This window comes from Zingiber officinale, chromosome 9A (genome assembly GCF_018446385.1).
Source record: "Zingiber officinale cultivar Zhangliang chromosome 9A, Zo_v1.1, whole genome shotgun sequence".
NCBI classification, from domain to species: domain Eukaryota; kingdom Viridiplantae; phylum Streptophyta; class Magnoliopsida; order Zingiberales; family Zingiberaceae; genus Zingiber; species Zingiber officinale.
In genome coordinates, this window is record NC_056002.1 from 17530074 (window position 1) to 17602162 (window position 72089).

The 72089-nt window shown below is 39.5% G+C and overlaps 2 long non-coding RNA genes across 2 annotated transcripts; both read right to left on the reverse strand.

Moving 5' to 3' along the window:
• Positions 1 to 42119: 42119 nt before the first annotated feature.
• On the reverse strand, positions 42120 to 43216 carry LOC122018638. Its single transcript, XR_006121846.1, has 3 exons — positions 43130 to 43216; positions 42891 to 42979; positions 42120 to 42139 (listed from the first exon to the last, which is right to left on the reverse strand). It is a non-coding gene; the product is annotated as an uncharacterized LOC122018638 (long non-coding RNA).
• A 212-nt stretch (positions 43217 to 43428) lies between these two features.
• LOC122021172 lies at positions 43429 to 44000 on the reverse strand. Its single transcript, XR_006122469.1, has 2 exons — positions 43971 to 44000; positions 43429 to 43595 (listed from the first exon to the last, which is right to left on the reverse strand). It is a non-coding gene; the product is annotated as an uncharacterized LOC122021172 (long non-coding RNA).
• Between the last annotated feature and the right edge of the window lie 28089 nt (positions 44001 to 72089).

A 72089-nucleotide genomic window follows, 5' to 3' on the forward strand; every position in this document is an offset into this window, starting at 1 on the left:
AGGCAATGCCGCCCGAGGTGACATTGGCATGATAGTGCCTGGCCCAACCGACGACAACTCCTATCGGTCCTGAAAATCACACGCGTGGCGATTGGAGATCCATGTAGTCGGGTGTAGCAAAGAGAAGGTGCACGGACCAGAAATTAGCTTAAGTTCTAGAGATTTAGAGGGGATGGAAGTCACCTATGATGATACCTTAATTATTAAGGTAGTGATTGCTAATTATAATATTCATTAGACCTTTGTTGACACAGGTAACTTGGTCAAGGTCATATTCAAGAAGGCATTTGATTAATTTCAAATAGAAAAAAAGAGTGAACTCCAACCTATGACGACTCCACTATATGGGTTTACTAGCAACAAAGTGTTGTCGATTGGCCAAGTGTGGCTAGCTATATCTCTTAGAGAGGATCCACTCATGAGGACGCGCTGGATAAATTTCATGGTGGTGGATGCTCCATTGGCTTATAACATGATACTTGGCCAACCGGCACTGAACGAGTTCCGGGTTGTTGTCTCCATATTCTGTCAGAAGATTAAGTTCCCAGTAGACGACTCGATAGGCAAGGTTATGGGCGATCAGCTTGTATCTTGCAAATGCTATGTGGAAATTGTGAAGACTGAATCTCGAGCCGCACAGAAAGCTCAATGGATGAAAGTTAATTCAATTCGGGAGGCTCCCCCAACTCTGGTTTATGAAGAAAAAGAGGAAGTATAAATTCATCCTAGCCAACCGGAAACCACTACATTCATTGTCGCTAACCTGAGCCGAGAAAAGAAGGCCAAGCTGGTTGCCTATTTAAAGCATAACCACGACTTGTTTGCATGGGCAACCATAAACTTTCGGGTATTTCTCTAGCAGTAATGCAACATAAGTTGCACTTCTGACCGGACACTCAGCCGATCAAACAAAAGAAAAGGGATTTTGGGGTAGAGCAGAATTAGATCATTTGAGCGGAGGTTAAAAAGTTGCTCGAAGCTAGGCACATTAGGGAAGTGCAATTCCCGAGTTGACTTGCTAATGTGGTATTAATATCCAAACCAGGGAACAAGTGACGGATTGCGTTGACTTCAGAGATTTAAATAAGGCATGCTTGAATGATTACTACCCCCTACCACGCATAGATCAAATGGTGGATTCTATGGTAGGTTGTGAATTGATATGCATGCTCCGCTTGCTAAGAAAGATTAAGAGAAAGGCAGCTTCATCACGGTCAATGGAACTTACTGTTATAATGTCATGCTGTTCAGACTGAAGAACACATGAGCAACCTACCAGAGGCTTATGAATAAAGTGTTTTGGAGGCAGATCGATAGAAATATGGAGGTATATGTTGATGATACTGATAAAATTCCTCTGAGCTATTGATCTATGTGCAAATATTGAATAGGTGTGTTGAACCTTGAGGAAGTATGAAGTCAAACTTAATCCCAACAAATGCTTGTTTAGGGCAAGAAGCGGATACTTCCTTGGCTACATAGTGACTGAGAGGGGGATTGAAGCTAACCCCGACAAGGTGAAAGCACTCCAAGACATGCCCTCACCATATTACTTGAGAGAAGCTCAACATCTGACCAAACGAATTATAGCTCTGTCAAGATTCATCTCAAAATTATCCGATCGAAGCTTACTGCTTTTCAAGATTCTATGCCGAGCCACCAAGTTTCATTAGGATGCCAAGTGCGACAAGGCACTGGAGGAACTCAAAAGCTATTTATATTCTTTACCTGTTCTTGCAAATCCCATCGCAGGGGAACCACTCTGGATCTACTTGTCTTCCACTGAACAAGATATCAGATCGGTGTTGGTGCGACTGGATGACAATGAACAATAGTTGGTATAGTTTTTGAGTCATTTATTGAAAAATATTGAATGTCGCTACACTAGTCTTGAGAACCTAGCGTATGGGTTGGCTTTAGTCGTTCAAAGGTTACGCCCCTCTCCCATCCTATAATTATGTTAACTAATAACACATTAGGCAGAGTTCTCCTCAACCCTGAGACGTCTAGACGGCTAATTAAGTGGACAACTGAATTAAGCGAATTTGATATATAGTACCAACCTAGATCGACCATCAAAGTGCAAGCCTTAGCCAATTTTATGATGAAAATATAGAATCTTGAGCTAGAGGAAATTTGGAAAGTCTATGTGGATGGATCGTCTACTCGGTAGGACAGTGGAGTGGAGATACTCTTGATATCACCACACGAAGACAGGATACAATTGTTTGTCTGGTTGGACTATCGGGCCACTAACAATAAGGTAGAATATGAAGTTTTGATTACTGGTCTACAGGTAGCTAAGCATGTGGGAGCTACTCGGGTCTTTATTTATTCGGATTCACAACTAGCGGCCCAAAAACTCTTAAGCAACTTTGAAATAAATAATGCTAGGATGAAATTATATGTCGAGGCTTTTGAAAAATTTAAGGCTGAATTCCAAGAAGTAAAGTGCAAAAAAATCCCCTAAACGAACAATAAATATACGGATGAGCTGACCAAGTTAACTAGTTCCTTAAGTTCGTTGGTCCTGGAAAGGCCGATCGAGCAAGTATTATTTGTAGCTCATATCAAGAGACTGGTCGAGGTAGAAATACAAAGGGATTAGTGAATGCCCTTGATAGAGTTCCTCCGATCAGGAAACTTGCCAACAGACCGGGAACAAGCGCATTTGTTTAAAAAGAGAGTCAATTAGTTTACACTGATATGGGATCATCTATGCAAGAGAGTCTTTTCCCGGTCATTGCTTAAGTGCGTCGAAACGGAGGACATCCAATACATTTTACAAGAAGTGCACCAAGGTTCCTGTGGAAGTCACCCAAGCGCCCGATCACTAGCCCAGAAAATCTTACTAGTTGGATATTTTTAGCCTACTTTGTAGGCAGACACAGCTCAGATTGTTGCTACTTCGCTATCATGCCAAAGACACCAAAATATACCACACCGACCTACTGAAGCATTGAAGATATTGATTGTTTCATGTCCGTTCGACCAATGGGGTATAAACATCATAGGATCATTCCCAATAGCGACCGATTAGAGAAAATTTTTTACTAGTGGTGGTAGACTACTCTAAGTGGATGGAAGCCGAGCCATTTGCCAAAATAATAGAGCACATGGTTATTAAGTTTTTATGACAGAATATTGTGTGTCGGTTCAGCATCCCTTATAAACTTGTTTCGAATAATGGGAGGCATTTCAAGGTTGAAAGATTAAAGAGTGGTGCGCAAGATATGATATTCTATAGGCCTTCACTTCTATGACTTATCCTCAAAACAACGGTCAGGTGGAGGCGACCAATAGAGAAATTATCAAACGGCTAAGAACTCGGCTAGACCATCTCGGAGGAAATTGGGTTGATGAACTTACGAGCGTGTTGTGGGCTTACTGCACCATGCCTAGAGAGGCCACGGGTATAACTCTGTTCCACTTGGTGTATGGAGAGGAGGTTGTATCCCATGATAATTTTGATGTGATCAACCAAGTCAAGTTATGCTCTGCGTATTTGATACTTTGCATCTGAGTACCAGGAACTTAGGAACGCAAAAAGTCAAGCAGAAGACACGACAGATGAGAAGGATGGCATGAGAATCAAGTCGACGGGCTTGGTACATTCGAGGGACAAGAAACTACGAAAGAGTACGCCGGTGGAGTGAGAAGGACACGCACGAGCTTCTGAGAGACGAGAAGCTGGAGCAGGAGACTGCTTAAGGAGAAGGATGGAGTTGGGTTTGCGTGAGTTCAACTCTGGAAGGCTAGAAAATCTCCCAAGTGACCGGGGAAGAAGCAAGCGACTAGAGAAGGCGCCGGATGGTCAACATGAAACTGACTAATCCGAGCGCCTGGACTACCAAGGCACCTAACAAGCACCTCGTCGCAGTGCTGTTGTTGTGGATCACCTTGGTGTCTACATCAGCAACGATCCAAGAGCCCGGATATGGTCCAGGCACTCGGACATGAAAAATTCCATCGTTGCGAAGCCGTTGCGTGGAGATGAAGATTGACACGCTGGGGGCGCCTGGAGAGGGTCCAGGCTCCCGAAGATGCCATGTTAGCAAACGACTAGTTTTGACTATTAGGCTATAAATAGAACCGTGGTCTTCTTCATTTAAGAATAACACTTACTGTACTTTCATTTCTGTTTTTCAATGCTTGTATGAGGCTTCTCTGCCTCCGAGGATTCGCTCATAGATGGAGATAGTAGTGAGCTTTCTTTGTCTTGGAGTAGCAATCTTCTAATTGCAAACCAAGTAAACCCGATTGTCTCAAACTCTTTTTTTATTTCATTCTAATTTGTTTAAGTTTTTGTCTAATTTTAATCAAAAGTTCTGAGAAGGGTGCTTTTATAATTTTTAGCAATTCACCCCTCTTGCTGGCTACATCGTGACCAACAATTGGTATTAGTGCAAGGGAGCTTCAGAAGAACTAACCGCCGACCGAAGCAAAGGAAATAATAGTCGGACCAAGTATCTACCCTCTAAAGTTTTAGGAGGAGTTCGCACACTGAAAGCGTCGAATGGAGATATTTCTAAAAACTGATTTCGAAATACTTTTAATAATTAAGTACAGTTTTATAGTTCCCAATGATCAACAAGGAAAAGAGAAAGAAGAATACCTTTGGATGAAGGAGCAAAGCAACTTTATAGCCAATAGCAGAGTGGAATACCACCTGCTAAATGTATTAGCACCTCAAGAAGTTAACCGCATCGGAAGCTACACCTCAGCCAAAGAACTTTGGGTGAAATTCCTGGAGATCCATGAAGGCACATTAGAAGCGAAGCTTGCACAATGGAACATTCTTTGGAGTCAGCTGACAAACCTCCACCTATAAAAAGGTGAGACGGTGGCTCAACTACACACAAAAATCAAAGAGTTGATCACTGGACTGATCAATCTCAATGAAACAGTAACAAACCAGGACTCAGTCCGATACACTCTCAATGTCTTTCCTAGAACTCTAGAGTGGACCTCGATCATAAACGTCTACTATATTTCTAAGGACTTGGAGGTAAGTACCTTAGAAAAACTTTTTCAACTTTAGGATGAACCGAAGCCAATAAGAAGGACTGAGAGCCAATAAGTCAAGTCAGGTACAAGAAAATAGTCAAGTCAGAACTTAGCACTGAGAGCCAATAAGAAGGATAATTGGAGTCAGACTCAGAGCATGATGCAGACCAAGAAGCGTATATGGTAAGAAAGTTTTTAAAAAATTTAAATCTAACAAGTTTAAAGAGATGTAAACTTGGAAAAATCCAAGAAGCAAAAGAAAGGTTCAATGCTACAATTGTCAAAAAGAAGAACACATAAAGGATGACTGCCCAGAGCTCAAGAAGGAGAAAGACAAAGGGGCAATGCGAATCAAGCACAAGAGTCTCAAGACCACTTGGGATGAAAGTTCTTCATCCGAATCCGAGATAAAAGTCTATGCTAGGCTAGCATTGATGGCTAGTCACGAAGAACCAAGCAGCTCGGAAGCTAGCATAAATGAAGGGGGAGCCATATTAGAAGAGTGCAACAATGCAGGGGGATAATCCAGTTTTAGATCCGATTTGGTAAGTGATGTTCGTCTCTTACCCCTGATCAGTTATACTTAGGAATAAAATCTATGTCTAAATCGATGTTTGTAAACTGAAAACAAAAAATGACAAATTGAAAAAGAAAAACTTATATATGAAAATAATCTTAGCAAAATCCTATTTACTAGAAGATTTTGACAAATTAAAAATTAAAAATACTAAGTTAAAAGAAAATTTGAAACAATTAGAAAAGGGTAATGCATGCTCACACGCTCAAAATTCTAGGAATTATCATGGATTAAATTGGTATTTTAATATCCCAAGGACCAAATTAGAAAACTAATAATAAAATTATTTTTAGAAAATATCTTGTTAATCCAGTAGGTAGAAACCTGTATTGGATTCTAAAATCATGTCTAATTTAATTTTTTTAATTTAATTAATTTGCTAGACTAGGAATTTCTTTAGTTAGAAAAATATTTTTTGTATACAAACTTTTTTTTAGAATTTATTTCTCAAATTTTGAACGGTGACAATACAATAAATCCTCTATTATAATAAAATATTTTGAAATTTACTAACCATTGATGAATTTTCTACAAATTCTTTACAAAAATATTAATTTTTAATATTAAAAATTCTCTAATTTTCAAATTTTAAAAATTAATTTTTTTTTACAAATATACTTTCTATTTTATATATACGGAATAATTTACAATATTTTTTGAACTCAAATCTATTTTTAAATATATTTTTTGAAAATATATATCTTTATATAAAACATTTTATTATTTCTTATATTTATTATGATTATTCGTGAAAAATTATTGTGTTTAACAGTCACACATATGTTTAAAATTTTTAAACAAATAAAAACAATTTTAAAATTATTTTTTTCAAAAAATAGTTTTAAATTATAAAAATTCATATTTTTGAAAAATAATTCCCACAATTTTTTGAAGTATTAGTCACTATTTATTTAACCCTTAGATTTTTTTTTTTCAAAATATAGTTTCAATATTTTACTCCTATTTTTAATATAATCAAAGGGGGAGAAATAAAGATTAAGTTTAGGGGGAAGTATAATTTTTTTTATATCAATTGTTTATTTTACAAATTATATGTACTAAATTGTATATTCATTTATTTTAATATTTTGGTTTAACCATAACTTAACTTGGATTGATCCACATCAAAATAGAGAAGATTGTAACTATCTCGTGGTGGTTTTAAAGTGATCAACCAAGTCAAGTTAGACTCTGTGTATTTTATTCTTTGCGTCTGAGTGTGAAAGGACTTAGGAAAACAAGAAGTCGAGCGGAAGATGTGATAGATGAGAAGGATGTCACAAGAATCGAGTCGACGGGCTCGTTACATCCGAGGGACGAGAAGCTGCGGAAGAGTACGCCAGTGGAGCAAGAAGAACACACGTGACACTTCTGAGGGGCGAGAAGCCAGAGCAGAAGACTGCTCGAGGAGAAGGCCGGAGTTGGATTTGGATGAGCTCAACTCTGAAAGGCCGAAGGATCACCCAAGCGACTAGGGAAGAAGCAACCGACTGGAGAAGGCCCCGGACCACCAAGGCGCCTAACAGGTGCTTCGTCGCAGTGCTATTGTTGTGGATCACCTTGATGTCCACATCAGCAAAGGTCCAAGAGCCCAGACATGGAAAAATTCCATCGTTGTGAAGTCGTTGCGTGGAGATAAAACTTGATACGCTGGGGGCGCTGGAGAGGATCCAGGCGCCCGAAGTTGCCATGTCAGTAAACAACTAGTTTCAACCAATGTGCTATAAATAGAGCCCTGGTCTTCTCCATTTAAGAACAACACTTACTACATGTTTATTTCCACACTCTGTACTTTCATTTCTGTTCTTCAATGCTTGTACGAGGCTTCTCCGCCTCTGAGGATTTGCTTATAGAAGGAGATAGTAGTGAGCTTTCTTTATCTTAGAGTAGCAATCTTCTGATTGTAAATCAAGTAAAACTAGTTGTCTTGCACTCTCTTTTTATTTCATTCTAATTTGATTAAGTGCTTGTCTATTTTTTGTTGAAATTGAGAAGGGTGCTTTTACAATGTTAGACAATTCATCCCCCTCTTGTCAGTTGCACCGGGACCAACAAGAGGTTGTGGTACTGGTGGAAGTCGACATTTAGTCTAATCAGAGATAACTATATAATAAAGAGAATTCTAAGAGGTGCCTTATGTAATTATATTTAGTAGAAGAAATCAGAGACAGAGCAGCCGCCCGATTGATGGCGTATTGTCAAAGAATGAGACAGAACTATAACCGGAGGGTCATCTCAAGATCTTTTCAAGTCGGTGATCTGGTGTGGAAAAGGCTAAGTCGGTCAGTGATGTCAGCAAGTTAGAGCCGCACTGGTGTGGGTTGTACAAAGTGATGCAGAAGCTTAGCTCAAGATCTTATTATCTATAGGATGAAAATGGAAAAGGCTTGGATTGACCTTGGAGTACAAATCATCTACTACCTTACTAGGCTTGATAGTAAGTTTGTGCTAAATCTCTATAACTTGTAAAAATTTACACTCAATGAATGCAGGCTGATTCAATTAGAAAATGACAAGTATTTAGACTCTCGTGACGATCGACTAAATTATAAGTGAACATGCTCTCATACCCAAGTATTCAGACTTTTCCGCTGATCGACCAAGTTATAAGTGAGCTTGTTCTCATGACCAAGTATTCAGACTCTCGTGCTATTCTACTGAATTATAAGTGATCATGCTCTGATGCCAAGTATCTAGACTCTCTATCGTTCGACCAAGTTATAAGTGAGCATACTCTCACGCCCAAGTATCCAGACTCTCATATCGATCGACCGAATTATAAGTGAGCATACTCTCACGCTCAAGTATCCAGACTCTCATGTCGTTCAGCCGAATTATAAGTGAGCATGCTCTCACGCCCAAGTATTCAGACTCTCATGTCATTCAACAAAGTTATAAGTGAGAATGCTCTCATGCCCAAGTATCTAGACTCTTCTGTCGATTGACCGAGTTATAAGTGAGCTTGCTCTCACAACCAAATATCCAGACTCTCATGTCGACCGACCGAGTTATAAGTGAGCATGCTCTCACACCAAGTATCCAAACTCATGCTAATCGACCGAGTTTTAAGTGAGCTTCCTCTCATGACCAAGTATTTAGACTCTTGTGTTGATCGACCGAATTATAAGTGGGTATGCTCACACACCAAGTATCCAGACTCTTGCACCGATCGACCGAGTTACAAGTGAGCATGCTCTCACACTAAAGTCCCAGACTCTCATGCCGATCAACCAAGTTATAAGTGAGCATGCTTTCACGCCAAAGTTCTAGGCTTTTGTGTCGATCGGTTGAGTTAGAAGTGAGCATGCTCTCACACCAAAGTTCCAGACTTTCACGCCATTTGGTCGAGTTATAAGTGAGCATGCTCTCACACCAAAGTCCTAGACTCTCGAGCCGTTCGACCAAGTTAAAAGTGAGCATTCTCTCACACCCAAGGATTCAGACTTTCGAGCTGATCAGCCTAGTTATAAGTGAATTTTCTCTCACGACCAAGTATCCAGACTCTCGTGTCATTCGATCAAGTTATAAGTGAACATGCTCTTATGCTATAGCCCAAGACTCTCGTGCCAAACAACTAACTATGAGTGAGTCTGCTCTCATGACTAAGCCTTATAGCTTTAAGCCGAGCGTCAGAGTTAGAAGTAAATTTGCTCTCACCGCTAAGTGTTGATTCTCCTTGAATTTGAGAAAACCAAGACAATAAAGGTTCTTTATAGTATTGCTCAAGTAAACCAAGAAAGTTAAGTCTAAGAAATGAAATAACATTATGTTAGATTTTGAGGGATGTCGTAAGGCAATCACCTTACAATTTTTACTAAATATAGATTCACTATTTGAGTGCATATTATATATTTGATTGTCTTAAACTCATTTACTAAATGTCTGTAATATAATTCATAGCATGAGAGAAATTATGATTGAATCACAACTAGTGATTATCTCTACATATGCAATTATGAACGTATTGGAATTTCCCTAGTCGTCGAATTGATGTATTCAAACATCATAAATTCTATAAGACTAGCACGGGTTATACTCTTTGGTTTGCCAAACAGTTATTTTCTCACTAGCTGGAGATATTGGGATGTCGAGAGTTAAATATGGATGTCAGTTATGGTAATTAGTTCATTGGAGTGACCCGCTATAATACTTCATATGGTTATTTATATATATGGATATGTCTGTGAAACTGTTACTACAACTCGAGTGCAAGTTTCCTTCGACTTGAGGTATATGAGTCATCTTGGTCATGGAGACTTATACTTTGACATCTTAAGCAAGTACATCATTGAGGTGTGGACCCAGGATGATTAGGTATAAGTCGAAATGCCTAAAGATATTTGGATAGCCCATAGAGGATTCACTGCTCCTTGCGAGGAGACATATACCCTATGACCACTCATTAGGATTATTACTCAAAGTGTTTGGCCAAAACATCATATGTTAAGAGTACGAGACTCTTGTACACATGTACGGGTAATTTGAATCCGTAGAATGAGAAAGTATTACTTGGACTAGGTGTGACCTACTCAGTCAAGTGGGGATAGACACATATACCATGTCCTGAACCAAGTGGGTATAAGGCAAGTGAAAGGAACAAGACATGAGTCACTGTAGCTGCTAACAAAAGAGTGCTCCCTCTTGTTGCCGTGACCACCACAAGTGAGAAAAACTCTTCCTTGTGTGCTTCTCTTCTTCTTGATCCCTCTTCTTCGCTTGTGGCTAGTAACTTTCGAATGAGAGGCTTGTACTCAAGGAGTTTTCTTAAGGAACTCAGCATGGATACAAATAGAGACGAGGTTCGACAACGTCGCTACGGTTGATGCCCTTCTCGTTACAGGTCATCCGTAAGGTATACATAGAGTAAATCTATTTTCGGTAAAATTTTAATTATGTGATCATGTTTGGCATGTTTTATCCTTGTATGCGTGTGGTGTGTGAGATGTAATAATTAAAAATTATTATTATTTTATTTTCTACTGCACATATTAATGAAACGTGTTCTAGCACGCACCTGAATCAGGCATATCCCAATAGTGGTATCATAGCTTGATAGTGCTTAGATATGATCGTACCATTGTTTTACGATTCATAATTAGTGCTATAATTAATTTTAGAATTTTTATGGAATTATTAAGACTTTTTTCTATTTTTGGAAGTTTCCTAAATTATTAGAAATTCTATTTTTAGAAAGTTTCTAATATAATTTTTAAAAAAATAAATTTAAAAATATTCTGTTAATTTAGAAATTATCATTTCTGATTTTTTTTAATTTTAAGAAATATTCTATTTTTAAAAAATTTCCTAATTTGTTAGGTAATACCAAATATGAAAATATTCTGAAATAAAAAAAAATCCAGATATGAGATATTTTAAATTAAATTGTAGAATTAATATTTTCTAAAATTTTTGAATTTATTAAAATATTCTATTTTTGGAAAGTTTCTAAATGGTTAGGAAATACCAAATTTTAAAAGATTTAAAAAATTATTAAAATCTAGATTTGAGATATTCTAAATTAAATTATAGAATTAATCTTTTCTGAAAATTTTAAATTTATTGAAATATTCTATTTTTGTAAAGTTTTTTAAATTGTTAGGAAATAACAAATTTAGAAAGATTTAAAAAATTAAAAAAATCTAGATTTGAATTATTCTGTAATAAATTAAGAAATATTAATTATTTATTTTCTAAATTATTAAAAATCAATTTGAAAATTTATTTTCAAAATAATTAAAGATTCTTGATTAATAGAAAGATTCTAGATAAAATATGTTAATTAAATTTAGAAATTGGTTTCCTAATTTGATTAGATAAATCTTGATTTATTAAAATCAGATTTATAACATATTTTTATTTCTAAAATAGAATTATAACATATGAAAATTTATGTCATGTTCATACCATATTGTATGTCATGTAGATGCATTAATTATGATATTATTAGATTTTGTCATGCGTGTGATGTGATTAGATATTACCATATGTGTGATGTGTCATGCTATGCTATGCATGAGATGTGTCATGCCATCATTTAAGCCATGTGTGCAACGTGTTATGTTATCATTTATGTCATGCGTGTAGGCCCCCGCGGGCTGGATCAACCGGTTAAGGCGTGACATCCTTGCACAATGAGTTGTAGGGTCGAAGGTCCACGGACGCGCACTGGATGAATAATCTGGGCCGGCTGTGTTAAATTCCGGAGACACCACTCTTTATCCGGGCCAGCATTCACCGCTGATTTACCTCCTCCTAGGATCCCTGTGGGGCCAGGCCTAGGGGGCCGCTGGGCGGCGGGACCCACCTTTTGCACAATTTATGTCATGCGTGTAATATTGTGTAAATTGAATATTTGCATGATGTAGAGAGACCAAATCCCTTAATATTAAATCCTACACCTTCCGTTAATATGGTAAGAACCAAAGTCTAAGTACTTGTTTGAGTTGTTGGCCAAAGCCAAACTCAAACTTGAAATTAAATATGTTTAAACCATAGAGATACAATCTCATGATTAACGAGTCGGTTTTAAATTTGAAGCATTGATTTGTTGTGCTAAAACCATGATCAATGTGGACAGAGGTGAAGTTAGGTGATATGCATTTAATGTATACTTGTTAATGTGTTAACAACTCGATATTTATGTGAAGATCAATCAGTTGCTAGTATAATATGATAGTTGCATATAAGTGATATGCAATCGGTAAACTTGTTACCTATCCCTATAGTTAAGAATGACTTGCTGACCAAATTCAAAGTTATTCTTATCTATAGTGGATATCAACCCACTTGGAGAAAACCTACCATCTCTCGAATTTAAAAAAATAAGGGTATTTAAATTTAATAAATAAGCAGACTTTTATATAAATTGTTAACATAAATAATATCTTATCTCTCATACATTCTCATTTTTGTATTTCCAGGTTAATCATTTAATTATGACTTCTATTAATCTGTGTTTGATTTTGGACTTGAATAAACTGACTAGGCCAAACTTCTTGGACTAGTTTCAAAATTTGATAATTGTTCTCAAAGCTGAGAAACTAGCTTATATCCTAATCAACCTCTTCTCACAAGTTTTAATGTCGATGCAACTACAAACCAATTGTTGGCCCTTCAGAAACATAAGGATAATTCTGTACTTGCAAACTATATCATGCTAGCTGCTATGACTCCTGAACTATAGAAACAACATGAGCATTTGGATGCTTATGATATTGTCTATCATCTTTGTGAGCTATTTGATGAGTAAGCTAGATCCGAAAGGTTCAAGGTCTCTAAGCTTCTCTTTTGCTCAAAGATGCAAGAGGGTTCATCCGCAGTACAATATGTACTAAAGATGAACAACTACATAGAGCATTTAGCATCACTCAGTTTTACAATGGATCATGAGTTAAGTATTGACTTAATTCTACATAGTTTACCGAAAAGTCATTCACAATTTATGATGAACTATCGGATGAACAATTTAGAATCGACCATTCCCAAGATGATTAATATACTCAAGACTATAAAGCTTTCATTAGAGGTGAACAGAAAACTGTGATGTTAGTAGACTGCTCCAAGAAAGGTTCTAAGTGGAAACTAAAACATCAGGCTAAGGGGAAGGGTAAAAAGGCCAAGACAGTAGAACTGACACAAAAGGGCCCATGCCATCATTGTGGCAAGATGGGACACTGGCGAAGAAACTACAAGATCTATCTTGAGTCCGTGAAGAAGAATAAGACATCCGATGCCCATCCTCTTCAGATATTTTCGTTATTGATTATTATGCTATTTCCTCAAACACTTGGATATTGGATATTGGGTGTGGCTCACATATATATAATGACATACAAGGGCTAAGGAATAGCAAAAGACTCGTCAAGGGAGAAACAAGTCTGCAAGTTGGAAATGGAGCAATGGTTACTGCAGTCCCCATCGGAACATACTTGTTATAGCTTCCTAGTGGACTTGTCTTAGAATTAGATAATTGTTATTTTGTTCCCGCATTAATAAAGAACATTATTTCATTTTCTTGCTTAAATAGAAAAGGTTTCCATTTGACTTTTAGTAACAATTGTTGTTATATAACATTGAATGATGTTCTTCATGGCACTGGAACTTTATGCAATGACATCTATGCGATATATACATCTAGTGACACATTTAATATCAATACGAGCAATAAACTTGCCCGATTAGATAATCAATTAACCTCTTATTCGTAGCATTATTGCCTTGGCCATATAAGCAAGAAATGCATGTTCGAATTGTAAAAGATTGCAGTTCCTGAATCATTTGAATTAGATATATTTGATACATGTTTAAAAGGCAAGATGACAAAGTTACCTTTTTATGGAAAGGGTGAACGAGTTGATGAGTTGCTTGGGCTCGTACATACCAATGTATGTATATCAATCTCAACTCATGCACTAGGAGGTAATAGCTACTTCATTACTTTCATCGATGATCATTCTCATTATGGATATGTGTATCTAATGAAACATAAGTCTGAACCCTTTGAAAAGTTTAGAGAATTCAGAAATGAAGTAGAGAAACAACTTGGTAAAAAATATTAAGATACTTCAATCCGATTGAGGTGATGAATATTTAAGCCAAGAGTTTCTAGATTATCTAAGGGATATGATATATTGTCTTAATGGACTCTTGTAACGACCGAAAATTCTCAAAGTAATTTTAGAAATATATTATGATTATTTTGGAATTTTAGAATATTTTTATAGAATTTTTGGAGTAGCATAAGTAGCAAAATCAAATAAAAACATAAAACAACTTAAGCGGGAATTGAACCCGAGACCTATTAGACCCTACGCTTTATAAATGACTTTAGTAACCAATGGGCCCCAGCAAGGGTGTGCTGAAAGGAAAGGAGAGCAATTATATTTAAGGTTTAGTTGGGGTGTATTAATCACTTAATATAAATAGGGAAATTAAGTAGAGAGTTATTATTTTTGGATCGGCAACTCTCTTTTCCCTCATCCTCACACGCCGCCCTCTCTCCTCTCCCGCACCCTCACGGCACGCCAAGCTCAAGAGACCTAGGGTTCCATCCCTAAGGTCGTAGGAGCATCTTCCAGCGACAACTCCTGCACAAGGACGCTCCCCTCCGCGAGAAGAACGTGTAAACGTAAGAGGATCGCCGAGGAGACCTTCTTCTCCGGAAATCTAGCGATTTTGATCGTAAGAAATCTAGCGTAGGAAGTAAGTAACCTCTCACCTGCAGTATAAGTAGCTCCTCGTATGTTTTTATGTCCTTAGTTAGCATTTATGTGCATAGTGCAGCCGCACGTAGAGATAGAGCACACCAAGTGCTCGATAAAATGACTAGTATAGTTATCTGCCACCGTAGGCATTTTAATAACTCAGTTAAATGCCATAGATGCATTTTTAAATAGCATACATATCCTTGCTTCAGTTATATGGGACTACGGTCCAATGGGTGGGCTCCCATAGTCGCCTCTAGGTTCAGATAACCTAGTAAAAGCAAGATAAGATATATTAGCTATGAATTAGTATTTTACTTTATCAGTGGCACTGTACTGGACTTCAGTTGTCCATGGGTTGGGCTCCCATAGTCGTCCCTAGGTTTAGATAACCTAGTAACCCTACTAGATTCGGGACTTGCTACCTCGGGCCTAGTTAGGGATGCGCGCATAGCAAGTACAGTTGTCGGGCCCATCAGCAGCATGTTTAGTATTTTTATCTATTATGGAAATAATTTTTAAACCTTTACAAATCAGATATATGAATACAGTTTAGTGATAGCAGTAATCTGACACAAGTTTTAGCTTAGCTCATGTATCGGTTTAGCTTCCTTGATGATACAGTAATTAGTTTATGTTCAGTATGTGATTGCTATGATATACATGTCCATATACCATGCTCCTAGCACTTTCAGTATGATTCTCATTATGTACATCAGCATAGCATCTTTTAAAGAGCATGATTTCTTTGAATGCATGTTTTTGTGAGGTAGATGGTTTCTTACTAAGCTTCCAAGCTTATAGTTTCCTTTTTCCTTATGCTGCAGATAAAGGTAAAGGGAAGATGGAATAGCGGAGGCTGGAGGGCAATGCAACCAAATGTGTGTGGGAAGGAACTTGGAATAAAGATTTTTAGGAACTAGCAAACCTTCAAACTTAGCCTTTCTTTATGTTGTTACTTTTCTGCAGTTTAGGATGTTAAGTGTCTTGAATCATGAAAGTTATGCTCAGATTGCTTATTGTTTGGATGTTAGATAGCTAACCATGAGTGATGGCATGCCTAGTGGTAGAATGGTGTTTTTTTTGTTGATTTCTGAAAGTCCTGTATGTGGTAGGGTCTAATTTATGCAGAAATCAGAAACCCAATCGATCAGCCGATCGATTGAGGAGTCCTCGATTGATCAGCTGATCGATTGGAAGGAGTCCCCGCGTATAGAACTCCATTGAGTCGATTAGCTGATCGATTGAGGAGCCCTCGATCGATCAGCCGATCGACCCAAATGCGATCTCCCGCGTACAGAGAGTTGATGAGTCGATCAGTTGATCGATCGGCCATGGATTGATCAGCCGATCGATCGGGAATTTAAACTCCACGAACAGAGAGCTTCTGAATCGATCTCCGGATCGATTGGCCAGACTGGATCGATCAGCCGATCGATCCAGACGGGGCTTCCGTGCACAGTAGCACGTTGAATCGATCAGTGGATCGATCAAATAACTCCAATCGATCAGCCGATCGATTGGAATGTTTGATTTCAGCCAGAAGCGTCTGCTTTCAAGTTTTTGATCAGATAGCAAGTTTAGCTTCCCCTCTTTAGCACATGTAAAATTTTAGAAGTGTATTCTGAACAGTGAATTCCAGATTTCATAGCAATTAGCGATGAGACTTTAATTACTCCAGTGTTCCGCACTAGAATTGTTAGCATAATGTAACCCCCGGCCTTACAGTTTAGTTAGTAGAAGATGGAGCGTTACAGAGTGGTATCAGAGCAAGTTCCATACTTCCTCACACACACATCTGCATTGAACCTGCAGTTTCCAAGTAAGAATACCTCTCACTTTATAAATGTTTTTGCTTTCATGTTTATAGATGACTAGAGCTTGTTTATATATGATAACATCTAACATGATAATAGTAGTGATGTACCTGTGATTGTATTAGTTATGTATGTCCTCTATTTCTCTAGAAAATGGTACGAGGACGCCTAGCTAGAAAGACACCAGCTACTGAGCCCCAGCAAAAGGCAGGCAGCTCAGTGCCTCCCCCAGACCTTACAGAGGTAGTGACTCAGTTACAAAAGCAACTAGCTGAGCAGCAACAAGAGATAGCCACCCTAAGGGCTAATCAACAGAACACTCCCACTGTCACCCCAGAGCCTAACTTAGCAACCCCAGTAGTGATAGAGGTTCCACCAGTCCAACCTGCAGCACAAGTAGCCCCAGCAGCAGGGGCAAGGAGGGAAGCCTATCTGATCCAGTGGCAGAAGATCAAGCCCGAGAACTTCTCAGGCACCAGTGAACCATGGGATGCTCAAGCCTGGTTCAAAACACTAGAGAGTACGATGGAGCTTCTGTACTGGCCCGAGTATGAAAAGGTGAAATGCGCCTCCTTCTGCCTGGTAGGAGACACACGTATGTGGTGGGAGAGGATTAAAGCGAAGCGCCCAGTGGACCAGATGACATGGGCCGACTTCGAAAGAGAATTCTTTGAGGAGTTCTTTCACATGCGGGTCACAAACCGTCACTACGACGAGTTCACTGAATTTCGCCAGGGCAACCTTTCAGTTGAGGAGGCCGTGAAGAAATTCAACAGACTGGCTCGTTTATGCCCTGAATTAGTCAGCACTGAAAGAGAACGAGTCCGGTTGATGCTCAAGATGTTAAGGCCGGAAATAGCAATGAATGTGGCCAGCGGCGTCCATAGACCGCAAACCACAGAAGAACTGATAAGTAGTGCTCTGACCACCGAGCATTACCAGAACAGCATCAAGCAGCAACCCTCTCAGAGTCGAAAGGCCAAGGAGGCTCAGGTACTCAGAAACACCAGGGCCACAACTCTAACTGGAAAGGGAACTCCAGCCACAAACGCAAACCAGGGAGTTACCCAAAAGGAGGACCAGCTAGTAAACAGCCTAGTTATCCCAAGTGTCCTACTTGTGGTAAATTCCACCCAGGAGTTTATCGCAAGGGCACACGAGGATGCTTCGAATGTGGCCAAGAAGGGCATATGGCTAAGCAATGCCCAAACAAGACCAGTTTCCCTCCACTACAACCGATTCAGTACGGAGGTAACCCAGCACAGTTACATCAGATGCAGGCTGCTATAGATGGTCCACACATCAGTCAGGGCAGACTAGAAGCCCCCTCAGCCACGATGAACGCGAGGATCTACTCACTCACCAGAGAGGACGTAGCGAATGCCTCGACAGTTGTTACAGGTCAGATCAGTATTTTACAGCAAAGTGCAACTGTCTTATTCGATACTGGGGCAACCCATTCTTATATATCCAGGACATTCGCCGATAAGCTAGCAATATCTCCAGAGGTACTCAGTGGTCAGTTTTTGACGACACTACCTTCAGGAGAAATGATGGCATCCATGCACTGGCTCCGAGCAGTGCCAGTCATTATAGCAGACAAAGAACTTTTTGATGATCTGATAGTGCTAGATATGACGGACTACAACATCATCTTGGGAATGGACTTTCTGATTAAGTATGGCGCCTCCATAGAGTGTCGTAAACAGAGAGTTGTATTCCAACCCGAAGCAGGAGTGCAGTTTGGGTACATCGGAGAACCAAAGAGAAAAGCCAAGAAGTTTCTCACAGCTCTGAAAGCACAAAAACTACTTGATTCAGGATGTACGGGATTCTTAGCACATGTAGTCAGTACCAGTCAGGACAAGGACTAAAAGCTGGAGGAGGTCCGAGTTGTATGTGACTATCCAACATTCTTCCCTGAGGAGTTACCAAGCCTAGTACCAGACAGGGAGATTGAATTTGAGATAGAACTTATTCCCGGTACAAATCCCATCTCCAAAGCACCCTACTGCATGACTCCAGCAGAACTGAAGGAATTTCAGGAGCAACTACAGGAGCTGCTTGACAAGGGCTTTATACGCTCTAGTCACTCACCATGGGGAGCGCCTGTATTGTTCGTGAAGAAGAAGGAAGGGAGCATACGCCTGTGTATAGACTACCGAGCATTAAACCAAGTCACGATTAAGAACAGGTATCCTCTTCCCAGGATTGATGACCTATTCGATCAGCTAAAGGGAGCAGCAGTGTTCTCTAAAATAGACCTCAGATCGGGATATCACCAGGTGAGAGTTAAGGAAGGTGATATACCCAAGACAGCTTTTAGGACCAGATACGGACATTATGAGTTCGTAGTCATGCCCTTTGGCATGACAAATGCTCCAGCTACTTTCATGGACCTCATGAACAGAGTATTCAGAGAATACTTAGATAAGTTTGTTATCGTGTTTATCGACGACATTCTTATTTATTCTAGAACTCAGGAGGAACACGCAGAGCACCTGAGGATAGTACTCCAAACCCTTCAGCAGAACCATCTATACGCCAAGTTCACGAAATGTGAATTCTGGCTCGATCAGGTATCCTTTCTGGGTCACATCATCTCCAAGGATGGTATCATGGTAGACCCCATTAAGATAGAAGCTGTGAGTAACTGGAAGAGACCTAAGAACACCAGTGAAATCAGAAGCTTTTTGAGACTAGCAGACTATTACAGAAAATTTGTAGAGGATTTCTCCAGGATAACCTCCCCACTGACAGCTCTCACCAGGAAGAACAGAAAATTTCAGTGGACAGAGGACTGTGAGAACAGTTTCATGGAGCTCAAAAGAAGATTGACCAGTGCACCCATTCTGACTCTGCCAGAAAACACAGACAGCTTTGATATTTACAACGATGCCTCTAAATTAGGACTAGGAACAGTACTGATGCAAAATGGCAAGGTGATCGCCTATGCCTCCAAACAACTCAAGGACTATGAGAGGAACTACCCTACTCATGACCTTGAGCTTGCAGTAGTTGTCTTCGCCCTCAAAATTTAGAGACATTACTTATATGGAGCTCAGTGCAGAGTGTATACAGATCACCAGAGTCTGAAGTACTTCTTCACTCAGAAGGATCTGAATATGCGACAGTACAGATGGCTTGAGATGGTCAAGGACTATGACATAGACATCCTCTACCATCCAGGAAAGGCCAATAAGGTAGCAGACGCGCTTACCAGGAAGTCCAGTGCCACCTTATTATCCCTATCAGCCATGTCACCACCCCTACAAAAGGAGATTACAGATTTCGGTCTCGAATTAATAGTTGGGTAACTCTCTACTATGACTTTAGCATCTACCCTGCTTGGTGACATTCAGATAGCTCAGGATCAAGACCCTGAAATTCAGAAAATCAAGCAAGGGTAAACAGAATTAGAAAGTGGAGAGTTCAGAGTGTCCGATAGTGGGGTAGTGTATTTTGGTGACAGATTATGTGTTCCAGATCAGGAGGAACTACGGAGGAAAATCTTAGACGAGGCTCACAGGACTCCCTATGCGATGCACCCTGGCTCCACCAAGATGTATCAAGACCTGAAGAGACGTTTTTGGTGGCCTGGGATGAAAAGAGACATCGCTAGATATGTCAGTACCTGTCTGACCTGCCAGAGGGTCAAGGCAGAACACCAGAGACTAGGAGGAGTTCTGCAGCCTATTCAGATCCCAGAATGGAAGTGGGAGGATATCTCCATGGATTTCATAGTGGGACTACCCAGAACCACGAATGGTTTTGATGCCATCTGGATAATAGTCGACAGATTGACTAAGTCAACCCACTTCTTAGCTATCAGGATATCCTACTCCATGGAGCAGCTAGCTTAGTTATATCTCAAGGAGATTGTCAGATTGCATGGAGTCCCACGGACTACTATATCAGACAGAGACAGTAGATTCACGTCACACTTCTGGGAGTGTGTATAGTCAGCGTTGGGCACCAGGTTAAAGTTTAGCACAGCTTTCCATCCTCAGACAGATGGTCAGACGGAGCGGGTAAATCAAGTACTCGAAGATATGCTCCGAGCGTGTGCCTTAGACTTCAAGGGAAGTTGGTGTAAATACCTGAGTTTAGCAGAATTTGCATACAACAACAGCAATCAGGCCACTATCGGCATGACACCCTACGAGGCTCTCTACGGGCGGAGGTGTAGATCTCCAATCTGCTGGTATGAGGGTGGTGAACAGAAAGAACTAGCAGCTATACAGCAGATCTGTCAGAGGATAGAGACAGCTCAGAGCCGCTAGAAAAGCTATGCTGATACACGGCGTCGACCCTTAGAGTTTTCAGTTGGGGATACAGTATTTCTCCGAGTGGCTCCTATGAAGGGAGTAATGCGTTTTGGGAAGAAGGACAAATTAAGTCCCAGATATGTGGGACCATACCTTATCACTAGAAGAGTTGGCAAGGTAGCATATGAGCTAGAGTTACCCCAGGAGATGTCAGCTATCCATAATGTATTTCATGTCTCTATGCTGAAGAAGCATATCCCAGATGCCACCCAGGTGATTGAGCCCCAGTCGGTACAAGTCCGCGAAGACCTCAGCTATGACAGTCGACCTATTCAGATAATAGACCGAGCAGTTAAGAAATTACGGAATAAGGAGGTATCATTAGTAAAAGTTATTTGGCAAAATCACACAACAGAAGAGGCAACTTGGGAGACAGAAGCTAGTATGAGACAGAAGTACCCAGAGTTATTCTAAGTTCGAGGATGAACTTTTTATAAGGTATGGGGGATTGTAACGCCCGAAAATTCTCAAAGTAATTTTAGAAATATTCTATGATTTTTCTGGAATTTTAGAATATTTTTATAGAATTTTTGGAGTAGCAGAAGTATCAAAATCAAATAAAAACATAAAACAGCTTAAGCGGGAATTGAACCCGAGACCTATTAGACCCTACGATTTATAGATGACTTTAGTAACCAATGGGCCCCAGCAAGGGTGTGCTAGAAGGAAAGGAGAGCAATTATATTTAAGGTTTAGTTGGGGTGTATTAATCACTTAATATAAATAGGGAAATTAAGTGGAGAGTTATTATTTTTGGATCGGCAACTCTCTTTTCCCTCATCCTCACACGCCGCCCTCTCTCCTCTCCCGCACCCTCACGGCACGCCAAGCTCAAGAGACCTAGGGTTCCATCCGTAGGAGCATCTTCCAGCAACAACTCCGGCATGAGGGCGCTCCCCTCCGCGAGAAGAACGTGTAAATGTAAGAGGATCGCCGAGGAGACCTTCTTCTCCGGAAATCTAGCGATTTTGATCGTAAGAAATCTAGCGCAGGAAGTAAGTAACCCCTCACCTGCAGTATAAGTAGCTCCTCGTATGTTTTTATGTCCTTAGTTAGCATTTATGTGCATAGTGCAGTCGCACGTAGAGATAGAGCACACCAGGTGCTCGATAAAATGACTAGTATAGTTATCTGCCACCGTAGGCATTTTAATAACTCAGTTAAATGCCATAGATGTATTTTTAAATAGCATACATAGCCTTGCTTTAGTTATATGGGACTACGGTCCAATGGGTGAGCTCCCATAGTCGTCTCTAGGTTTAGATAACCTAGCTCTAGGTTCAGATAACCTAGTAAAAGCAAGATAAGATATATTAGATATGAATTAGTATTTTACTTTATCAGTGGCACTGTATTGGACTTCAGTTGTCCATGGGTTGGGCTCCCATAGTTGTCCCTAGGTTTAGATAACCTAGTAACCCTACTAGATTCGGGACTTGCTACCTCGGGCCTAGTTAGGGATGCGCACATAGCAAGTACAGTTGTCGGGCCCATCAGCAGTATGTTTAGTATTTTTATCTATTATGGAAATAGTTTTCAAACCTTTACAAATCAGATATATGAATACAGTTCAGTGACAGCAGTAATCTGACACAAGTTTTAACTTAGCTCATGTATCGGTTTAGCTTCCTTGATGATACAGTAATTAGTTTATGTTCAGTATGTGATTGCTATGATATACATGTCCATATACCATGCTCCTAGCACTTTCAGTATGATTCTCATTATGTACATCAACATAACATCTTTTAAAGAGCATGATTTCTTCGAATGCATGTTTTTGTAAGGTAGATGGTTTTTACTAAGCTTCTAAGCTTATAGTTTCCTTTTTCCTTATGCTGCAGATAAAGGTAAAGGGAAGATGGAATAGCGGAGGCTAGAGGGCAATGCAACCAGATGTGTGTGGGAAGGAACTTGGAATAAAGATTTTTGGGAACTAGCAAACCTTCAAACTTAGCCTTTCTTTATGTTGTTACTTTTCTGCAGTTTAGGATGTTAAGTGTCTTAAATCATGAAAGTTATGCTTAGATTGCTTATTGTTTGGATGTTAGATAGCTAACCATAAGTGATGACATGCCTAGTAGTAGAGTGGTGTTCTTTTTTGTTGATTTCTGAAAGTCCTGTACGTGGTAGGGTCTGATTTATGCAGAAATCAGAAACCCAATCGATCAGCTGATCGATTGAGGAGTCATCGATCGATCAGCTGATCGATTGGAAGGAGTCCCCGCGTACAGAACGCCATTGAGTCGATCAACTAATCGATTGAGGAGCCCTCGATCGATCAGCCGATTGATCGAAACGCAATCTCCCGCGTACAGAGAGCTAATGAGTCGATCAACTGATCGATCGGCCATGGATCAATCAGCCGATCGATCGGGAATTTAAACTCCGCGAACAGAGAGCTTCTGAATCGATCTCCGGATCGATTGGCCAGACTGGATCGATCAGCCGATCGATCCAGACGGGACTTCCGTGCACAGTAGCACGTTGAATCGATCAGTGGATCGAACAAATAACTCCAATCGATCAACCGATCGATTGGAATGTCTGATTTCAGCCAGAAGCGTCTGCTTTCAGGTTTTTGATCAGATAGCAAGTTTTGCTTCCCCTCTTTAGCACATGTAAAATTTTATAAGTGTATTCTGAATAGTGAATTCCAGATTTCATAGCACTTAGCGATGAGACTTTAATTACTTCAGTGTTCCGCACTAGAATTGTTAGCATAATGTAACCCCCGGCCTTACATTTTAGTTAGTAGAAGGTGGGGCATTACAACTCTGCCTTATATGCCATAACATAATGGTGTATCGGAAAGACATAATCGAACCTTGTTAGACATGGTTAGATCAATGATGGATTGTGCAGATCTTCCCAAGACCTTTTGGGGTTATGCACTCATGAGAACTGTTTACTTGCTAAACAGAGTCTCAATGAAGGCAATCTCCACTACTCTATATGAGGTATGAACTAGTAAAAACCCCCTCATATCTTATTTGAAGATATGGAGATGTCCTGCTAATGGGAAGAGGACTATATTAGACAAGTTAGATGGTAGGTCTGATAAGTATTTATTTAATGGATACCCTAAGGAAACTAAGGGTTACCAATTCTATCACCACTTGGAACAAAAGGTGTTTGTTTCAAGGCATGCTGCCTTCCTAGAGAAAGAATTTCTCTTATAGGAAGCAAGTGGGAGTATGGTTGAACTTGATGAAGTTCCAGAGACTCCAATAAACACTAACGAGATGTCTAGTCAAGAACCACAACCAATTATGACACAATCTCCTCGTAGATCAGGTAGGACACGTAATATTCCTGAGAGATATGGATCTCATGTAAAAGAATCAAGTGACATGTTACTCATTAAGGATGAGGAACCTGCTGATTATAAAGAGACTCAGAATAGTTCAAAAAAGGACAAGTGGCTTACAACCATAAAATCAAAAATGGATTCCATGTATGAAAATCAAGTTTATAATTTGGTGGACCCACCTGAGGGCATAACGCCTATAGGTGCAAGTGGATTTTCAAGAAAAAAAAAATTAACATGGTTGGTAATGTAATTACCTACAAGGCAAGGTTGGTAGCAAAAGACTATCATCAAAGGCAATACATTGATTATGATGAAACTTTCTCACCCATAGCCATACTTAAATCCATTCAGATACTTCTGTCCATATCAGCTCATCATGATTCTGAGATATGGAAAATAAATGTGAAAATAGCTTTCCTTAATGAAAATCTACTCGAGGACGTGTATATGATACAACCCAAAGTTTTCACAACTGTTGACAAAAATAAAGTATGCAAGATTCAACGAACCATTTATGGACTAAAGCAAGCATCCATAAGTTGGAATATCTATTTTGATGAGGCAATTAAAGAATTAATTTCTCACAAAATTCAGACGATCCTTGTGTGTATCAAAAGGTTAGTAGGAGTGTGGTCGTATTCCTGATATTATATGTTGATGACATATTTCTTATAGGAAATGATGTGTCTGTTCTATAGTTAGTTAAAGTCTGGTTGTCTACAACGTTCTCCATGAAAACCTAGGAGAAGCAACTTACATCCTTGGGATTAAAATCTATAGAGATAGATCGAGAAGGCTGCTTGGTCTTTCACAGTCCACATATATATATACAGAGTGTTAAAATGATTTAGCATGTTTGAATCCAAGAAAGGTTTCATACCTATGAGGCATGGAATTCACCTTTCGAAGTCTATGTTCTCAAGTGCAGAAGACAAGAGGATTTGCATGGATAAAATACATTATGCCTCCACAATAGGATCTATAATGTATGCTATGTTATGTACAAGGTTTGATGTATCGTATGCTCTGAGCGTTACGAGCAGATACCAGTCTGATCCAGGAATGGATCACTGGATGGTTGTCAAGACGATCCTTAAGTACTTGAGAAGAACTAAGAATATGTTCTTGGTATATGAAGATGGTGATATGATCATACATGGATATACAGATACAAATTTTCATACAAATAAGGATGACTCTAAGTCCCAGTCTGGATTCATATTCATATTAAATGGAGGCATAGTTAGTTGGGAAAGTTTCCAGCAAGATACTATTGCATATTCTACCTATGAGGCGGAATACATTGCAACTTCGAAAGTAGCAAAGGAAGCAGTTTGGATCAAGAAGTTCGATACTGAACTTGGAGTGGTTCCATCCATTGTTGAAGCATTATCTGTTTACTGCAGCAATACCAAATCTATTTCACAAGCAAAGGAACCTAGGTCTCATCAATGATAAAAAAATGTGCTTCACTGCTATCATCTGATCAGGGAGATTATTAGTATAAAAGAGATACAGCTCGAGAAAATTCCCATTGAAAGGAACCTAACGGATCCTTTAGCAAAGACTCTACACAAAGTAAGTTTGAGAGCCACGTCCATGCTTACGATTTAGGACACTGTGGCGATTGACATTAGGCTAAGTAGGAGTGTTAAATTTTAAGGGATGTCCTAAGGTAATCGTCTTACGATTTTTACTAAATATAAATTTACTATTTGAGTGCATATTATATGCTTGATTGTCTTAAACTCATTTATTGAATGTCCGCAACACAATTCATAGCATGAGAGAAATTGTGATTGGATCACAACTAGTGATTATCTCTACATGTGTAATTATGAATGTATTAGAATTTTCCTAGTCATAGAATTGATGCATTCGGACATCATCAATTCTGTAAGATTAGCACGAGTTATACTCCTTGGTTCGCTAAGCATCTATTTTCTCACTGGTTGGAGACATTGGGATGTCGAGAGTTAAACATGGATGCTAGTTATAGTAACTAGTTCATTGAAGTGACTCGCTATAATACTTCATATGGTTATCTATATATGTGGAAATGTCTATGAAGCTGTTATTGCAACTCGAGTGCAAGTTTCCTTCGACTTGAGGTATACAAGTCATCTTGGTCATGGAGACTTATGTTGGACCCCGTGGGTATTTTGATGTGATCAACCAAGTTGGTTAGGTCATGTTATGTTTAATCCCTGTGTCTAAGTGTGCAGGAACTTAGGAGCGCAGGAAGTCGAGCGGAAGACACAGCTAGCAAGAAGGACGGTACGGGAAGGGAACCGACGGGCTCGGTGCGTCCGAAGGACGAGAGAGCTGCGGAAGAGTACACTGGTGGGCGAGAAGAACGTGTGCGGCGTTCAAGGGATGTTAAGCCGGGGAGGAAGACTGCTCGAGGAGAAGACCGGGAATTGGGTTCGGGTGAGCCCTATTCCGGTTGGTCGCAATCACCCAAAAGATCGGAGCGTCGGAAGTCAAAACAAAGGAAGAATCAGGCTGGAAACCGAGCTCAAGGCGCCCTCAACAAGTAATGGAGGCGCCTCCAACTTGGAGGCGCCTTAAAGCTTGTTGAAGGCGCCTCCACCTTGGAGGTGCCTTCAACAAGGTTTAAGGTGCCTTAAGCCTGGTCAAAAATGACTGTTTGTGCTGCGGATAAAGTTTTATCCGCCTACTTGATGGAGGCGCCTTGGACCCCTGTTGGAGGCGCCTTGGACCCTCGAGATCAGATTTCCAGAGGCTATTTAAAGGCCCCTGGAGCTAGGAATTTAATAACAACTCAAGCAATCAATTGTGTAGCCATTCCTAGCAATAGTTCTAAGCTTCCAAAGTGTAAAAGGTTTCTCCGCCTTCAGTAAAGGAGATTCTTTTTAGTGCGCTTCTCATTGCTCTGGATTAACAACCTCCTTGGTTGTAACCAGGTTAAATTCCTGTTTCTTTTCTGTTTACTACTTTATTATTTTACTGCTTTATTTACTATTGCACTAATTGAGTTGAAAGCACGAGGAGGGTATAGTTTATTTTTTGTTTTCAGCAATTCACCCCCCTCTTACCGGCCTCCGTTGCACCTACAATTGGTATCAGAGCGAGACCGCCTCAGAAGGACTAACAGCCGACTGAAGCACAACGATCAAGACTATGGCCGGAGCAAATATTCATCCCCCGAAGTTCAACGGAGACTTCGCCACATGGAAGCGCAAAATGGAGGTATTTTTTAAAATCGAATTTGACATTCTTTTAATAATGAAATATGACTATGCAGTTCCGAAAGATAAGGAGGAAAACACCTGGACGAAAAAGGAGCAAGCAGATTTCATCGCCAACGGAAAGGCTGAGTTCCACCTACTCAGCGTTCTGCCGCCTCAGGAGGTAAATCGGATCGGAAGCTATGACTCCGCGAAAGATCTCTGGGAAAAATTCCTGGAGCTTCACGAAGGTACCTCCGAAGCAAAGCTAGCGAGGCGCAACATCCTCCGGACCCAGTTGACAAACCTCCGGATGAACCAAGGCGAGAAGGTAGCGCAACTCCAAGCGAGGATCAAAGAGCTGATTACTCAATTCAACAACCTTGGAGAAGAAGTAACGAACACGGACTCAATTCGGTACGCGCTCAACGCCTTCCCGAGAACTCCCGAGTGGGCCTCCTTAGTAGATGCGTACTACATCTCTAAGGACTTCGAGGTAAGTACTTTAGAACAATTGTTTTCTACTTTTGAACTTTATGAATCTCGAGTTGCAGAGCCCAATGGAGTAGAGAAGACCAGTTAGAACATTATCTTAAAGGAAAAAATGAACAGTTCTGACTCCGAAGCCTCGGTTGACGAATCAAAAGCGGCACTACTGGTAAGACGCTTCAATAAATTTTTTAAATCTAACAAATTTAGATCGCAAAGGCATGAGAGAAAAAGAAGAACGACTCGTTGCTACAACTGCAACGAAGAAGGGCACATCAAGGATGACTGCCCGAAATTGAAGAGCAAGCAAAAGGAGAAGGCAAAGACCAAGTACAAGAAACCAGATTCCTCCAAACACAAGAACCTAAAGGCCACTTGGTCAGACTCATCCTCCGAATCAGACGTCGAAGAATTCTCGGGGATAGCTCTAATAGCTAACCATCAGCTGGAAGAAGAGTCAAGCTCAGAGATGAGTATCGATGAAGGGGGAGGAACATCAGAAGAGGAAAGCTACAGTGAAGGGGGAGCCTCACCAAGTCAGGTAAGTCAGGCACGAAATCTAACCCCGACTCAGTCTTTTCGCTTTATTAAATCGCATTCTAAAGACTTATTCGAATTAGAAAAAGAAAATAAAAAATTAAAAATGCAATTAGCAAAAGCATGTCCACTTGAGATGTACAATAGTATAAAATCAGAAAATGATAAATTAAAATTAGAAATTGAAAAATTGAAATATGATGCATGTTTAAATACAAATAAATTTCCAAACTCAAAATTAAAAATTTATGAAAAATTGAATTGGTACATTAGAAACCATCAGGACCAACTTAAAAGAGTACCCAAGAACTATGTACCCCCGAAATTTTTGAATAACCTGTAGGAAGGAAACTCTATTGGGTTCCGAAATCTGTGCTAAATTAATTCTTTTAAAGCTTTCAGTAAGAAAATTAAACTTTGAATTTCTTTATGGAAGCTTTGTCTAAGGAAGTGGTTGTTGCTCTAATAACCAAGAAGGCCTAGTACCTCGCCACGACCTGGAAGCCGAAAAATCAAAATGAAAATGTTTAATTAACTTTCTGATAAAAGCATTAAAATTGGAATTAAATAATGCTTTGAAAAGTTTTTAAACATTTCTTTAGAAATTTATTTTTTTTAGAAAATTATCTCTTGAAAGCTTTGCTTAGAATTTCTTTTCTAAAAATTAATTTTTACTTAGAAATTATTTTGAAAAATCCAAACAAATTTTATGTTTAGATTTTTTTTTAATTATTTCATTGTACTTAGAAATATCATTGAAATTTCTATTTTTCTAATTTCATCATAAATTAGAAATTTTTTTCTAACTTAAAAATTTAATCTAACAATTTTTTTTATTACCCCGTTTTTGCTGTGATCAAAGGGGGAGAGAAAGGTACAAGCTTAGAGAAGTACATATTTAGGGGGAGAAAATTTTTTTTAGAAAAAATATTTTCTTTTTGTAGTTGCAATTTTATTTATTGCAAACTAATGCTTAATATGTAAGTTTAGTAATTTCCTTTTAAAATTACTTTTCTGTCTATTTTTACCCTAACTTGAACTTGGGTTGATGCACATCAAAAAAGGGAGATTGTTGGACCCCGTGGGTGTTTTGATGTGATCAACCAAGTTGGTTAGGTCCTGTTGTCTTTAATCCCTGTGTCTAAGTGTGCATGAACTTAGGAGCGTAGGAAGTCGAGCGGAAGACGCAACTAGCGAGAAGGACGACACCGGAAGGGAGTCGACTGGCTCGGTGCGTCCGAAGGACGAGAGAGCTGCGGAAGAGTACACCGGTGGGCAAGAAGAACGTGGGCGGCGTTCGAGGGACGTTAAGCCGGGGAGGAAGACTGCTCGAGGAGAAGGCCGGGAATTGGGTTCGGGTGAGCCCTATTCCGGTTGGCCGCAATCACCCAAAAGATCGGAGCGTCGGAAGTCAAAACAAAGGAAGAATCAGGCTGGAAACCGAGCTTAAGGCGCCCTCAACAAGTAATGGAGGCGCCTCCAACTTGGAGGCGCCTTTAAGCTTGTTGAAGGCGCCTCCACCTTGGAGGCGCCTTCAACAAGGTTTAAGGTGCCTTAAGCCTGGTCAAAAATGACTGTTTGCACTGCGGATAAAGTTTTATCCGCCTACTCGATGAAGGTGCCTTGGACCCCTGTTAGAGGCACCTTGGACCCTCGAGATCAGATTTCCAGAGGCTATTTAAAGGCCCCTGGAGCTAGGAATTTAATAACAACTCAAGCAATCAATTGTGTAGTCATTCCTAGCAATAGTTCTAAGCTTCCAAAGTGTAAAAGGTTTCTCCGCCTTCAGTAAAGGAGATTCTTTTTAGTGCTCTTCTTATTGCCCTGAATTAACAACCTCCTTGGTTGTAACCAGGTTAAATTCCTGTTTCTTTTCTGTTTACTGCTTTATTACTTTACTGCTTTATTTACTATTGCACTAATTGAGTTGAAAGCACGAGGAGGGTATAGTTTATTTTTTGTTTTTAGCAATTCACCCCCCTCTTGCCGGCCTCCGCTGCACCTACAACTTATAGTTTAACATCTTAAGCAAGCACCTCATTGAGGAGTGGACCTATGATAATTGAGTATAGGTCAAAATGCTCGAAAATGTTTTGATAGCCCACAGAGGATTCAACATTCCTTGTAAGGAAATGTATACCCTATGGCTACTTGTTAGGATTATTACTCAAAGTCTTTAGCCAAAACATCACATGTTAAGAGTACGAGACTCTTGTATACATGTACGAGTGATTTGAATCTGTAGAACGAGAAAGTATTACTTGGGCTAGGTGTGACCTACTCAGTCAAGTGGGGATAGACACATAGACCATGTCCTAAACCAAGTGGGTATAAGACGAGTGAAAGGAACAAGACATGAGTCATTGTAGCTGCTAAAGGGTTTAGAATTAGTTCTAAGATCAATTATGATTTTTTGACTAATTGGGGATTATGATGTACTACTAGGTGTCACTCATGATCGTTCTATAATTAAGTAGCTAATTATGGATGCCCAAGATAAACCGGGAACCTATTAGGTCACACACACTAACGAGTCTCTAAAAAATGTAAAATAAGTTAAAGAATAGGATTCTTAGATCAAGAGATAAATGTTTGGTTGGACCATACATAAGATAAATATGGAAATATTTATCATAATGGAAGCGCAGATAGGCTACATCTCCTATGGTAGAGTTGAACCATATTTGGTTTAATCATGAATTAGTCATGAACTAACTTAGTTTAGTTGTGAACCAAACCAAGGGGTTAATGAGCTAATTTTTGGTTAAGGGATAATGAGTTAGATTTCAGCTTTCTAATCCAACTCATTAAAGAGGATTATATATAGATGCAATTGAGAGAGAATTAGATACAAGTTTCATTATTTGGTTGATTGACTTTTGGAAACCCAATCCTCCTCTCCCTCTCCTCTCTCTCCCGCCTTCAACAAGAGAGTGCTCCCTCTTGTTGTCGTGACTACCATAAGGGAGAAAAACTCTCCCTTGTGTGCTTCTCTTCTCCTTCCTCCTCTTGATCTCTCTTCTTTGCTCATGGCTAGTAACTGTTGGGATCTTGACGTCCACTAGAGAGGGGGGGACGAATAGCGTCTCACCCAAATCGTTCGCTTCCTATAATGTTAGTGCATAGTGAAATATCAAACAAACTAATAAATAGAAAGCTAAACTAAAACAAGAAGAATGAAGAAGCAAACCACAAAGACACACTCGTTTATGTGGTTCAGAGATAAAGCTCCTACTCCACGGGGTTGTCCATAAAGTGGGCGATCCCGATCCGTCGGTGGATGATTCCTCGGAGAACTTTCGGCTGGCTCGTGTAGCTCCTTGTGGGTGGAGAAATCTCACCATAACTCGCACAAGACCACACTAGATCACTTGATTACTTAGAGACTATAATTAGGATTAACCACCACTAAATTCGTCAACAATACCCAAGCACCCTGAGCTCTATTAAATAGAGCTCGGGAGGAAAACACCTAGCTATTTTCCTGCCACTAGTCGACTGGTCCTAAACGAAATTCGACCGTTACAAGCCAACAGACGCCTACCAGTCAACTGATAAAAACACCAGTTGACTGGTATAGTAACACTACAGTATCACTATAATAATGCTACAGTAACATAGAATTTTACCCTGAGTACCCTCTCTCGTGCACTATTCCTTGCCCGTACAACCTAGACCTAGCCTTCTAGCCTCCTCCATCAGCCTCGTGTCCCTCGGATGCCTCCCCATCCTTCACGCCTTGCCTTCAGGAGCTTCCATCAGCCTTGTCATTATCGCCTGGTCTTCTTTGTCAAGAGGTCGTGCCTCCGGGACTTCATTCATTGTCAAGTCATACTTGGACTTATGTTGCCAAGACTACATTCTTGGACTTACACCGACAAGACTCACCCTTGGACTTTCCTCCTTTGCTAAGATCACACTTGGACTCTCCTTGTTGTACCTATATCCTGCACACTCACAATACATATCAAATATAAAAATATATCTAACTTAAACCTTTGCCTAAACATCAAAACTTAGGATACCCAAATTGCTCTAATAATCCTCCTCTTTTTGATGTTTGGCAATCCGTTTAAGTTAGAGAAATAATATAGCAATATATATGCAAATAAATATGTAAATTAGCTCACGCATAAATAATGGAACCTAAATCCCTAGACTCCCCTTTTACCTAAGCTCTCCCTTGAGCTATGATTTCCTGCAAAGGTAAACTTCTCCCCTTTTGTAAAAAATGAGCAATCGCTCCCCCTTCACCTAAACTCCCCATTGAGCTAGGATTTCATGCAAAGGTGTATAGGTTTCCCACTTAAACCCAATACTTTTCCCCATTTGCCATAAACCCAAAAGAGCTCCAACAATATTCTACTTATTAGACTCTTTAACCTCTAATGACCATAAACATCATGTATTAATCTCCTATAAGATTACATACATGTTCACCATCCTTTTAGTCATTTTCTAGTGCTAAAACATATTTTTAGACTGTATCAGTCGACTGCCATTAACCCTAGTCGACTGGCATCTTCAAAACAAGTTTACAAAGACCTTCTGTGCTCGCGAACAGTGTTACCAGTCGACTGATACACTATTTTAGCTAAAAATAACATTTCTGACCCAACTTAAAAAATACACCAGAAATTTCAAAGACCTCCAAAAATTCTCAAATTTTGAGGAGAGATTTGTTTTACTAATGTCTACTTGGAAAAAATATATTAAAAATATATATTTATTATGGATCCCAAGATTGTTATAAAACTCAAAATTATCTAAATGGTTCAATTGAACATTGACCTAAAGTCCTAGTTTTGACTTTATCTTGATGTATCTGCCTATATCAAACCATAATGCATCCCTAGCATTGGTTTATATGACATCTATACATCAAAAATTAATTTTCATGCAATATGATCTCAATGCCACATTTTTATGCACGATACCATCCCAATTGTGCCAACTCACTAGGTTACAGACTTAAGTCTGTCTCCTAACCATTTGGTACATTTGATAATACATCTACCATGAGTCCCAGAGGCTCTTCCTAACTTTAGGAATCTTAACCTTAATCACCTCCCTAGGTGATTCATCTACCATGGCTATACCCACATGGTGTACCTTAGTAGACTTCTTCTTCTTAACCTTGGACACCTCATCCTTTCCATAATTATATGCGACCCTTGCATATTTTTTATCATGGACCTTGGATGATTCTCCCTTGCCCTTGGTCACTCCTCCCTTGCCATTGTCATGTGTCACCCTAGCACTTGACCTCCTCTTGGCTTTGGAAGGACCCAATTTAATATTTTTGGGTCTTTGATCACTCAAACACATGTCAAGTCCTTAAGATCCAATAATGAACCTATCTAGGACTTTCTCTATTTTCTCAAGCCTTGACTTCAAGGCTTTCCAACTCTAGGATTCTAACCCTAGAGTCAACTTGTCCATCTTAGACATTCCTAGAGTTACCCACCTTCCTAGGCATATGTCTCTCTTTCTTAGGATTAATGCCTAGGTTTTCATCCACTTTTCTTCCCTTAGGCAAAGTGGTTTAGGTCTTATGAGGTCTACCCTTACTAGATTTAGCATGAATATGTCTCCTAGGGTTATCACCTACATTAACCCTATTCCTATCATTATATCTAAATCTATGATTATGCTTGGGTAAATAATCTATATTATTTCTAACAAGAATATAAGAATTAGAGCTTGGATTAAACTTCAAAATAGGGATTACCTTCCCTTTTACCTTTAAAGCTCCTCCTTGACTTGAGCTCCTTTTCTTTTCCCATTTCTTCAAGTGCACCAATTTCTTGAGCTCTCCTCTCCTTGGGCACTTCGTGTGGTAGCATCCCCATGTTAGAATGTATACTAAAAGTCTAACTTTTTGTATAAACATTTATTTTGAAATGAGAATCACATTGGTCAAATGTCTGCATTTAGTTAAATGTAGTTGTCCATTTAATTTATATTGTAGATAACATAGTGTGTGGTGTCACACAGAAGATCATGTTATCAGTTTCTTATAAATTATAAATAGAAGCTCACAACCAAGATAGATTGGGATAAACCATTGGAATGGTTGTAGTGTAATTTGGTACTAATTTATCTTAACTATAAAATTACACTAGTACACTATGTGTGTATAGAGTAGGACCATTTGAGGTTGTTCCTTTTATACTGACTGCATAAATGAACAGAATCTCTGTTATTATGGATGTGCGTACTCTTAATCCCGATATAATAACAAGCACATGTACTTAGTATTTATTTCTTTAATTGATCAAAGGGTGAGATTTATTCGTTAAATCAATAGGCCCGATAAGTTGGGAAATAATATTATTTATATGGTGTGTTATTGATTATAGAAGGAAACTGTGTCCTATTTATTAGGATGATGATACCCCCTTGAGGAGCTCATAAGGATTGTCATGTAAACCCTGTAGGTGGACTTAGTTCCGACATGACAATGAAGTTGAGTGGTACTACTCTTGGAGCTAGATGTTAATTAAGTGAGTTGTCAGTAACTCATTTAATTAATGGACATTCGATATCTTAAACACAGGGAGATTAACGCACTCATGATAAGAAGGAGTCCATAATGTAATATGGGATTGGTGTGGTAGTTCAATAATAACTCTTTAGTGGTATGAGTTACTATTAATGAACTTGAGTTGGGTGTTCAGGCCGAACACAGGAAGTTCAAGCTCATCAGGAGGCCAAAATCAATTCCTCCTCTAGGTCCCTGTTGTAGCCTCTATGTATAAAGCCTCGCATCCACCCAAGTCATCCTTATGGCCGACCACATCCTTGCTTGGTGCCCAAGCATGGGGCCAACCACCCCTTGCTTGGTGCCCAAGCAAGGGGCCGGCCAAGATGGATTTAAAAATGTGGTTTTTAATTTTTTAAATCTTTCTTTTTGTAGTCATTTACAATGTTTTAAAAGAGAGATTTTAAATTTCAAAAACTTTCCTTTTTTGAAGCCATCCACATGGTTTTAAAAAAGAGTTTTAAATTTAAAAAATCTTTCCTTTTGTAGCCATCTACAATGGTTTAAAAGAGATTTTATTTTTGTTAAAACTTTCCTTTTTTGCAACCATGATTTAAAAGAGCGGTTTTAATTTTAAAAATCTTTCCTTTTTATAGCCATTTACAATGTTTAAAAGAAGGATTTTTTATTTTAAAATTTTCCTTTTGTAGCCATCTACAATAGGAAATTTAAAAGAGAGATTTTAATTGTTGTTAAAATCTTTCCTTTTTAGCCATTACCAAAGATTATAAAAGAGGATAGATGGTGCCTTAGAGGTAATAATCATCTACACAATTTCTATTTCTCTTCTATTCTCCTTGTGGCCGACCCCCTCATATTCTTATTCTCCCCTTGCTTTCTCACCTAAGGCCAGCGGCATCAAGAGGCTTCAACCATCTTGTGGCCGGCGAGTTGTAAGGAAGAAAGAAGAACAAGAGGTGGTGTTCCTAGCTTTGATCCCTTGGTGGCCGAAAGTCTTGGAAGAAAGAAGGACTTGGGTGTTTTTTGCATCTTGGTAGATCGTCGCCCACACAACGTCCAAGAGGAGGAGAGGAATACAACAGAAGATCAAGAGGTCTTTAAGCTACAAAGAAAGGTATAACTAGTTAATTGTTTCCGCTGTGTACTAGTTTATGTTTCCTTTGTATGGATCATGAAGTACCAACATAAGAGGCTAGCGATCTTGTGCTTTGATTGAGGTCTCTGTAGTTTAACCTAGGGTTTATTGTAAGGAGTTTAAATATTCAATCTCTTTGAAAGGCTTTGACTAAGAAGTGGTGGATGATCCTATACCTAAGAAGGCCGAGTGTCTCGCCAACGACCTGGAAGCCAATCATTGAAATAAATATTTAATCAACTTTTGTAATATGGTTTAACTTCTGATGAACACATGGGTTGAACTTGGATTAATAATGTTAAGTTTCATTTACAATCCAAGTTTAACTTCTAAAAAGCACATGAGTTGCTAGGAAAAGTTCTGTGCTTGTACAAATTTTTGTACAGGGGAAACAGAACGGAATTTCGAGTAGTGCCAACACCCCACTCACCACATGTGAAACACCTAATGTGCTTCTTCTCCTTGACTTCATCCCTACAACCCATGTTAGTTCTTAAAGTAACTTTATCAGATTTAGGGATTACCTCCTTTACCTTTTTGATCGAAGGACATCTACTTTTGTAGTGTCCCATCTTACCACACTCAAAGCATTTGATGTGATCCTTTGTGCGCTTCTTGGTAGTTGAGGTGGAGGGTTGAGGTTCCAAGATCTCCTCTTCCTTGGATTGCTCTTCTTCCTCTTCACTTGAAGATGTGGACGGTTCCACTTCTTCCTCCCTTAAAAATGTGGATGATACCTCCACATCTTCCTTCTCCTCCTTGAATGTTGAACACATATCAACATTCGATTGGTCCTTCCCTTGGACCAATGAACCCTTCTCCTTGGGTTCCTCCACTCCTTGGAATTGTGCAGTATCTTCATGGAGCGCAATCACCATGCTCCAAAGCTCATGAGCACTCTTGTACTCACCTATATTCAATACCACATTAGGAAGTAATAAATTAATTAAAATTCTAGTTACCTCCTTGACTACCTTCGATTGCTCCCTTTGCTCGTCGATCCAATACTAAGGTCGAAGGCATTTTCCCTTCTTGTCAATTGGAGTCTTGAATGGCTCCTCCAATGCCATCCAATGGTTCCAATTCATTTTGAACCATGTCTCCAAGCGTGACTTCCAATAGCCAAAGTCTTCACGCTCATATGGAGGTGGGATCCGGATGCCCCATCCGAGAGGTCCCTCTGACTCCATCTTCTTCTCTAACAGTTGCTCTATTGGAGATTAGTCCAACAAAGAGCGACCAAGCTCTGATACCACTTGTTGGGACCTAGATGTTTGCTAGAGGGGGAGTGAATAGCATCTCACTCAAATCATTCACTTCCTATAATGTTAGTGCACAACGGAATACCAAACAAACTAACAAATAGAAAGCTAAACTAAAACAAGAAGAATGAAGACAAGTAAACCACAGAGACACGCTCGTTTACGTGGTTTGGAGATAAATCTCCTACTCCACGACTGCCCGTAAGGTGGACGATCCTGATCTATCGGTGGACGATTACCCAGAGATCTTTTGGCTAGCTCGCGTAGCTCCTTGTGGGTGGAGAAATCTCATCACAACTCGCACAAGACCATACTAGATCACTTGAGCACTTAGAGACACTAATTAGGGTTAACCACCACTAATTTCATCAATAATGCCCAAGCACCCTGAGCTCTATTAAATAGAGCTTGGGAGAAAAATACCAAGCTATTTTCCCACCACCAGTCAACTAGTACAACCACTAGTTGATTGGTCCTAAGCGAAATTTGATCGTTACAAGCCAACAATTGGCTACCAGTCGACTGATAAAAATATCAGTCGACTGCTACAGTAACATTATAGTTACACTACAGTAATGCTATAGTAACTTGAAATTTTACCCTGAGTACCCTCTCTCATGCACTCGTCCTTGCCCGCACAACCTAGACCTAGCCTTCTAGCCTCCTCCATCAGCCTCGTGTCCCTCAGATGCCTCCCCATCCTTCATGCCTTGCCTTCTAGAGCTTCCATCGGCCTTGCCATTATTGTCGGGTCTTCTTTGCCAAGAGGTCATGCCTCCGGGACTTCATCCATTGCCAAGTCACACTTGAACTTACGTTGTCAAGACTATATGCTTAGACTTACACCGCCAAAACTCACCCTTGGACTTTCCTCCTTTGCCAAGATCACACTTGAACTCTCCTTGTTATACCTGTATCCTACACACTCACAACGCATATCAAATACAACAATAAATATAACTTAAACCTTTGCCTAAATATCAAAACTTAGGGTACCTAGATTGCTCCAACAGTAACTTTTGAAGGAGAGACTTGTACTCAAGGAGTTGTCTTGAGGAGCTCGACGTAGATACGAATAGAGGCGAGGTTCGATAACGTCGCTATGGTTGATGCCCTTCTCATTACAAGTCATCTGTAAGGTATACCTAGCGTAAATTTACTTCTCATAAAATTTTAATTATGCGATCATATTTGACATGTTGTATTCTTGTATGCGTGTGGTGTGTGCGATGTAATAATTAGAAATTTATTATTGTTTTATTTTTCACTACGCATGTTTATGAAACGTGTTCTAGCACACACCCGCATTGGGCATATCCCAACACATTAAAGGTTAAGGCATCCAAAGGAAGAAAGATTTTAAGGCACAGAGTCAATGTACACAACATCTAACTACAAAGGTTGCTCACTTCTACAAAAAACTACTGGCAGACTCACAAGAAAAATTACACAAAGTCAGTGACAATGTCATCTAGGATCACCTCCATGTCTTCTGCCTCCTGATAAAAGTTAGGGGAACCTCGGTCAAGAGATAGCCACCCTCCTTTAGCTACTGGAGGGTCCCTTCAATACCATAGCCGAACAATTTGATGGTATGGTTGGATAGCATCTGGTTGAAGTCTCTCGAGTGAAGATACTCGACCTATGAGCTTCTAACTGACCGGGCTCTTCCTCTTGGAATTTAGAAAGTTCAGCCTTAAAGGCCTTCAGCTTGGCTTTTAAAGTTCATAGCTCGGCATCTTTCTTATATATTGTCCATTAATGCTCCCCGAGCTGAAGTTCATGCCTCGCTCGTTCGGTCGTTTAGCCGACTTGCTTGGTAAGTAAAGAAACTTCTACCTCTTCAAGCTTCTTGGCCAAGGCTCGAGCCTCCTTGTTCTTGATGTCCAAGTCTTCAATGGCCCTGAGCTTCCTGGCATTAGTTGAGTTGACCCATGACTCAAAATTTTTTGTCTGCTTCACAAACTCTTGAGTTGGACAACTTGCTCATGGTTTTTGTCCTTCTCCACGGACAACACCCACTCGGACCCTAGGAGCTGCTCAAATTAGCTCTCTGAGTCCTCTTTTAATTAGGTCACCTCAGTAGTTAATTGTTCAACTAAGACTTGGGAGGCACCCGCTTCTCCGACCGAGGCTTGCACCTGTTTAAGCTCATGGTTTAACTGGGCCAGCCTTTAGCATATAATCAGACCCTCTACTCAAAATTGTTACACAAAAAGATTGATCAGGTCAAGACAAGCAGAAAATATAATTATTTAAATATTAAAAAAACTCACCCTCATAGAATTTTGACTGAAGCGGTTGACCAGCTACTAGGGTGGGATGGTCTCCGCTCTGGCACTTGATTCAACCCAAGTCTGGGCCAAGGGACCCTAGATCCTAATTTTGTGCTTGGGGGCGCATGGCTCGTTGGGTCGAGATAACGCCACTCATCGGTGGGCAATTTAAGGACGACCGTGATGCGCCTGTGTGGGCCTAAGCCAATGGGTTCTAAGCTGGACGTGCTTTTGGATTTGGACGTGGGAGTTGAATGGATGGTGGAGAGAGGGGTTGCAGGGTTGATTGGAGGAGGCAACATATAAGATATTGGTTGGGCAATGATGGTGCCGGTCGGAAGTTCAAATAGGGAAGGCATCTAGTCGGAGGACGGGGGAGTTGGTCCACCAGTTGCTTTATGAAGGATGGCCGATGTGGAGCTCTCTCCCAGTTCGGATGATGGTCGCTAGGTAGACGTAGCGGTGAAAGATGGGGGAATAGATGTCGTCGAGCGGGCAAAAGCTTCTATTCAAAGCCTTTTACAACACTGACACTGGACCAGTGGCTCGGCCGAAGTGGTAGACTCCAAGGGAACAAATATTGGAACTAATGAAGGTCACTTGAGAGGTAACTCCTCTATGTTAGCGGCGGCATCGCTTGCTACCACTCGGCTCGCTTCTTCCTCACCGGTCAGCTCCTCAGAATGTCCTACCAACAAGAGCCCGTGACTCTCCAGATCAATAGCTCACTTGACTTCAACCTCTTCATCAGTTAACTTGGTGGTTTCGTTGAGTAAAACCTTCAACATCACTTTAGCTGCAAAAAAAAAGAAGAAAAAAAATCAGTTAGATGCAAAACTAATGGAAGGAAAAAATGCTCACCAAAAGGGTCGAGTAGCCGCGCGCGGACGAGACTCAGCCCGAACATGTACAAAACACCCTCTAGCAGCAGCTTTGTATGTGATATTTCAGGCCGGTTAACTGCGCAATAGCGTGGAGGTAAGTCGTCTCCCATCGATATTTTCCCAGTTCGGGGGAGTTGGGTAGTTATTATTGGGATATGCTCGATGCAGTGTGTGCTAAAACACATTTCGTAAACATGCATAGTGGAAAATAAAACAATAATAATTCCTAAATTATTACATAACATGCACTATACGCATATAAGGATACTATTAGAGTATATACTGAAAGTCTAGTTTCTTGTAAATATTTATATTGAAATAAGAATCACATTTAGTCAAATATCTACATTTATACTAAGTGTAGTTGTCCATTTAATTTATATTATAGATAACATGGTGTGAGGAGACACAGAAGATCATGTTATCAGTTCATTATAAATTATAAATAGTTGTTCACAACCAAGATGGAATGGGACAAACCATTGGAGTGGTTGTAGTATAATTAGGTATTAATTTATCTTGACTAATAAATTACACTAGTACACTATGAGTGTATTGAGTAGGACCATTTGAGCTAGTTTCTTTTTATACTGACTCTTTAAAAGAACAAGATCTCTGTTATTATGGAAGTGTGTGCTCTTAATCATAATATAATAACAATCACGTATACTTAATATTTATTTCTTTAATTTATCAAAGGGTGCGATTTAGTTCGATAAATCAATAGGCCCGATAAGTTGGGAAATGATATTATTTATATGGTGTGTTGTTGATTATAGAATGAAACCGTGTCATAGTAATCTAGGTTGATAATGTCCCCGTGAGGAGCTCATAAGGATTATCATGTAAACCATGCAGGTGAGTTATCAATAACTCATTTAATTAATGGGCATTCAATATCTTAAACATAGGGAGACTAACGCACTCATAATAAGGAGTCCATAATATAATTTGGGCACTACAACAAAAACCCTCATAGACATCGGTTTTCCACCAGTGTCTATTACATTTTCGACCGATGTCTATGAAGCCGATGTAAAAGGTCTGTCATTTTAGACATCGAGTTAAAACAGGTGTAGTAGCACTTAACGACACCAGTGTTCGAATCGGTTATTAACCGGTGTAGTATCACTTAACGACACCGTTTCATCAACGGTGTAAAACCGATGTAATATTATATGTTCATAACACCAGTTTTGACAGCGGTATACGACCGATGTAATATTAGTTAATAACATCGGTTTTGCAGCGGTGGAAAATCGATGTAATTTCGATATTTTTCACAAATTTGATTTCCGAAACAATGAAAAACCGACAGTAACAAAAAAAATACACAAATATTCATAAATTACACAAATATTCTTCATTCAACAGTATCCATAAAATACAAAAATATTCACAAATTACATAAATAATCTTCTTACAACAGTATCCATTAAATACACAAACATTCTTTTTACATCAAAAGCTAATAGATATCAGAATCATTAAGGTAGAACATTCTTTTAACAACACATCAAGGTAGAACCGCACTTCAAATGTAATCTAACATGCATTCAGCCCACTCGAACCACACTTCATCAATTTCAACTCTGGAGTACTTGAGATTTGTAAACTGTAAAAACACATAAATAATATATTTGTAAACCGAGACCAAAAATCATAGTTGAAAAAGTAGTAAGAGCACCAGGTAACAAGATGACTAATTTGAATGCTTAAAAAGAGACACATTCATCATTTATCTCAACCACATCATATAGTGATAGATTTATCATTCCTGGGAACTTAATATATTCCAAACCAGAAATTATTGCAACAAAGTTTTCTCATAGTTGCAATTTAATTAATCAGTACTTGATGGAGGTTCAATCTTTTCATATTCAGAATATCATTCAAACATCCTGGTGTCGCAACACTGATATCAGCTCCACGATCCAACTCTCTTAACTGGGGTCATTTTTAATTAATCAGTACTTGAGAAGTGCCAATGAACGTATTCTTGGTACTTCTTTTTGAAAATGGAAAAAAGAGATTTCCAACCTCTCATCAGAAAGTCCTGCCAACTATAATGATATGACTAAAGATTTTATATTTTTGTGAAACATGAGTAAAAGAGGGTGGAATTGGAATAACACTTGTTTAATTATGCACAAACAGTTAAGAATTTTGAATTTAAGTAATAGCAATAAAGTTAAACTAGATAACTTGGACAATGTATGATTTGAACACATCAGAAACAATTCAAAGAAATGTCAATCAATAAAAAAAAATTAAACCAGTAAAAATCTAGCAAATATGTGCATAATTTTGAATCATAGATAATGAAAGACATTATAACTAGGGAGTCAAAGCTTACCAAAAATTACCATCATTCTTGTTGAGAATTAATGACAGACAACTCTTCTTCGTACTCCATTGCATGTAATGAGCATTCCCTTTCAATTAATAAAAATTCCTAAAAAATATATGCCTAGTTAATTTCTTTTGTCGCATGTTTTGTTGGGGAGTTGGCAGTGATACTCAAGAACAATTCAAATCAATTTTCACGGTGTAGAACTCAAACTATGATGATTTGTTCATTCACGTAGAATGCGGAGGGTAATACCTGTAACTGGTGATGACTAAACAAATGAAGGATTCCATATTCCGAAGAAGCAACTAATTCTACAAGTGCATCACGATGATCTTTTAAATTGCCTGTTTTAGCAAGAGAAACTGACACCTATTGGTGAACAAAAAAGGACCAATAAAGATTTGTAACACCATAGTGTATGTCAAGGAACACAGATAGCACAGAAATAAAAAAGTATCGCGGTTGAGATTCTAATTAACCTGTATACAACAAAGAATAATTTTCTTGTTAGCCTGCATAGCACAAGCTTTCACAGCAGACAACACACACCATGCTCTCTGAACAACGCAGTAGTATCATTCTGTATCACTGTAATGAGTATGAATTCAGAGTTCATCCATCCTTTTCCACCTTGAAAACAGAAAAGAACTATGCACATCATTATTTTTGGGAGTAATACATTTTTGCTTCTCACTCTACAAAAAGTATTCCTGCACTCCTGCAAATGCAAAACAATCAGGGTGAAAAAAAGACATCCACTCTGCATCTTGTCGATGGAGCCAGAAGCCCCCCTCTCTTTGCAGTGTTGGTACTACTGTCTTTTATTTCAGGAACACATTTGTTGAAGTGAGAACTATAAACCGATTAGCTGCTCGTGAGAATGCATGGTATTTTGAGTAACATAAAAAAACTGGTTAATAGATGTTAGAGAGTCGTTTGGGATCAAAACTCTGAAACTTCTTGGACAAAAATCTGATCAACATCAAAGATACAATGTTGTCTCCTGATGAACAAATGCATGCAAGGAATTAATCATACACTAACAAGTCAGTGTGAGCATGATTTAATAGTTCAATTAAAATAAAATCAGTACCTATTTGCTTGATCAGAAGAACTGCTTGCTACCTCACAAGGCGGGATATTAGATCATTTATCAAATGTTACTGCACATCTATAATACCATGAAAAAGATAACAGAGCATGACTCAGCATCCAAAAAACTTGTCAGGTTTTAACGATCTAGTATGAAAATAAAAATATGCATTCCTTTAGGCAGACATGAAAGTGTACCTCAATTATTGAATGGGATCTTACACCTGCTTTAGTACTAGCATAGCCCGCCATAACCCTGTGAATATGCTAAGAGTTCTTCCACCTCTACACGAGAACTACAATAACCCACGTTCTTGCATTGACTATAATTCGCCATTTCAACCTCTACAGTGAAAGTGCTGAAAACAAGTTTCTTGTCAGAAAACCTGGACTCTCCTCGAACATAAGACAACTGACTGAGACCTCTTCCAAACCATAGTATGTGATCGCACCTTCATAAAACATTTAAATGGGCTCAGAAGTAAGAGTTCGGAAGCTGAAATTATTGACCTTCTCATAAGAAAATAACAATAGTGCATATTTAGTGGATTATGATACCAATACCTTTGAAACTAGCAGCCATGATAGTGGCAAGAAGTCCACCATCATTAGCTTCATGAAGTTACCAAAATAAAGTAAATAGTCATATATATAAATCATAAATAAAGTTACCAAACTAAAAATTCTCATTGTTAACCCAAATCCCATCACAATCTCCACGAATACAGGGTGGCTCATTGTCATCAGTTTCGTCAATATCCATTGATGACATCCATTTTGTGAAGCATTGGTAGTGAATTGAAGGATCTTCCAACTTATCATCAGTGATGTATTCAAAATACTCTCTATTTGTCCTTGACCGCAATGACAATTCTAAGAAATGCAATGTTGAATATCAATTACATGAACAATTACCTATTGGTTAAGACAAGGCACTTTGAGAGATTGCTTCGGAATTGAGTGGCAACAAGGGACACAGCCTAAAAAAAAGTTCCGACTAAGTATAAAGTTATAATCACATCTTGTGGAGTTTGAAAGTATAAAGATAAATTTAACATGGACCTGATGCATCGCAACATAAGCAAAACCTTTTTGTAGGAAAACCCTGCGGCCAACAAATAATTCTGGCACTTCTTCAAAGGGTGCCTGCATGTAGACACAGGTTAGTAGAAACTAAGGAAACATTGTTGTAGTAAAAAAGAGAGTTTAGACTAAAAATAAGTAGATAAATGGTACCTTAAAAAAGAGTGTATCAGCTGCAAAAAATAATAAAAATTTGTCAAATTACTAGACATAACAGTAAAAGCTATAAATGATTGAGCAACTGGTATCTGTGTTACTTTCAAACAGAACAAAACAATTTATAATCAGTTCCCTAGAATTTGATAAGAAGATAAATTGACAAATATATATTGCATCACAAGAGTTTTAAGATGACTTATTGAAGTTCAATCTTGCCCATTACTAGTTACTAGTAGCATCACAAATGTAAATCTGGTAGGTAATGACATACCATTCAACGGTTGACCAATAGAATGCGCAACTTGGTTCAATTTTTCCTTTATAGTCTGCAATGCAATAAAAAATATTTTCCTATCAATACTAAAAGACATCCTAGATAAAACCATGACCAAAGAACATGAGAAAAATGCATCTCGATGAAAGAGATGTCTAAAAATTTGTAGTATTGTAATATGACCAGAAATATGGTGCATAAATTTGCAGTCATACCTCGAATTTTGCATGACTAATAGCCTTATAGGGTAGTTGAAATTCGGGCATGAGTGACCTCTACGAGCAATAGAACATAATTTTGGTAAATGAAATTAGATAAGAGCTCCAAACCTCATACAAGGTATCCAGAATATACCTATGACTCGGGGCTTTCTAGTCGGAATCGATAGCGGAAAAGAGAAGTCTCCATGGAAAGAAACCATTTCCTTAATACAACCCTAGGAGGTGAAGGAGATAACACTCAGGAAAGATAGTGTGATATCAAAATAAAACATGACCATAAAAATCAAAACCTACATTCTACAATATGCAAGACGGAGAACGAAGTGTGAAATGATATCTTTGTTCATGACCTCTGATGGATCTTGATGCCTCATATGTGCCCTCCATAGTTCAGTTACCTAATTTTCCCAAAATAAAACATATATTTAAAAGTAAAATGAGCGATCCAAACAAAATCACACGCAATACCAATTTCTCCATCTCTTCAGGCCTTTTTCCTCGGGGCAAACCATCTGAAATACCCTGCAGGACTTCATGAAAACAATCGAATATAAGTTACCAACAAAGCCAAACAGACGCAGGATAGGGAAGTTGATCAAGGAAGGGGAGGTATACAATGAACCACAAACCCTAGAAATGGGAAAAGATGAGGTTTTGCAAGGTACCTCGGAGGTGATCTATGGCGTAGAGTTCAAAATCTTCCATCCGGACCTCGAGGGAGTATACAACGAACTACAAACCCTAGAAATGGGAAAAGATGAGGTTTTGCAAGGTACCTCGGAGGCGATCTATGGCGTAGAGTTCAAAATCTTTCAGCCGGACCTCGAGGGAGTATACAACGAACCACAAACCCCAGAAATGGGGAAAGATGAGGTTTTCCAAGGTACCTCGGAGGCGATCTATGCCGTAGAGTTCAAAATCTTCCAGCCGGACCTCGAGCGCAGGCGCGGAGCGGTAGAAAGAGAGTTTAGCCGACGTTGTCGAGGTGGCAGCATGAGTCGATTGCCTTTGTGATCGAACAATCTCCATTCCCTACATCTCTGAATGCTCCGGCAGTTGAGGACTCGGGGGTTATTTGTGTGAGGGTTTGGCCAGATTTGTGGGAAAACTAGAAAAGACAGAAAGCCGTGTGTTGATCTTGATCGGAGAGGAAGGGGCCTCGATCTAGGAAGGGGAAGAGGGAGATGAGGCTGAGAGATATGGTTGGACGTCCAGTGGCGAGAAGGAAAGTGGTGGTGGAGTCGTGACGGTATACGGTGGACAACGCGATATAGGTTTAGGTTTGGAGGGAAGAATGAAATGTTACAAATTTTGGCTAAGTATTGATGGAAAAATTAAAATATTTTATTTTGGTTCATTAACACCGGGTTTTAAAAACCGTTGTTAAAATCGGTGTCTATTAACGAAAAAAAGACGCTCATAGACATCGCCTAAAAAACCGATATCTATGAGCTAAAATCTGCGCTCATAGACACCGATTTTTGGAAAAATCGGTGTAAAATACTCAAAGACATTGGTTTTTGCTTAAAACCGTTGTTGTTCCACTGATGTCTATGAGGGTTTTTGTTGTAGTGGGGATTAGTTTGGTAGTTCAATAGTAGCTCTTTAGTAGTATGAGTTATTATTGATGAACTTGAGTTGGGTGTTTGGGGCGAACACGGGAAGCTCAAGCTCATCAGGAGACCAAAACTAATTTCTCCTCTCGGTCCCTATTGTAGCCTCTTATATATAGTCTTATATCCACCCAAAGCCTAACCTCTTAGCCCATGCTAGGGGCCGGCCCTATCCTTGCTTGGAGCCCAAGCAAGGGGCCGGCCAAGCCAAGCTTGGAGCTAAGGCTAGGGCCGGCCAAGCCTTGCTTGGTGCCCAAGCAAGGGGTCGACCAAGTGTGAAAGGGAAGAGGGATTTTATTGAAAATAAGATTTTGATAAAATCTTTACTTTTATGTTTTTATCCATGTAGTTTTAAAAAAGAGTTTTTAATTTTGAAATCTTTCCTTTTATAGATTTTCTATAAAGGATTAAAAAAGAGATTAGATATCTTTCCTTATTTGTAGATGTCTATAATGTTAAAAGAAAGATTTTAATTTTTAAGAGTTTTATAATCTTTCCTTTTTGTAATCAAGATATAAAAGGAGTTTTATATTAAATCTTATCTTTTATAGATATCCATAAAATGATTTAAAAGAGAGAGATTTTAATTTATAAAACATTCCTTTTATAGCCAACCACAAAAGAGATTTTTAAAAGAGAGATTTTAATTTTTGTTTAAAATCTTTCCTTGTTTGTTTAAACATGGTGTGGCTGACCATAGAGAGAAACAAAAGGAAGTTTTATTTTTTTTGTTATAAAACTTTCCTTATTTGGACTCACCAAGGAATATAAAAGAGAGATAAAGGGTGCCTTCATGGACAGACAACCTATTCTATTGTTCCTCTCTTCCATCCTTGGTGGTTGGCCCTTCTTCTTCTCTTTCTCTTCTTCTTTGTAGCCGGCGGCATCATCTCTTGTGGAGCTCTTGTTGGCCGGTTGCTTGAGGGTGAAGAAGTAGAGAAAGGAGGCATTATTTTCTAGCATCCCTTGGAGCATTGTGATGGTGGCCGAAACTTGGAAGTAAGGAAGGCTTTGGTGGATTTCTTCTTGGTAGATCGTCGCCCACACGACGTCCAAGAGAAGGAGAGGAATACAATAGAAGATCAAGAGGTTGTTGCTTACAAAGAAAGGTATAACTAGTAATTTCATTCCACATCATACTAGTTTTCTTTGTTCGGATTTTTGAATCACCAAACACAAGAGGCTAACGATTCTAGGTTTCGAATTTATGATTCGATTTTGTGTTTCTTTTATTTTTCAATCTTGTGATTCGATTGTTATTAGTGGTTAAACCTAGGGTTACTATAAGAAGATTAAATATTGAATTTTGTTGAAAGGCTTTGTCTAGGAAGTGGTGGATGATCCCATACCCAAGAAAGCCTAGTGCCTTGCCATGTTTAACCTAGAAGTCGATCTCTAAAATAAATATTTAATCAAATTTGTAACATGGGTGGATTTGGATTAATAATGTTAAGCATCGTTTGTGATCCAAGTCTAAACCTCTAAGAATAGATAAGTTGAATTTGGAATCAATAATGTTAAGTTCTGTTTGTGATTCCAAATTTAATTTCTAAAGAACACAATAGGTTGTTAAGAAAGGTTCAGGACTTGTACAAAATTTTTATACAGGGGAACCAGTATGATATTCTGAGTAGCAACTAACAATTGGTATCAAAGCTAGGATATTGCCTCTGTGTGTTTGATTTTTCAGTTTAATTATGCACATGTCATACATATTTTAGGCAGGATAATAGTAGGATATGCAAATAGATTAACTCTGTGGTTACAGGCATCCTGGATCCGACTATTATGGCCTATTGTGATTGTGTGTGATTGGACCCTCGGGCATGTCGAAGGCATTTTATGTGTGTGCATGATTGTATGAATTAAATACAGCAGGAGCTGTATTAGTTTTATGATTTTACTTTTTGTTCGATCTAGTTAACATGTACATTCCTTCGTGGAATATAGGATCGATAAATGTAAAATTATATTTTTGTCACGGATCGTATCTTTCCGAGGCGTGGTATTATTTGAGGACCAGAGGCGTATCAAAAAAAGAAGCAAGATAGATGTGTCAACTAGACCCGATTGCGGTGGGTAAAGATGGCAGCACCTAGGGTCGGCAGCACACGGAGGACAGTAATGGAAAAGGCCATAATAGTTGGAAAATTATTTTTCCATATTTATTGCTTTATTTGCTGTGATGCGTGTGTGCATGATAAAATCCTCATCTTAAAAAATTAAGCGGGAGAGGGATTAGTAAAAAATTCCACGGTCTTCATTACTGGTTTGTAATTGATGCAACAAACTTGCGTGTTGGCTCTGAGTGCTTCCCTCCACATCGGATGAGTTTGTTTGCAGATCACTAGATTAAACTTCCTTTATGGATGATTATAGGAAATTATTTAGGAGCGTGTGATCTTCTCTAACTGAAGGGGCACAATCCTATTTAATGGACTAAGTATCAAGTAATGGTATACACTTAGGCGCATTTAATAGTATCCTCCTCAACGGAGGCACTGCTATTATTTGTGTGACCAAAGGAATACCAACTATTAATTTTATTTGTCATAAAGTTAGGATGACAAGAATAAAATTAATGGGTAAAACCTCCTCTTACAAATGTTTGATTTTGTATACATCCATATTAACGTGACATACAAAATTCACGGTGTTTTGAAGTGTTGGTGAATTTAAATAATATTGTTTGAGGACTCAATATTATTCTAAATTCTAAAGTCTTGACCAAAACTTATTTTGTGATTCTTAGGATGACTTTCAACCCACTGGCTATTATTCTGAAAGAGAATAAATTTATTGGTCCCAATTACATAGATTGGAAAAAAAAACCTGGACATTGTCCTAACTACTGAAGGCTATAAGTTTGTACTATTAGAGGTCTGCCCTAATGTGCCTAATAGTGATTCTAGTGAAGATGAGATTGAGTATCATAAGAAATGGGTAAAGGTAGATGAGATGGTGCGGTGTTACATTTTGGCTTCAATGTCAAATGTGCTGCAACATCAGCATCAGGACTTACCAACTGCTTATGACATGATGAACAATCTCAAGGAACTCTTCGGACACCAAAATCGGGCTGCTAGGTAAGAGGCAATGAGAAAATTAATGACAGCCACCATGACAGATGGGACACCCGTAAGGGATCATATCCTAAAGATGATGACTTACTTGAATGAAATACAAATCCTTGGAGCTGAAATCAATGGGAAAACCCAGGTCGATATTATTCTCCAGACGCTACCCATAAGTTTTGAGCAGTTCTGCCTGAACTACAATATGAATAAAAGGATTTATTCATTGGCAGAACTACTGATAGAACTTCAGACAATAGAAGGGTTATTTCATCATAATTCTCAAATTCACTTTGCTGAAATTGTTTCTACTTCTAAGTCAAAAGGTAAGAAGAAGAATAAGAAACAAGCTGGCTTGGCAAAGAAAGTGAAACAATCTCTAGGTACTGGACTTAAAGCAGGAGTAAAAAAGCCGAAGGGCAAGTGCTTTATTTGCAAGCAGTATGGACATTGGAAGGCGGCCTGTCCTCGTAGGAAAGAGAACAATAAAGGTATATCTTATTCTCTTGTAGTTGAAATATGTTTAGCGATGTTATCTACCAGTACCTAATGTGTAGATATAGGAGCCACTGATCATGTTTGTAATACATTGCAAGGGTTCCAGGAAACCTGACGACTATATGAGGGAGAGATAACCGTCTACATGGGCAATGCTACGAAAGTGGCGACTGTTGCAGTGGGAGATGTCTACTTATCATTTGATAGGAATAGAACTTTGATTTTGAGGAATTGCCTTTATGTACCAACTTTTAGAAAGAATTTAATTTCAGTTTCTAAACTGTTTTTGGATGGATATACTGCTTCTTTTAATGACAAGGTGGTTGTCAAGAAAAATAGGGTAATTATCTGTTCTGGTGCATTAGTTGGCAATTTATATACTCTAAATTTGATAACTTCCACAAAGTAACAAATGAAAATTAATAACACATCCTCTAATTCTAATAAGAGAAAGGAACCTTCAAATATGAACTAAATATATCTTTGGCATCTAAGACTTGATCATATTAACTTGAGTAGGATTCAAAGGCTAATAGCCGATGGACTCTTGGGTTCATTAGTGTTGGAAAACTTTTCAACTTGCGAATCTTGCTTGGAAGGAAAAATGACCAAGAGACCTTTTAAGGTTAAGGGATATAGAGCAAAAGATGTGTTGGAATTGGTTTATTCTGATTTGTGTGGACCTATGACTATCCAGGCGAGAGGTCATTTCGAATATTTCGTCTCTTTCATAGATGACTATTCGAGATATGGATATATTTACTTGTTGCGCCGCAAGTCTGAGTGCCTTGATAAGTTCAAAGAGTACAAGACTGATGTGGAGAAACGACACGGTAAAAGTATCAAGACACTACGGTATGATCATGGTGGCGAGTACCTTTCAGGAGAGTTTAGGAATTACTTATCAGAGGTTGGGATTCAATCCCAATTGTCTGCACCTGACACACCCCAACAGAATGGTGTGACATAACAAAGGAATATGACTCTTATGGAAATGGTTAGATCGATGATGAGTTATTCAGAATTACCAAATTCATTCTGGGGATATGCTTTAGAAACGGCAATGTACATTTTGAACTTGGTACCTTCTAAATTAGTACCCTCTACTCCCATGGAATTGTGGAATGGTCATAAGCCTAGTCTGAGTCATATTCGGATATGGGGTAGTCCAACACATGTGTTGAAGGGAGATACTGATAAGTTGGAATCTCGTACAGAAGTTTGCTTGTTTATAGGTTATTCCAAAGGAACGAAAGGTGGTAAGTTTTATAATTTTAAAGATCAGAAGATCATTGTTAGCACAAATGCCCGATTTTTAGAAGAGGATTATGTAATAAACCATAAGCCCATGAGTGAATTGTTCTAGAAGAAATGAGAGAGGGCATGCCTACTTTAGTACCAACAGTGCAAGATGAAATATCATAAGAAACTGTAACACGTATCACAAATGATATACAACTATAGACAATGCCTCATTGTAGTGGGAGGGTTGTTAGGCAACCTGAAAGATTCATGTTTTTGAGAGAGTCGTCGGACTTGATCCCAGGTAAACATGAACCTGATCCCTGTACATATGATGAAGCACTCCAAGATAAAGATGCAGCATCTTGGCAAAGAGCAATGAATTCAGAAATAGAATCTATGTATTCTAACAAAGTCTGGGAGCTAGTAGAACCATCAAATAGTATAAAAGCTATTGGATGTAAATGGATCTACAAAGAGAAAAGAGGGATAGACGGGAAGGTGGAAACCTTCAAAGCAAGGCTTGTTGCAAAGGGGTATACTCAGAAAGAGGGAATCGATTATGAAGAAACTTTTTCGCCAATAGCTATGCTTAAGTCTATCCGGATACTCTGATCTTTTGCTGCTCATATGGATTATGAGGTTTGGCAAATGGATGTCAAGATAGCTTTTCTTAACGGAAGTCTTGAAGAAAACATTCATATGAAGCAACTAGAGGGGTTTATTGCAAAGGGAAAAGAGCATCTAGTATGTAAGCTCAATCAGTCTATTTATGGACTGAAGCAAGCTTCAAGGTCTTGGAACATCTGGTTTAACGAAGTAATCCAGTCGTATGGATTTATTCAGTGTCTGGATGAGTCTTGTGTATACAAGAAGTGTGATGGAAACGTGTGGTATTTCTTGTACTATACGTAGATGACATTTTGTTAGTTGGAAACAATATCAAAGTGTTGTCGGAAGTAAGGGTATGATTGTCCAAGCAATTCGATATGAAGGACATGGGGGAATGTGGACATATTCTCGGGATCAAAGTAATAAGGGATCGCAAGAAAAGAATGTTGTGCTTATCCCAAGCTTCATATATCGATACAATCCTAGCTCATTTTAGCATGCAAGACTCCAAGAAAGGTTTTCTACCTTTTAGGCATGGAGTATCTTTATCTAAAGAGATGTCTCCGAAGACATTAAAAGAGATAGAAGAAATGATGAGTGTTCCTTATGCTTCAACTATAGGAAGCCTAATGTATGCTATGTTATGCACGAGACCGGATATTTGTTTTACCGTGGGCATGGTTAACAGATATCAAAGTAATCCAGGACATGGACATTGGACTGCAGTAAAGCATATATTAAAGTACCTGAAAAGGACTAAAAATTATATGCTAGTTTACCAAGCAGATGATTTGCTCCCTGTGGGTTACACGGATTCCGACTTCCAATCAAATAGGGACAATAGTAAGTCTACATCAGGCTATGTGTTTACTTTAGGAGGTGGAGCCATAACATAGAGGAGTGTTAAGTAGAAATGCGTTTCAGACTCAACCATGGAAGCTGAGTATATGGCAGCATCTGAGGCAACCAAAGAAGTTGTATGGCTCAGGAACTTCTTGATGGACTTAGATGTGATTCCTGGTTTACCCAAATAATCACAATTTATTGTGATAATAGTGGTGCAGTAGCAAACTCGAAGGAACCACGAGCCCATAAGGTGAGTAAACACATTGAGCGCAAGTACCACCAGATAGGAGACATTGTAAAGCGAGGAGAAGTTGTTGTCACCAAGATTGCATCAGCAGATAACCTGGCAGATCCTTTCACGAAGGCCCTTCCAGTGAAAGCTTTTGATCGGCACGTTGAGGGGATGAGAATCAGATGTATGACAATGTATATGGCAACATAGTCTTTCAGTATAAGTGGGAGATTGTTACAGTGTATACTGAAAGTCTAATTTTTTGTAAACATTTATATTGATATAAGAATCACATTTGGTCAAATCTTTACATTTATGCTAAGTGTAGTTGTTCATTTAATTTATATTGTAAATAACATGGTGTGAGGAGACACACAGAAGATCATGTTATCAATTCATTATAAATTATAAATAGTTGCTGACAACCAAGATAGAATGAGACAAACCATTGGAGTGGTTGTAGTGTAATTAGGTATTAGTTTATCTTGACTAATAAATTACACTAGTACATTATGAGTGTATTGAGCAGGACCATTTGAGGTAGTTTCTTTTTATACTGACTCTTTAAAAGAATAAGACCTCTGTTATTATGAAAGTGCGTGCTCTTAATCATAATATAATAACAAGCACGTATACTTAATATTTATTTCTTTAATTTATCAAAGGGTGCGATTTAGTTCGATAAATCAATAGGCCCGATAAGTTGGGAAATGATATTATTTATATGGTGTGTTGTTGATTATAGAATAAAACTGTGTCCTAGTAATCTAGGTTGATACTGTCCCCTTGAGGAGCTCATAAGAATTGTCATGTAAACCCTGCAGGTGAACTTAGTCCAGCATGATAATGAAATTGAGTGATACTACTCTTGGAGTTAGATATTAATTAAGTGAGTTGTCAGTAACTCCTCTAATTAATGGGCATTCGATATCTTAAACACAGGGAGACTAGCACACTTATAATAAGAAGGAGCCCATAATTTAATTTGGGATTGATGTGGTAGTTCAATAGTAGCTCTTTAGTGGTATGAGTTATTATTGATGAACTTGAGTTGGGTGTTCGGGGCGAACACGGGAAGCTCAAGCTCATCGGGAGACCAAAACTAATTTCTCCTCTCGGTCCCTATTGTAGCCTCTTATATATAGTCTTATATCCACCCAAAGCGTAACCTCTTAGCCCATGCTAGGGGTCGGCCCTATCCTTGCTTGGAGCCCAAGCAAGGGGTCGGCCAAGCCAAGCTTGGAGCTCGGCCAAGCCTTGCTTGGTGCCCAAGCAAGGGGCCAACCAAGTGTGAAAGGGAAGAGGGATTTTATTGAAAATAAAATTTTGATAAAATCTTTACTTTTATGTTTTTATCCACGTGGTTTTAAAAGAGAGTTTTTAATTTTGAAATCTTTCCTTTTATAGATTTTCTACAAAGGATTAAAAGAGAGATTAGATATCTTTCCTTATTTGTAGATGTCTATAATGTTAAAAGAAAGATTTTAATTTTTAATAAAAACTCTCCTTTTTGTAACCATGATATAAAAGGAGTTTTATATTAAATCTTATCTTTTATAGATATTCATAAAAAAATTTAAAAGAGATAGATTTTAATTTATAAAATATTCCTTTTATAGCCAACCACAAAAGGGATTTTTAAAAAAGAGATTTTAATTTTTGTTTAAAATATTTCCTTGTTTGTTTAAACATGGTGTGGCCAGCCATAGAGAAATAAAAGGAAGTTTTATTTTTTTGTTATAAAACTTTCCTTATTTGGATTCACCAAGAAATATAAAAGAGAGGTAAAAAATGCATTCATGGACAGACAACCTATTATATTGTTCCTCTCTTCCATCCTTGGTGGCCGGCCCTTCTTCTTCTCTTTCTCTTCTTCTTTGTGGCCGGCGACATCATATCTTGTGGAGCTCTTGGTGGTCGGTTGCTTGAAGGTGAAGAAGTAGAGAAAGGAGGCATTGTTTTCTAGCATCCCTTGGAGCATTGTGGTGGTGGCCGAAACTTGGAAGTAAGGAAGGCTTTGGTGGATTTCTTCTTGGTAGATCATCACCCACACGACATCCAAGAGAAGGACAGGAATACAATAGAAGATCAAGAGGTTGTTTCTTACAAAGAAAGGTATAACTACTAATTTTATTCCACATCATACTAGTTTTCTTTGTCTAGATTTTTAAATCACCAAACACAAGAGGCTAACGATTCTAGGTTTCGAATTTATGATTCGATTTTGTGTTTCTTTTGTTTTTCGATCTTGTGATTCGATTGTTCTTAGTGGTTAAACCTAAGGTTACTATAAGGAGATTAAATATTGAATTTTGTTGAAAGACTTTGTCTAGGAAGTGGTGGATGATCTCATACCCAAGAAGGCCTAGTGCCTCACCATGTTTAACCTGGAAGTCGATCTCTGAAATAAATATTTAATCAAATTTGTAACATGGGTGGATTTAGATTAATAATGTTAAGCATCGTTTGCGATCCAAGTCTAAACCTCTAAGAACAGATAAGTTGAATTTGAAATCAATAATGTTAAGTTCTGTTTGCGATTCCAAATTTAATTTCTAAAGAACACAATAGGTTGTTAGGAAAGGTTCAGGACTTGTACAAAATTTTTGTACAAGGGAACTAGTATGATATTCTGAGTAGCAACCAACAGATACAATATGTCAAACATGATCACATAATTAATTTTTTTATAGAAAGTAAATTTACGCTAGATGTACCTTACGGATGACCTATAACGAGAAGGGCATCGACCGTTGCAATGTTGTCGAACCTCGCCCCTATTTGTATTCACGCCAAGTTCCTCAAGACAATTCCTTGAGTACAAGCCTCTCCTTCGGAAGTTACTAGTCATGAGCGAAGCAGAGAGATCAAGAGGAAGAGGAAGAGAAGCACACAAGGAAGAGATTTCTTCCTTGTGGTGGTCACAGCAACAAGGGAAGGGCTTCCCCTTGTTGGCGGTGGCAAAGAGAGAGGGGAGAGGGAGAGGAAAAGAGAAATTAGGTTAAGGTTTTCTAAAAACCATACAAGCCAATTAATGATCTCATGTGTATAATTTTCTCTCAACTATATTAATATATAGCCCTTATTAATGAGTTGGATTAGAAAGCTCAAATCCAACCCATTATCCCTTAACTAAAAATTAGCCCATTAACCCCTTAGTTTGGTTCACAACTAAACCAAGTTGGTTCATGACTAATTCATGATTAAACCAAATATGGTCCAACTCTTCTATAAGAGATGTGGCCCATCCGTGCTTCCATTGCGACAAATATTTTCATATTTGTCTTATGTATGGTCCAACCAAATATTTATCTCTTGATCTAAAAATCCTATTCTTTAACTTGTTTTATGTCTTTTAGAGACTTGTTAGTGCATGTTACCCAATAGATTCTCAGTTTATCTTGGTCGTTCATAATTAACTACTTAATTATAGAACGATCATGGTGGCACCTAGTAGTACATCATGATCTCCAATTAGTCGAAAAATCATAGTTGATCTTAGAATTAATTATAAACCCTTCAGCAGCTATAGTGAGTCATGCCTCATTCCTTTCACTCGTCTTATACTCATTTGGTTCAGGACATAGTCTATGTGTTTTGTCCCCACTAGACTGACTACGCCACACCTAGCCCAAGTAATACTTCCTCGTTCTGTAAATTCAAATTACTCATACATGTTTACAAGAATCTTGCACTCTTAACATGTGATGCTTTGGTCAAAGACTTTGAGTAATAATCCTAACGAGTGGTCATTGGATAAACGTCTCCTCGTAAGGAGCAGTGAATCCTCTGTGGGCTATCCAAATACTTTCGGACACTTCAACTTATACCCAATTATCCCTGGTCCATACCTCAATGAGATGCTTGCTTAAGATGTCAAAGTATAAGTCTCCATGACCAAGATGACTTATGTACCTCAATTCGAAGGAAACTTGCACTTGTGCTGCAGTAAGAACTTCACAGATATATCTATATATATGTAGAGAACCATATGAAGTCTTACAGCGAGTCGCTCCAATGAACTAGTTACCATAACCAACATCCACGTTTAACTCTTGACATCCCAATGTCTCCAACCAGTGATAAAACAACTGCTTGGCCGAACCAAGGAGTATAACCCGTGCTAGTTTTTCAGAATTGATGATATCCGAATGTATCAATTCGACGACTAAAGAAATTTTAATATATTCATAATTGCATATGTAGAGATAATCACTAGTTACGATCCAATCATAAATTCTTTTATGCTATAAATTATATTACGGGCATTCAGTAAATGAATTTAAGATAATCAAATATATAATATGCATTCATATAGTGAATGTATACTTATCAAATAAATAGAAAAAAATCGTAAGGCGATTACCTTATAACATCCCTCAAATTTTAACACTCTCATTTGGCCTAAAGCCAATCGCCATGGTGTCCTAAACCGTAAGCATAGACGTGGCTCTCAAACTTGCTTTGTGGTAGAGCCTTTGTCAAAGGATCCGCTAGATTCCTTTTAGTGGGAATTTTCTTGAGTTGTATTTCTTTCCTACTAACAATCTCCCTAATCAAATGATAATGACGAAGCACATATTTTGATCGTTGATAAGATCTCGATTCCTTTGCTTACGTAATGACTCTAGTGATGTCGCAGTAAACAGGTAATACTTCAACAATGGATGGAACCACTTCAAGTTCAGTAATGAACTTCTTGATCCAAACCACTTCCTTTGCTGCTTCCGAAGCTGTAATGTATTCCGCCTCACAGGTAGAATCTGTAACAATGTCTTTCTTGGAACTTTTTCAACTAACTGCACCTCCATTTAATATAAATATGAATCCATACTGGGACTTGGAGTCATCCTTGTCTGTCTGAAAACTAACATATGTATATCCGCGTATGGTCAAATCACCATCTCCATAAACTAAGTGTTAGGATCTTAGATGGCTAGAGGGGGGGGTGAATAGCCTCTTAAAACTTAAACACAAATTTCTACAAAGAAACTTGTTAGCACAGCGAAATTAGGAAACTAAACAAAGAGGAAACAAGCACACTAACACACAGATTTACGAGGTTCGGGGATAACTTGCCCCTACTCCTCGGCGTGTCCGTAAGGTGGACGACCCCTCGATCTTCGGTAGATCGCACCCCGGATAAATTCCGGCTAAAGATCCTCCTTCTCGGTGGAGTAACCTCTCCACAAAGTCTCAAGAAATATATATGTTAAAGCACAAGACTTACAGAGCTCGGTGGCAAAGAAGAATGAACTAACGCTTACAACCACGCGAGGATCAGTGGAAACAGAGAACTCACAGATCGCAGTTTCTCACCCGAGAGCTCAAGAACTTAGCACACCACAACGATCAACAGAACGTATCCTTTTTTCACTTTCTTGCTTTCTTGTTGTTCTTTCCTCTCGCTTTTTACTGCTTCTTAAGCCTCTGTTCTCTGCTGTCACGGATCGTAGTCAATCTGCACAGAATCGTCGCTGCAGCCAATCCCTTTTCCTCCTTACCTGGTTCTCTGAACTCACACCAATGAAATCACAGCCTTCACTGGTGTCTTCTAAGCTCGAACCAATCACCAGGAGTCAAGCAGATCGCAGCCAGATCACACCAGTAGCCGTTGATGCTTCAAATGCACCATGCGCCGCGAATCACAGCAGAAAGGCCATTTGTCGTATTCCTCTTATGGACTTAATTTGAAATTAGGCTTGGAATGATACCTGTGATCCTGCAAACTCAAAAGCTAACAGCACAGAAGATTATATCATATGGATCAAGCAGATCAAATGCAGTGGAAGAATCGCAGAAACAGCGAACAAATCTGTTGTGTGTGTGGATCGATCACTAGACCGATCCATGGACCGATCAGGACATATCCTGATCGGTCCGCAGCTTGTCTGATCGGTCGTGGAGACCGATAAGACTGCAGGTGGATCGGTCTCCACGACCGATCCATGCCTTCTTCTCTTCGCAATACCCTCTCCTGATCGGTCTCCAAGACCGATCAGATTACACTCAGTGTGCTACTGAGTGTTTCCTGATCGGTCACCAGATCGATCATGGAAACTTAGTTTCACTGGATCGGTCTGCCGACCGATCCATTGTCTTATGTATCACTAGATCGGTCTGTCGACCGATCCAATGTACCATGGAATGTCCACTTAGGTCTCTTTCTGACCTAGTCCGGAGAACGAGCTACCGAACCCTCTCCGACTTCGTCAGGTCCAGAGAACGAGCTACCGAGCCCTCTCCGACCTAGTCCGGAGAACGAGCTACCGAGCCCTCTCCGACTTTGTCAGGTCCAGAGAACGAGCTACCGAGCCCACTCCGACCTAGTCCGGAGAACGAGCTACCAAGCCCTCTCCGACTTCGTCAGGTCCAGAGAACGAGCTACCGAGCCCTCTCTGACCTAGTCCGGAGAACGAGCTACCTCCGACTTCGCGTGCCAAGTTTCCAACTTGGACTTTTCCCTTCCACTTGATCAACCTTGATCATTAATCAAACCGAGTTTAATTAACATCTGATACAAACTTAAATCCGTGTCAACATCAAAACAACAGCCAGGTCAGACTATATCAACAATCTCCCCCTTTTTGTTGTTTGACAACACGATTTAAGTTTAGATCAGAAATGTTCTTATTTTCATAATTTTAGGGGAATCAAGATCCTCCCCCTAAGATGGATACACCACTAAGTCAATAACGGGAATCAAGCCTTCATACATCTCTAAACTTAGGTATCCTCTCCCCCTTTGTCAAACACCGAAAAGGTGCAAATGAGGTGACAAAACTCAAAAGGCTCCCCCTTAACCCATACTGTCTTGTTCTTAATGCACCTAGAGTTCCCTCTAAGTGTATTATATGACAACAAGAAAGAGATAAGATACAATCAAGTCATGGCATAGGAACAGCATATTAATATGAACTGTAGCATAAGGAAAAGTAAGAAATAGACAAATGAATAGCAAAAATATATGAGTAGCATAAGTATCCAGGTCAGACAAAGATATCCAACAAATAGCATCCAGAACACAGACAGGCAAAGTAACACACAGAATGTATCAATCAATATCCTCAACAGGAGGAACCTCATCATCATCCGCGGGAGGCACGTAACCCTGAGGCGGCATGCTGGAGCTCGAAGGTGGATGACCCGAGAAATGCCCAGAAGCAGCTGCTGCATCACCAACTGCTGACTGCGTAAGTCATCGTAGCGCTGGTCGATCCGAACACGCAGTCCATGAAGCTCAGCAGACAGCAGCTCATCGTGCTGATCGAAGCGGCTCTCAAGCTCAGCGATCTACCAGCGCAGATCAGGATCGGCCTCATCAGCAGCAGGAGGAGGAGCAGCAACCTGTCGAGGAAGTGCCCGTGGTAACTCTCCCAGACCTCTCCCATCCTTCCACCTAACAGCCCCATTCTGTCCCAAGATACCGGACTTGGAAAATGCCCGTTTCCCAAGTCTGCAATCCTATCTGATCCTACCCTTAGACACATCTATCTGAAGGGTCTCGAGCCAATCTGTAATTATATGCCCATAAGGCATATAAATAGTGGAGCTGCTAGGCTGAGTATATGAGATGATCGAAGAATAGATGCTGGACATAATGTCAAAATCGAGACGCCGACGCAACCCATAAAGCATCAAACAATGATAGGGTCGGATCTCTGCTAGAGGTTTGGATGTGATTGGAAGAAGATAGTTTGTGACTACCTTAAAAAGAATATAGTCAGGAGGAGATAGTCTGAGAGCCGCAAAAGTAGGAAACTCGACATCCAACTCATCCAGTCCATCTGGTCTAGGATGACCGAAGAAGTACTCATAGATGGAATCAGGTGAGACATCAAATGGAGGAGGTAAAGGATGGGGCAAATCAGGATAAATGGGAAAAGGATCTCCTGAACACATTCGGCAACCTAGATACCCAAAGAATTCTACAACGGAGAAATCGATAGTTCTCTTAGCCACTCTGGTTCTATAAGCATCATCACTGGCCTGATGAAGATTGTTGTACAATTCAGATACTAGGTCATAATTGATGTCCCTTTCTAGGTAGACTAACGAGTCAAGTTTATAATAAGCCAGGGTTTCGGATACAGAGGGACAAAACTCATCTATGTACTTTCGATCCACAGATCGACATGGGAGTAGCTTGAATGTCCTCTGTTGAAACGCTTGTTCAAACTGTCGGTTCGGAAATCTCGAAGAAGAAGAAGGTTGAGGTCGGGGGGGGGGGGGGTGTCTGGGACTTGGATTTCTCAGCAGATGACTTAGAAGTACCCTCACCGGCTGATTTCTTCCTAAATAGGTCAAAAATGGGACATGGTCGGGGCAAATGGGAGTCCACGGGAGCCACAGAGTCGAGAACCGAGACAACACACAGAGATAAACTGTGAAAAGAAGCTAAAATGCCAAAAATGAATAGATTTTGGGGAGAAAGGAAGTTACCTGGGCGCCATTTGAGGCTTTCGGAGAAGATGGAGAGAAGAGTCGGGACTGAGGAGTGGTTCGGCTAGGGTTTTCGGCGTGAAATGAGAGGACGAAGAATTGGGGGAAGTTAAAGAGGGTGATCAGATCATAAGATCGGATGGCTGTCCGATCAGGAGAAATCCTGACCGATCAGGGAACGTCCTGATCGTCAGGGTGTGTCTTGATCGGTCCCCGGACCGATCGAGGTCGATTAGTGACTAGTGACACGTGCGGAACCCACGATCGGTGCGGGCCGATCGGATATCGAACAGTGGAACTCTCACGACGGTCGTAGAGACCGATCGATATCATCTGATCGGTCCTGGACCGATCGGTCTGATAATCTCTAAAATTCGTATCGAAAGCTCTGAAACTTGGTTCAACAACTTCCAAGTTCAGAACCTAGGATCTGAATAGCCCACAGATTATATTCAGTGATACCAATGAATATTTCCTAATGATGAGCTCTAATGATTTGGAAAAATTTTTTTTTTAGGGCTCGAAAGTTTCAGACACTTCATAACAAATGTGTCGAATCTCAAAGTTTCAAAACCAGAGAAGTTTGTTTTGTTTGTTTGCTGAAACTATGATCTATAGTGAACCAAGGTAATAAATCTGACTCAGGCTATCGATTCAAAATATATCCTTGCTATGAGTAGTTACAAGTTTGTCAAAATATGTCAAAATTTCTTTACCAACTTGTCCTATTTTCAATCAAAATCAGGAAGGTATCAATCAGGGGTATCAATCAACACATCAACAAGGTTAGATGATTTCTAGACACAGTTCCAACCAAGATTCCTTGGTTAGAATATATGAGTAAGATCTAGGGGCCAAATACACATGAATTATGTAATGGCCTTCCCCATACTCAATTTATGTCTCTTCAACCTAATTATTCAAGGGATGCATGATACATTTTGAATAATTTGGTTGATCCTAGCATCTCACCCCATATTTAGCAAACAAAAATAATTTGTTAAACCTTATAGTTTGTGTGAGATGTCCCCAAGTTTCCCAAATTAATTTCCCAATTTCTCTTGTAGTTTTAGTTGTCCTTATTGATCATGATGAAATCCTAATGGCCTATTGAGCCAAACACATCCCCAATTCTCTCCTTAAATGACTAAATTCATTTTCCAGAAGGGGTTTGGTGAAAATGTCGGCTAAGTTTGACTTTGACTCAACATATGTGAGTGCAATGTCTCCCCTAGCTACGTGATCTCTAATGAAGTGATGACGCACTTCAATGTGTTTGGTCCTTGAATGATGGACTGGATTTTTCGTTAGGTTTATTGTGCTAATGTTGTCACACAACACTTGCACTCCTTTATATGAAAGTCCATAATCTTCTAGAGTGTGAATCATCCACAACAATTGTGATACACTCTCTCCCATGGCAATGTATTCAGCCTCGGTCGTGGAGAGAGCAACACAATGTTGCTTCCGACTTGACCAACTAATCAACGATGAACCTAAAAATTGGCAACCCCCACTAGTGCTTTTCCGATCCAATTTGCATCCAGCATAATCGGAATCGGTATAGCCTATCAAATCAAAAGACTCCGTACGAGGGTACCACAGTCCTACTCTAATTGTTCCCTTGAGATATCTTAGAATTCTCTTAACAACAGTTAAATGAGATTCCTTGGCACAAACTTGATACCTAGCGCACATACCCACAGCAAAAAGTATGTCCGGTCGACTAGCTATGAGATATAGAAGACTACCGATCATGCTTCTATATTGCGTTAGATCAACTGGTATCCCACTCTCATCATTGTCAAGACGAGTGTTTGTCGCCATTCGAGTGGATACTTCCTTAGAGTCACTCATTTTGAATTTTTGGAGCATCTCTTGAGTGTATTTCGTCTGATGGACATAAATTCCATCTCGAGTTTGTTTGATTTCAAGTCCAAGGAAGAATGTCAATTCTCCTACTAGACTCATCTCAAACTCACTTTCCATGTGAGAAATAAATTCATTCAAATAGCCCTTGTTATTTGAGCCACAAATTATGTCATCGACATACACTTGGGCTACAAAAATGTTTTCACCATCTCTACGTAGAAATAGTGTTGGGTCTATTTGGCCTCTTACAAAACCCTTTTCTAGTAAATATGTTGACAACCTTTCGTACCAAGCTCGTGGTGCTTGTTTAAGCCCATAAAGTGCTTTCTTGAGCTTGTACACGTGGTTTGGAGCTTCGGTATTCACAAACCCCGGTGGTTGTTCAACATAGACTTCTTCTTTAATAAAACCATTTAAAAAGGCAGATTTAACATCCATTTGATAGAGCTTGAAACCTCTATGTGCAGCAAAAGCTAGCATCAAACGAATGGACTCTAATCGGGCCACGGGAGCATAAGTCTCATCATAATCGAGACCTTCGACTTGACTATGGCCCTTGGCTACAAGTCTTGCCTTGTTTCTTACAACTTCTCCCTTTTGATTTAACTTATTTTTGAAGACCCATTTAGTTCCAATAATGGTGGTCTTCTTAGGTCTAGGAACTAAGTCCCACACTTGGCTCCTTTCAAATTGACCTAACTCATCTTGCATAGCTATGATCCAATCAGGATCGCGCAATGCCTCATCAACTAATTTTGGTTCAATCTCTGAAATCAATGCGACTTCATTAGACTCATTTCTAAAGAATGACCTAGTCCTAACCCCTTGTTGGATGTCTCCCACAATTTGCTCTTGGGGATGACTAGTGGCTATCCTAGATTGTCTTGGTGTTGGTGGTGCCTCTTGAATAGTCTCACTAGGCACAGGCAAGGACTCAATATCAGGCAAAGGATCAGATTGAGTTCTTTGTTGCCTTTGCTCATTATCATCAGAGTCAACTTCGACTCTTTCTATGTTTCGATCATTCAAGCTTAACCTTCTAAGTTCAAATTGAATTTCTCCTACATCCCTTGATTGATCATTTAAGTTAGAGATTTCTTCAAAAGCTACATCAGAGGACTCTTCAATCAATTTAGTCCTATTGTTGTAGACTCGATAGGCTTTGCTGGTGAGCGAGTACCCGACCAGTATCCCTTCATCAGCCTTGGCCGAAAATTTTCCAAGATGGTCCTTGGTGTTCAAAATAAACACCTTACAACCAAACACCCTAAGATGTTTAATTGTAGGGGGTTTTCCAAACCAAAGTTCATGGGGAGTCTTTCCTAAAAACCTATGTATCAGGATTCGGTTTTGCACATAGCAAGCTGTATTTACAGCTTCAGCCCATAAGTAACTCGGTAGTGAGTACTCATTGAGCATACTTCGTGCAGCCTCTTGTAAGACTCGGTTCTTTCTCTCCACAACCCCATTTTACTGTGGGGTCCTTGAAGTAGAGAATTCATGCCTATATCCCTTTTCTTGACAGAATTCTAAAAACCTATGATTTTGAAATTCCCCACCATGATCACTTCTAATGGTTTTAATTATTGTTGATTTTTCATTTTCAGTTCTTCTACAAAAGGAAATAAAAATATCTATGGTTTGATCCTTAGTTTTCAAAAAGAAGGTCCATGTATACCTAGTAAAGTCATCAATAATCACTAAATAGTATCTACTTCCATTTAATGAAATAACACTACTGCAATCAAACAAATCCATATGTAATAAGTCTAAGGCAGTAGTTGTACTTACAGCGCTTTTACCTTTATGAGGCGCTTTAGTTTGCTTACCCTTCTGACATGCATCGCACAATTTGGTCTTTTGGTACTTGATGCTTGGTAAGCCTCGCACTAACCCTTTGTTGACCAGCTTCCGGATATTCTTCATGTTCACATGAGCCAACCTCCTATGCCAAAGCCACGATTCTTCTTCTTTTGACATGAAACACTTAGCAAGAGCATTAGTAGCACTTTTAAAAGAAACTTGATAAATGTTATCTACCCTTGTGCCTACTAGTACCGTGTCAAGTGTGTCAATGTTTTTGACTAGACATTGACTCGAATGAAACTCAATTGTGTAACCCGTATCACACAATTGACTGACACTTAGGAGATTAAAAGTCATCCCCTTTACTAGAAGGACATTCTTGATTTGGAGATATTCGGATATATGAATGTCTCCAACCCCTATAACCTTAAGGCTACCATTATTACCAAAGGACACATTACCTCTATTTTTGTTTTGAATGGTAGAAAATAGTGACTTGTCCCCGGTCATGTGCTTGGAGCATCCACTATCAACAAACCAAGTTGATAGACGCTCCCCCTTTACCAATGCCTACAAGACACGAAAGATAGATGTTTTAGGTACCCAAATCTTGGGACCTAATGCATCTACAATGAAAGACTTAGGCACCCATGCCTTTGTTACCTTCTTCCTAGTCTCATGAACCCTAGAAACATGCGATCTATGAAATTGGGTTCTTGACACTAAAGAAATAAAGCTAGACTCCTTAGGTTGGTATCCTAATCCAGCCTTGTTGTAGACCGCCCTTTGGGCATTTAGAATCATGTCTAGGGTCTTAGAGCTAGTTGAGAATTTTTCAAGCATTTTCTTGAGTTTCTCAACCTCACCCTTCAAGGCCTTGTTCTCATCCTCAAGGACCTCTAGATGTAGGTCATCAACCTCATCTTCCCTAAGGGCCCTCAAGTTTTCTACTTCTTCTTTTAATGATTTATTTTCTGTTTTTGATTTTTTAAGCAAGGTAGACAAATGTGTAATAGTCTTATAGCATTTTTCTAAGTGAGAAGAGGTTACCTCTTCATCATCCGAAGATGATGAAGCCGCGGCTGAAGTGCTTGAGTCATCACTCTCGGACTCGGACTCCTCCCTTGCCATGAGTGCCAATTGCCGAGTACTCTTCTCCTTCTTCTCTTCCTCCTCCGATGAGCTTGAGGAAGATTCATCCCAAGTGGCCTTGAGAGCTTTCTTCTTCTTGGCTCTTTCCTCCTTCTTTTTGGCCCGTTCCTCCTTTTTGAGTTTTGGACACTCACTTCGGTAGTGGCCTTTCTTGCTACACTCATAACATGTAACATTAGTCTTATCGATATTTTGATCATTAGGTTTACCTTTTCCTTTGTATCTTCGGCTTCTTCTCATGATCCTCCTCACAAAATTTGTCATCTTGCTTGATGATGATCCACCTTCATCATCGGACTCGAAGGAGGATGAGGATGAAGAAATCTCTTTCTCCTTCTTCTTTTCCCTCTTTCTTCTTCCATCCTTGTTCTTTGGTCCTGCAACTAAGGCAATACCTTTCTCTCTTTGACCTTTGTTAGCAAGTTCATGAAGTTTCATTTCACAAAAGAATTCGTCTAATTTAACAATGGAAAGATCCTTGGAAACCTTGTAGGCATCTACCATAGATGACCACAAGGCATTCCTTGGAAAGGCTTTAAGAGCGTACCTTACTAGATCGCGATTCTCCACGCGTTCATCCACGGAATGTAGACCATTGATGATTTCCTTGAACCTCCCATGTAGTTCACTTACCGTTTCGTTTTCCTTCATGGTGAGATTTTGTAGTTGATTCAAGAATAGGTCCCTCTTGGCTATCCGAGAATCACGAGTTCCTTCTTGGAGCTCGATAAGTTTGTTCCATAAATCTTTTGCACTCGAGAATGGACCTATCTTGACGAGTTGGTCCTTGGCAATCCCACATTGTAAGGTGACTACCGCCTTGGCATCGGCTTGCCCTTTACGAGTTTGTTCGGTAGACCACCTTGATGAATCGAGTTCCTTACCTTCTTCGTCCTTCGGTGGTGTGAATCCTTCATTGACCGAGAACCACATGGAGATATCAGTCTTGAGGTAATACTCCATACGGCTCTTCCAATATTGGAAATCTGCTCCATCGAAGAAGGGTGGTCTGTTGGTGCTGAATCCTTCCTTCATGGCCATTTTCTTGCTCCTTAGGATGTTAGTCCAGATGAAGAGCACCAGGCTCTGATACCACTTGTTAGGATCTTAGATGGCTAGAGGGGGGGTGAATAGCCTCTTAAAACTTAAACACAAATTTCTACAAAGAAACTTGTTAGCACAGCGGAATTAGAAAACTAAACAAAGAGGAAACAAGCACACTAACACACAGATTTACGAGGTTCGGGGATAACTTGCCCCTACTCCTCGGCGTGTCCGTAAGGTGGATGACCCCTCGATCTTCGGTAGATCGCACCCCGGATAAATTCCGGCTAAAGATCCTCCTTCTCGGTGGAGTAACCTCTCCACAAAGTCTCAAGAAATATATATGTTAAAGCACAAGACTTACAGAGCTCGGTGGCAAAGAAGAATGAACTAACGCTTACAACCACGCGAGGATCAGTGGAAACAGAGAACTCACAGATCGTAGTTTCTCACCCGAGAGCTCAAGAACTTAGCACACCACAACGATCAACAGAACGTATCCTTTTTTCACTTTCTTGCTTTCTTGTTGTTCTTTCCTCTCGCTTTTTACTGCTTCTTAAGCCTCTGTTCTCTGCTGTCACGGATCGTGGTCAATCTGCACAGAATCGTCGCTGCAGCCAATCCCTCTTCCTCCTTACCTGGTTCTCTGAACTCACACCAATGAAATCACAGCCTTCACTGGTGTCTTCTGAGCTCGAACCAATCACCAGGAGTCAAGCGGATCGCAGCCAGATCACACCAGTAGCCGTTGATGCTTCAAATGCACCATGCGCCGCGAATCACAGCAGAAAGGCCATTTGTCGTATTCCTCTTATGGACTTAATTTGAAATTAGGCTTGGAATGATACCTGTGATCCTGCAAACTCAAAAGCTAACAGCACAGAGGATTATATCACATGAATCAGGCAGATCAAATGCAGTGGAAAAATCGCAGAAACAGTGAACAAATCTGTTGTGTGTGTGGATCGGTCACCAGACCGATCCATGGACCGATCAGGACATATCCTGATCGGTCCGCAGCTTGTCTGATCGGTCGTGGAGACCGATCAGACTGCAGGTGGATCGGTCTCCACGACCGATCCATGCCTTCTTCTCTTCGCAATACCCTCTCCTGATCGGTCTCCAAGACCGATCAGATTACACTCAGTGTGCTACTGAGTGTTTCCTGATCGGTCACCAGACCGATCCATGGAAACTTAGTTTCACTGGATCGGTCTGCCGACCGATCCACTGTCTTATGTATCACTGGATCGGTCTGTCGACCGATCCAATGTACCATGGAATGTCCACTTAGGTCCCTTTCTGACCTAGTCCGGAGAACGAGCTACCGAGCCCTCTCCGACTTCGTCAGGTCCAGAGAACGAGCTACCGAGCCCTCTCCGACCTAGTCCGGAGAACGAGCTACCGAGCCCTCTCCGACTTCGTCAGGTCCAGAGAACGAGCTACCGAGCCCTCTCTGACCTAGTCCGGAGAACGAGCTCTCTCCGAGCCCTCTCTGACTTCGCGTGCCAAGTTTCCAACTTGGACTTTTCCCTTCCACTTGATCAACCTTGATCATTAATCAAACCGAGTTTAATTAACATCTGATACAAACTTAAATCCGTGTCAACATCAAAATAACAGCCAGGTCAGACTGTATCAACACTAAGAACGTATCCTTAGTTCTTCTTAAGAACTTAAGAATCATCTTGACAGCCACCCAATGATTCATTCCTGGATTAGACTGGTATATGCTTGTAACACTCAGAGCATATGATACATCGGGTCTTGTACATAATATAGCATGCATGATAGATTCTATTGCAGACGCATAAGGTATCTTATCCATACAAATCCTCTCGTTTTCTGTGCATGGGCACATAGACTTTGAAAGTTGAATTCCATGCCTCATAGGTATGAAACCTTTCTTGGATTCAGACATACTAAGTCATTTTAGTACTCTGTCTATATATGTTGACTGTGAAAGACCAAGCAACCTTTTTGATCTATCTCTATAGATTTTCATCCCGAGGATGTAAGTTGCTTCTCCCATATCTTTCATGGAGAACGTATTGGACAACCAAACTTTAACTGACTGTAGAATTGACACATCATTTCCTATAAGCAATATATCATCAACATATAATATTAGGAATACGACTACACTCCCACTAACCTTTTGATACACACAAAGTTTGTCTAGATTTTGTGAGAAATCAAACTATTTGATCACCTCATCAAAATGGATATTCCAATCCTGGATGCTTGCTTTAGTCCATAAATGGACCGTTGAAGCTTGCATACTTTATTCTTGTTGACTGATGTGAAGCCTTTGGGCTGTGTCATATACACATCCTCGAGCAGATTTCTATTAAGGAAAGTTGTTTTCACATCCATCTGTCATATCTCATAATCATGATGAGCTGATATGACCAGGAGTATCCGAATGAATTTAAGCATGGCCACAAGTGAGAAAGTTTTGTCATAGTCAATGCCTTACCTTTGACGATAGCCTTTCGCCACCAACCTTGCCTTGTAGGTAATAATATTACCATCCATGTCAGTTTTCTTCTTGAAAACTCATTTGCACCCTATAGGCGTAATGCTTTCAAGTGGGTCCACCAAGTTCCAAACTTGGTATTCGTACATGAAATCCATTTCTGACTTCATGGCTATAAGTCACTGGTCGTTTTCTGAACTATTCAAAGTTTCTTCGTAATTAGTAGCTTTGTAACGACCCGCCTTCTACTAACTAAGCTGTAAGGCCGATCGTCACATTATGCTGTGCTAACTATTCCCTGACCATCACTAAATCTAGATGCGGAAGCTGTACTAATTAAAACTTTGCTAATCTATTATCATTTCTTGATTCTATATGTGCTAAGGGATGTAATCTAAACTGTTCATAACATGTTTTACATCCTCCCCCCCATGGTCAAGGAACTGGGCTGAGGATTTCTGGTTATTATCAGGCCTCCCAATCGATCCATTGATCGATTGGAATGGTCGGATCGATCCAGCATGCTACTGTATGCGGAACTTGGGTTGGATCGATCCAGTGATCGATCCAGCACGCCACTGTGCTCGGGGTGATATTCTGGATCGATCGGCTGATCGATCCAGACTGGCCAATCGATCCAGTGATCGATCCCAGAGCCTTCTATTCGCGATGAAACTAGGCTGGATCGATCAACTAATCGATCCAGAGGCCTACTGTTCGCGAGACTAATTGCCCAGTCGATCAATCAATCGATTGGGAAGCCCCCAATCGATCGGCTGATCGATTGGGGTTTCTGATTTTGTGCCCAAGGTCTGATTTCAACACTGTCTCGTGCTAAATCACATGCAACAACTCCAAAAATGACTGAGAAACATCCTAAGGATGAACAACTAACATTCTAACATGACATAGTTCACTAGTTCATAGCATTTAAACACTCTAACGAGCGTAACAAGAATAAAACTAAAGTTCTAATGTTAAAGCAAATTGCTAGGTCCCTGAGATCTTCATTCCAAGTCTCATCCACACACATCTTCGTTGCATTGTCCTCCAGCCTCCGCTAGTCCATCTTTCCTTTACCTTTATCTGCAGTATAAGTAAAATAGTATCTGTAAGCTTTCGCTTAGTAAGAAACCATCTACCTCACTAAAACATGCATATGATGCAATTCATGATTTTAAAACATGCTATTTGAAATGTGTACTGATTAAACTAAAACATGGCATGCTATCATACAATACATGGAAATCAAAAGCTAGTCATGGCATACTATCATCTAAAGCATGTGTAACAAAAGCTGAACATAGAGCTATCATACATAATCATAAGAGTGAGCTGAAATGAAGCATAAACTGAGCTAATTCTAGCAAATTCTAAAGCTATACTGATTTCACCTAACTATTTTGTGAGAGTTTAAATCTACATATATAATAGATGAAAATACTAATTATGCTGCTGTTTGGGCCCGACA